The 72,089-nt window shown below is 37.3% G+C and overlaps 2 protein-coding genes across 2 annotated transcripts; one reads left to right on the top strand and one right to left on the bottom strand.

Annotated features, from left to right (window-relative positions):
- Positions 1-5,698: 5,698 nt before the first annotated feature.
- LOC127628805 (transcriptional activator Myb-like) lies at positions 5,699-17,922 on the bottom strand. The gene is made up of 15 exons (XM_052105711.1): positions 17,768-17,922; positions 15,772-15,889; positions 14,976-15,047; positions 14,212-14,304; positions 12,984-13,204; positions 12,375-12,594; positions 12,159-12,227; positions 11,693-11,797; positions 10,580-10,762; positions 8,639-8,763; positions 8,377-8,488; positions 8,167-8,289; positions 7,843-7,926; positions 7,620-7,724; positions 5,699-7,093 (listed from the first exon to the last, which is right to left on the bottom strand). Exons 1-15 carry the CDS (start codon positions 17,788-17,790, stop codon positions 6,980-6,982), a joined length of 1,767 nt encoding a protein of 588 aa, XP_051961671.1. The 5' UTR covers positions 17,791-17,922; the 3' UTR covers positions 5,699-6,979.
- A 9,576-nt stretch (positions 17,923-27,498) lies between these two features.
- LOC127628411 (HBS1-like protein) lies at positions 27,499-67,700 on the top strand. The gene is made up of 18 exons (XM_052105137.1): positions 27,499-27,651; positions 28,116-28,181; positions 28,445-28,582; positions 31,819-32,028; positions 46,852-46,960; positions 48,068-48,294; positions 49,899-50,064; positions 50,461-50,578; positions 52,987-53,133; positions 53,273-53,347; positions 53,762-53,879; positions 54,173-54,241; positions 56,615-56,719; positions 59,978-60,068; positions 60,267-60,375; positions 64,565-64,665; positions 65,700-65,844; positions 65,983-67,700. Exons 1-18 carry the CDS (start codon positions 27,609-27,611, stop codon positions 65,992-65,994), a joined length of 2,049 nt encoding a protein of 682 aa, XP_051961097.1. The 5' UTR covers positions 27,499-27,608; the 3' UTR covers positions 65,995-67,700.
- The last annotated feature ends 4,389 nt before the right edge of the window (positions 67,701-72,089 follow it).

Genomic DNA, 72,089 nt, shown 5'->3' with positions numbered 1-72,089 from the left:
TAAGTTACTGTATAGACTAGTTAGCAGCAGTACAAACAAATGGATTAATTTCAGATTATTTTACACTGGATAGGGGCACCCGGCAGGGTTGCCCTCTTTCCCCACTATTGTTCTGTCTAGCCCTGTAAACTTTAGCAGCCGCGATAAGAAAGGAGGATGATTTTCCGGGGGTGGTGGCGGGCGGTATTGTGCATGAGCTTTTGCTTTACACATATGATATTTTATTATTTGTCTCTGACACTAATTTATCTATAAATTAGTGTCAGAGTAGAGGGACAGAATATGGTGGAATTCTGGGCTCTTTCAGAGTCTACTCGACATAGCAGGCCATAAGCTGGAAATTGAGCGAGCTCACAGGGTTCCAGCTCAGCGATCTGCTGACGGAGACAGGCCCTGATCAATTCTGGCCAAAGTTCTCAGATCATCCGATAAAGATCTTGTGTTACATGAGGCGAGGAGTGAAGGAAGGCTTTCTTGGAAGAACCACAGCATTTTCTTGTTCCCAGACTTTACAAATTCAACAAGAGAGAAACGTGATCAATTCAAGGATGTCCTTCATAAAGTCAATGGAATGAGTGAGTCATGTTGTTGTACTCACGTTGCCGCCTGGTGAACCGACTCACTGAACATTCGCTTGACTGTTTGAAGATTCTGCACATTGTTTTTTGTGCTGGTGCTACCTATTAGTTGGAGTTTATTTTGTGGAGTATTTCTTACAAAGTCATTGGAGTGAGTGTGTCATTTGCTTGTACTCATGTTGCAGCTGAATGGACTGGCTCACTGAACATTCGTTTGACTGTCTGAAGAATCTGCACGCTCTTTTTGTGCTGGTTCCACCTAGTGGCTGGAGTTTATTTAATAGAATAATACACCTTGAGGACAATGTTATGGATGAAGCTACATACTCTTTGTCTTTATTCTACCTATTGGCTGGAGTTTGCTTTATAGATTATTTTTTGCTTTGTAATTCTATCTCAAAAAATGTGTATAGAATCACTTGACTTGAGCAATCTGACAGCAAAGTTGTTGTGGAGGTTCTTGTAGGCGTGCATGGACTGTTTGAGTTTGGAGGGATGGACGCCATTTGGTGCTGTCGTGTACGGGGTTAATGCGCATGTTTTTATTTTTCTATTTGTTTGGTTCGGTGTGTGACTGTTTCACAAATGTTGGAATGGGGTCTTTATATTCCTGTTATTTTCACACAATCTATTTTTTTTTATATGTCAAAATGTCAAATGTTAATATGAGTGGATTGTCTCTCTCCACGTGGAATGTGAATGGGCTGGGGCACCCCATAAAAAGAAGGAAGGTTATTTCTCTTCTTAAGCGTAAGAAATATGATATAGTGTTTCTTCAAGAAACACACCTTTCCCCACACGAAGCTGAAAAATTTGGAAAGATATGGGGTGTTTTTTTTTTTTTAAAGTGCTTGCTCAAGTAAGAGCAGGGGATTCATTACATTGATAAGTAAACATCTATAATTCAAAGGTCTCAAACAGAGTAAAGATAAATTAGTAAGAGTCATTATTGATTTAGTTGAAATTCAGGGACAAAGTCTTATTTTGGTGAATATTTATGCACCTAACGTTGATGATCAGGGCTTTTTATAGATCTTGAAGGGATATTGCAAGCCACTGGCACCCTTCACGATATTTTATTCGGAGGAGATTTTAATCTTTTGATGGACTCAGTCCTTGATCATAGTGAAGCAAAAGTGTGCAAGCCCCCTAGAGCAACAGTGACGCTTCACAGAATGTGTAAAAAGCTTGGTAGGGACTATAATTTTTTTTCCTAGTCCATAAGATTTACTCTAGAATAGATTTTTGTTTATATATATATATATATATATATATATATATATATATATATATATATATATATATATGTCCCTCATTTAATCTGTTTTTGATTGCTTATTTGGAAATATTTTAGTCTCAGATCACACCCTGGTGTCTTTAGAGGTGTTGCCACATACAGAGAAAAGAAATCATGTAGTCGGCACTTTAATGTATCCCTTTTGCAAAATCCGGAATTCCAACAAATGCTAAAGGCTGAACTCAATGCCTGTATGGACACCAACTGGTCATCAGTATCCTCTGTGGGCGTGGCTTGGGAGGCACTTAAGGCGGTTCTCAGAGGCCGGACCATACAGTGTGCCTCATTCACCAAAAAAATCCAAAGCACAAGAATTCATGGGATTGGAAGGGAATACTAAAAGTGCCGAGGCAGAGCTGAAGCACCGAATGTTGTCTAATGGCCTCAGAGAATTGACACAATTGAAATACAGATATAATACTATTTTGTCATGGAAGGTGGAGTTTTGGCTATTCAGGGCAAGAAAGTCATACTTTGAAGTTTTGGAAAGTTTCCCCAAACCATGACACAAGCCCAGATCAGTCTGATTCTTAAAAAGGACAAAGATCCAAACAAGTGTAAGAGTTGCCATCCAATTTCCCTGATCCAGCTAGACGTTAAAATATTGTCAAACTTTTTTACTAACCAAGTAAGTAAAGTTATGACATCTCTTATACATATAGATCAGGTGGGGTTTATTTGGGCCATAGCTCTTCTGATAACATTAGGTGTTACATCAGTATCATGTGGTCAGTGGCGAAAGATCAGTCTCCGATCACTGCCATCTCACTTGCCAAAAAGGCATTTGATATGGAAGAATGGGATTATCTTTTTAAGATTTTGGAAATATATGGGTTCGGGAGAACATTTATTGGTTGGATTAAGTTACTATATAGACTAGTTAGCAGCAGTACAAACAAATTGATTAATTTCAGATTATTTTACTCTAGATAGTCTAGGGTTGCCCTCTTTCCCCACTATTGTTCTGTCTAGCCCTGTAACCATTAACAGCCACAATAAGAAAGGAGGATGATTTTACGGGGGTGGTGGCAGGAGGTATTGTGCATAAGCTATTGCTTTAACCAGTTATTTAATTATTTGTCTCTGGCCCTAATTGATCTATGCCTTGCCTCCACAGAATTATTAATTCATTTTCTAATTCTCAGAATACAGAGTCAAATGGTCTAAATCCAGAAGCTTTGGCTCTGACAGCATACTGCCCAGTAACTGCTTTTCAGTCAGGCACCTTCCAGTGGCCCAAACAGGGCATTAAGTATTTGTGCATTTTATTCCTAGCAAATTTGTGTGATTTAGTTCATTATGATCTTTTAATAAAAAGGTTTTCGAGTGATTTGGGCAGGTGGGCTGCATTACATTTATCTATGATTTGGAAATATAATGTTATTAAAATGAATTGTATCGCAAAATTCAATTATCTGCTACAATATCTCCCTGTAGATGTCACACTCTCTTATTTCAAGCAGCATAGCGAAGTCCTTCATTTGGAATGTAACATTACATTTCAGTAAGTTGCATAGGCCGATTGACAAAGGTGGGCTAGACCTACCCAAGATTTTGTTTTATTATTATACATTTGGTCTCAGACATTTGCCTCATTGGTCGCTTCCACCTGGGAGAGCCCCTCCCTGGTTTTGTATTGAACAGGAAGTTCTTGCCGCTATTTTACCATTGCAAAGCCTTTCTATCAAACCATCCAGAGAAGTGAAGAAACACCCCGTTATCTTGGATTTGCATACGGTATTAACAAACGTGTACAGAGTGTTTAATTTGGACATTTATTTAAATGTTGCTTCGAGCATATGGCTGAATCCGATGTTCTGTATTAATAAGTCCCCTTTCTGTTGGACAGAGTGGATTGTGAGGGAGGTTAATACACTCGGTGACCTATTTGAGAGTGGAGTGTTGAGATCCTTTGAAAAAATGGTTCAATATTTTGGGATTCCCAGGTCTAAATTCTTTAGGTATTTACAGCTGCGCCACCTGATTTGTACTATTTTTGGGAGTTGCATACACCCCCCTTAAGCGGGGAGTTGTGATTAATGCTTTTGGAAAAGGTCATGAGGCATCAGTGTATTACTCCCTGCTAATTCAGGGTCTGGGGACGGAGCTTCAACTTCTCTAAAGAGATTATGTGAGAAAGATTTAAACTTGGTATTGGAGGGAGTGTGGACTAGGATTTAAAAAAATATCAAGTTTACATCTAGGGATGCAAGGGTGCGCAATTTAAGCTTTTACGTAGATTCTATTGGACCCCCTCTAGCTTGTATAGGCTTGGTCTTAAAGACACACCCACCTATTGCCGATGCAATCAGAAGATAGGGACACAACCCATGTTTGTGTGTTAAGATCCAAGAATTTTGATTGAGTGTTTTTGTGTGACGTATTGGGCACTCAAATAAAATTTTGCCCCAGACTCTGTATTTTAGGCAATGGGGCTGTCATAAATATAGGGGATAAACACATAAAAATTGGGTTTTAACTGGTGTTATGATTGTCAGACAGGTCATTCTTAGGGGATGGAAGTCAGCTGGTGTGCCCTCATTTCAAGAGCGGTGCACAGAGATGGGCAGGGTGGTGGCATTTGAAAAAGAAGTGGGGCAGTTACTTGGTAATTTTGGAGGGCTCTCGGGGAAGGGCTTTGGAGATGGACTTTTTAGTTTTAAATGTATTTATTATTTTAAAAAAAGAACCCAACCCCCAACAAACATCCCTGGGAGGGGAGATGGGAAATAATGGTGTTTAAGGGGGATAAAGGTTGATTCTGTACATGAATGTTTTGTTGTGTTATGTGTCATACTGAAGGAGCAACCAATAAAAATGTTAATCTGAAAACAATATTTTAAGTTTGAATGAAAACCTGCAAAGTAGAATACCCCTTTATTTTAAAACTTTGTATACATTCATAGAGATAAAGTCTAGGTAGGGTAGAAATTATAATATTGTAGGGTACAAAAACCTTCAAAAACTAGGAAAAAAGTACCTGAAAAATAAAAAAACACAATAAAATGTTTAAAGCTAAAATAATTGATCCTTTAAAACCAGAATGATTGCTTGAAAAAAATCTTTAGAATTATCCTAAGGGACAGCAAATTGTATATGTATCTGCATTCAGGGAAAGCATTTCAAAGATAGTCTGAGAGAATACGGTTGGTGACATTTGCATGTCCTTTACTACATTATGTCTGCTGATAAAGTGTTTATGGGTCATTCATGATTCTCCTCATTCATACCAAGCCTTTACCAGCCTTTATCATTTCTTTCTCATGTTACAACCCACATGGACCCATTTGAATACTACACAATTGCAGTTATCTCACTGCCCACAAGTATCTAAATACTGTGCACCACACTTGCTGGGCACAATTAAATGGTCTATGAAAAATGACTGCTTTTATTTTGTGGTCCTCTTTATTGTCACACAAGAAAATTAAGGTCAAACCTATTATTTATATGCAGTCAAGGTCATCACTTAATTAAATTAATTACATTTAATAATAACAGGTTTATATGAAACTTTGAAATATATATATATATATATATATATATATATATATATATATATATATATATATATATATATATATATATATATATATAGTGTTTTCAGTTTGGTCTCATGCACACGTATGCAAGTGAATAGTAGTTATGAAGCATTAAGTAATTCAAAAAGTAGGTTTAGGCTATATAAAACATTTTTAGATTAGAAACATATACATATAAAGTGGGGCAGTTAATCTTTGAACAACATAGCTTTACAAAGTTTTAAGTTTCCACATTGGAAAATAAAGCATACAAGGCCAGAAATGTTTTTTCAAAACACACTTTATTTACAAGGCAGTTATAAAAGTATAAAAACGTATGAAAAGCTCATAATCAGTGTAAAAAAAGTGTTTGTACTTGAAGCTAATACAAAAAAGGCAGCGAATAACAAAAACGTTATTGCTAAATGCTTTTCTTCTGACTGGACTCTGCAATCGTAGTATCAAAGGCTGATTGTATCAAAAACAAGCTGACTAGGTATAAAAGCAACAATCATTTCAGTGTTTTAAAAACTACAAATTCCAATGTAAATCTGATTAGAAATTGATGTAAAAAAAAGTGTTTATGAAAAAGTGATAAAGAAATGTTTTATAATTTCAAAGGTACATTTTAAACCCTTGATTTGAAAATGATTGGTAAACTTTTTTCTTTGTTTGCAAATACAAAACAATTAAATAAAATAATTTGTTCTATTGAAATCTCTGCATAGTTGATCTAAAACCTGAAATAGTGCTAATACAATGAAAGCTCAACATTGTGGTTTCAATCTTGAACTCTTTTGAAATGGCAACACTACTAAACTGGCAGAGTACATTTGTACACTAGATATATCACGTAAAAATGTCAGCTAGAATGTTCAAACTTGGCAAAGGGATTTTTGTAGGCATTGGGCACGGATGTCATAAACGATTTGCTAATGCCTGTTTTGACCAGGAATACATAGCAGTGCTGATAGGCATTTGTTTGAAATACATGATCTCTGCAAGGGCAGTGCTGTTCAACACCTACAGATTTAGTCAATTTTGTCTAATTTCCATTTTGTTTAGTTTTGGGTGTATGATTTTGATAATGCTTGGGGGACACTTACAGTACAAGCTCCTTACAATTAACACACGTTTAGCGATTAAGACATGAGCAGAAAGCCCAAATACTGGGGTCAAACACTGGCAAAGCCGCCCACTGTAGATAATTATTATTAATACAAAATAATAAATTACTGCAAATTGTTCCTTATATTAAAATCCATAAAATTAAAAACCCACATAGAGAATTCATATCCCATATATAATACAAAATATATAATACAATATTATTAAAATGAAATAAAAAAGTAGAAAAAACAACATGTAAAATGTCTTTGGTTGGTTCAATAAAATGAATGCGGGCACAGCTTAAACATTGCCAACTAACATTGACTGTGCAGTCTAAACAATGGCTTTGAGCCTCTCCCAAATTAAGTACCACAAGTGTTGGAGTGTTCCTCTTTTACTTCTTTTTGAAGAATGATTGTCTTCTTGTTCACTCTCCTTCCATTTACTTCCCTTTCTAAATTTCTGTTGTCTCTTTACATGACCAGTGCTCGTGAAGAAAAATTGCTGAGGTATTTGTGTGAGGATTCAGAGGGCATCGTCTGGTCCTCTGTCTTCCCACAAAGTACCTGTTCCCATGTGCTCAACTGCTGCAGGAGAGAAGTGGAGAAGAGAGGGAACATGATGTTTTGCATAGCCAAAACTCCTGTATCTAATGAATCCTAATTTTACAATTTTATGGGGCAATATAGTACCTGTAGTCATAAAGTCAATACTCACATCTACAAAAGACTCTATACCTTTATAGAAACACCAGTTATACAACTTATAAATCAGAAATGTGGACCATTTTTAGCAAAAATATGGGGATTTGTGTGGATGTGAGAAGCAGCGGGCCCAAAATGTATCTGGACACTTCATATAAAAAGGTATGGATGTCTTATAAACATTAAATAACAACATATAAAATGGGTTATAATGATAAAACAATAGATGTATATTGTAAAAGTAAGTATTTGGAAATTTTCTGGTTGTCAAACGTTGTGGAACATGTTAATAGTTAATCTAATGCATCCACTTTAGTAACATTTTTACCTATGTAATGACATTCAATGTAAACAATGAGTGACTTCAGTGTCCAAATACTTTTTTAGGGTACAATGGTAGCTATGGTACCTGCAGAGGGCTTCCCATGGCTCTGTGTGGCAGGTGGGCAGCTTTGTGTCCATCCTCAGTTTTTTCTGCAGTGGTGAGCATCAGCACAGAGCTAGTCAACAGATCCTACAGCCACAGAGAACAGAGCCATCAAATATTGTACTAAACATGTTGGGCAATCAAAACAGATAGCATAACAGTGGGAAAAACAGCATAAATTTAAGTACAATGTGAGTGTACTCACAGGCAAGTCATGGGCGGAGTCACTGGAAGGGAAGAGCTGGGTGTGTAGATCTTGCCCCTCCCACTGCAGACAGGTTGACTCCACCTACAAATAAGATCCGGATACATTAACTAAATGCAGTATAATATATAGATTTATTCCCCATTCATCAACTTTGAGTGGACAGATAAGACAAGTTTGACTGCATACTGATATTACTCACAAATTCAAATATTAACACACAGACAAGACATTTTTACATTTCATTAATTTGAATATTACATGGAGACATATTCAAATGACGAAACACAAAGAGCCCACATAAGCCTATACGAGCAAACCGACCTCCTGTTTGATCTTCTTCAGGGGAGGCTGGTCCAGGTGCACCCCTCCTACACTGATCTCACACTCCTGAGGCTCCTGCTTGATAGTGCCAACCACACAAGAGTCCAGTGAAGGACTGTGGACCTGGAACAGAACCAGAATGGAATCTTAGATCAAAAAAAAAATCAAAATATATATGAAGGTGTAAACTCACAAAAAAAAGAGACTCACCCGCTTCAGAGGTCCGTATTTGGCATCTTGCATTATCAGTCCTGATTTGAACGGAGTGGGTGTGCGAGGAGAGCACTCCATAATGGAACGCCTCAGATTGGGGGTGCGGAATCTGAAATGTGACGGCCATACACAGGAACTTAGGAATTCTGTTTATAATTGCATTTTAATTAGCCTATAAATGTCAACAGATGACGTCTTAATCACATAATTTAATCTGAGATTATGCTTAAAATGTGCAGAGAATCAAATGGCTCCTTACAGCTCAATTTCTTTCTGAGGTCGGAGAGCGATGTCATGTTGCAGTGCTTTCTGGGAGCAGACAGGTGAGGGCGTGACAGGTAAGGTTTGACTGTCTGAGTCTGGGCTCACTGATGCATTGAAGAACTGCAATGAAAGAGAAAAACCCTACAATTACAGTACATTCTAAACACACAAACCACATGTTGAATATTCAGAGCTTTAAGAGGACTTCTGGATGAGAACAAAATCTCCGTAAATAAAAAAATAATTATATTAATAATGTTATATTACTAACAATATTCAATTAAATATAGTCATTACAAATGGGTCTGTAACCTTAAAGGTGTAGATTGACACCCCAAAATTAAAAACCTAAAAATCCCTTATTTTGTTCCAAACCAGCACAACTTTCTTTCTACCTTGGAGCACAAAAGTTGTTAAAATGTTAGGGTCTCTATTAAATAGGGTCACCATTCACTTTCATTGCATCTTTTTTTCATATGGTTAAAGTAAATGGTGACTGAGGCTAGCATTGTGCTAAATTTCTTCTTTTGTGTTCCATAAAGTTCTAATGGGTTTGGAACAACATGAGGATGAATTAAAATAAAAAAACAAATTGGTGAACTGTCTCTTTAAATGTTAAAATCCTTATGCAATGCTCAGAATAATTGAAACACTGGCATGCCATGCAAAACACACCTGCAAATATTTGCTAAACATAATATCAACAAGTATAACATAAATAGCTGTCAAGGGAATTAAAAATGATTTCATGCGTTAAACTATATGCTGATAACAGGGTGTTTATGGGGCATTCCTTTCAATCTGACCCTGGCATTCAAGAAGGCAAGGCAACATTCCTTATTAACACAACACACTCAACTTAAAAAGATAATTTCTGATACTGAAGTTGATTGCTGTCTTGGTTATTTAGTGCTTGACTCGACCAGGGAACTAATAAAAGCAAGCAAAATCAACAGTACCACTGATTAAACCCTTATTCTGTAGAGATATAAAGTGTTAAAAGAGTGTCATAAAAGTGTAAAAACATGACATGAGCAACCTAAATAGAGCTGAAGTAATACAATCTAATATATTTTCACTTAAACATTTATGACCTTTATGAATCTTACGCAGGTTGACACATGCAGATTGATTTGTATTAGTGTGATTGATTAGACTCATGGTGCTCAGATAATCAGTATAATACTCCTTGATAATTGGGTGACTGATTGGATGGGGTTTTGATTATGGAGTGGCAGTTTCAGGCATCACTCTGGTACCTGATAGGGAGAATAGGGTAGGTTTCTGGCGACTGAATGTTTTGGCGTAGAGCAAAGAAATATGAGGACACTGTTGTCATCACTGTGGGCGGGTGAGTTGCAGCCACTTGAACCCTGATTGGACTGTGCCTTGTCCATTTTAGACAACCTCCTATCAGAGTGTCTGTTGACCCAGATAGGAGGGGCCTGAGAAGACGAGATTACATGAGGACACTGGGGTGGCTGAACACTGCTATCACCTGACATCCCATCATTTAAGATACCACAGTCAAAAGTTCGGATACATACATGCTACTATTTAATAGTAAAGTCAATAAACTATGAAATAGCAGAAATGGAAGTATGAGAACTACGTATGTAGTGACCACAAAATATTCAACAAATCAAAACTAGGCATTGTGCCACCCGAGATAAAACAGTTTTAAACGCGTTACCATGTATGCATGAAAGCTGCTTTTCTTTACATTACGGTCCAACTCACCCATTAAAAAATCTTTTAGTAAAGACACTATTTAAAATTGTCTACACAAGAAATTTCAAGCATTTCATAACATAAATTTAAGTCTACTGTGCCCAAAATTCTGACTGATGTGTACATTACAACTAAGGTCACCAATCCTTTTAGATTTGTTTAGATAGTTTGTCATGTAGTATAGTATCCATTCTTTGTCTCTTACCGAATCAATGGCATCAATAAACTCCGGCAAGGTGGAGTTGTTGTCATTGTTTGGGCTGTTTGTGTTGCCATGGGCGCTCTCTTCTGGAAGGCAGCCCTGCTCTAGGGATGGTGCTGGGACTGAAACAGCTGAGCTGTCCGTCAAAGAGCCACGGCTCCACCCACTGAAGACAGCCATGGAGATCTTAAAGAGAGAGGGAGGTAAAAAGATTAATTTTCAGAGAGAGAACTGTGTTTGTGTGTGTGGGAGGGTGTGAGAGGCAAAAATTGAGCAAAATAAAGAGAGGGATGGATGGAGGAACAACGATGAGAGAGAAAGGGAACTTGTCGAGTTGAATGATGTGAAGTGTTGGGAGGGGGGTAAGAGTTGCACAAGGAGTTAAACAGAGCTTGTGGTGTGATAAGGGACAATTGCATCATTTAGCCAAGCAGTTAGAATGTGAAATAGACCCCCAGATGCTTCCTCCAATTAATCACATTCTCACACACACACAAACACAAACACACACACACACACACACACACACACACACACACACACACACACACACACACACACACACACACACACACACACACACACGTTGGTGCAGCTGAGGACTCTCCATAGACATAATGATTTTTATACTGTACAAACTATAGATTCTATCCCCTAACCCCAACCCCTAAACCTAACCCTCACAAAAACTTTCTGCATTTTTACATTTTCAATAAAACATCGGTTAGTATGATTTTTAAACGATTTGAATTATGGTGACACTAGAAATGTCCTCAAAAACCACATTTATAGCATAATGCCCTTAAAAAAAGTCTTCGTAAACCACTTAAACCTGCTCACATGCACATACTTTTATTTACAGTAACGTCTAAATGGGGACATATCACAGACTTCAATTGGTTTTAAATAAAGGTAATGTAGAAGAACACAAACACAGAATCCAAAATGGCATTTTTAGAATAAATAAATAAAACAACCTTTTTACTGTTTATTCTATTTATTAATTGTTTTTCCAAATGTCCCCAAAGAGAGGTTTTCCATATTTAGCTAACTACTGGCCTTGGATACATATACAGTATGTTCCTAAACTATGGCAAGGTATGTTCAAACACTTACTGGTAGTGCTTGTTGGCCCTTCAGCTCGTTTTCTGTTGACATCAAGAGCATCTCAATCTCTTTCACCCTCTTTTCTTTCTCGGGGTCCTCTTCGCTGTAGTGTCTCTAAAACACAGGAACAATGACAGTGTAGAGTGAATAAAACTTTATGTATTCTTCTACTTAAAAGACCACATGTGAAAGCAAAACTAATCCTATTTACTTTCTTAATGCATGTTACTGGTCTTATTTGTGCATGAAGTTTGAATGTTTGTATTCATAAACGTTTTTCAAAATTTGAAACAACCTTTCTTTCTACTGACATACACTTAGTCCTAAATCATTTTCAGTATATAGTTTCTTGACTAAAGATCAATTACGATAATTTAATCTTTTATTGAGGCTCTGCATTTTCAAGTAGTGTTTTGTTGTGGTCATTAACATTAGCACTTTCAGAATAGCTTCAACAAAATTGCTCTTGGGTTACCTGGATAGCAGCAGTGCCATGTTGAGGCATGTTCGAGATGTTCAACTGAAGAGCAAGTGGAAATGGCACCTGAATACAAGAAAACACAAGAAACAATTGCAAATAGGGAACAACATTCATGCAAATCTGTACATTTAACTTGAGTGTGTCCTCTTTGTCCAAAATAGCATAATTTAAATGGGTAAATACGAGTGAGATAACATTCATCATCCATACCCGTTGTGAGTCAGACATGTAGTATGGATACTGGTTGCTCATGGAGGCAGGCATGGATGCATTGTTCGTTGTGTGATTGTAGTTTAGGAGGTGAGGAGGTTTAGCGTAGCTGTTGTTTAGTGGAGTGGGGCTCACTTTGGCGGCGTGCTGCAGGTAGCCCTCCTGCTCAACTTTCCGCCGCATAGTGGAGTTCCAGTGGTTCTTTATGGCATTATCAGTTCTGATAATAAAAGAATAATAATTCGAACTTCATTAACACAAACATATAACAGGATTCCATTAAATTTTTTGACCAAAGAATCTCAATAACTGTTTGTTTGTGATTACTAGATAAGGATTTTCAGAAATCGTTTTTATAGAGTAGCACTTACATACAGCAATTTCGAGTCGATTACAAATTTTAGAACTGAACATAACTAAAAAAAACATACTATGAAAAATTCCGTAACTTTTTAAGATTTCATTCATTTCCGTACCATTGCCAGGCCTTGAAATCACAATACTGTTTAATTTAAATTAAATTTGTATTTCCTAATAGTTCTAGGTTTTCCATGACTGTGGGAACCCTAAAATAAGAATAATTTAAACTCTTTTTTGACATTCTCTTACCTGCCCGGAAGTAGCTTGGCAATCTCTGCCCATCGGTTTCCAAGTTTCTCATGAGCTTGGTAAATAATCTGATCTTCTTCCTCAGTCCAGGAAGTCTTCTTCACTTCTGGGTTCAGGTGGTTGTGCCAACGCTCTCTACATTGCTTACCGATCCGACCTTTCAAATGCTTTGCGATAACAGACCAACGCTTAGGGCCATACTTCTGAACCAACTCAATCACCTGAGAGAAGACAGCAAGGCAAAGAAAGAAGATGCACAGGTAAATATCTGAAAAGGCTCACTTAGACCTTTTTTTAGTGCACAAAAGGAGATCAGTCTCAGTCACCTTTCACTTTAAGTAAATGGTGACTGAGTCTAACATTTTGCCTTGTTTCCTTTCATGTTCCACAGAGAAAAGAAAGTCAAATGGTTTGGAACAACACAAGGGTTGAGTAAATGATTACATCTAACTGGGTTTAACTGGGTTAACTGACCTTTTAAGCAGGTTCCAAGGATAACTTGCAAAGAGTTTGCTTTTGGTTGGTTAAACATTTAAAATAGAAATTGCGACTTAGATGGTTAAAAAGGTATCTAAATAATTAATTGCAATTAATATCAGGATTTTATGAACACCTTAACACATTCAGTTCCTCATTAATATAAATACAATATAATATCAGTGAAAAGGAATACATTTCAGATTTGATGTTGATGAAGGGGTACTTAAGCCTTTGTGTACACAAGACACACAAGATTGGGAAACACTGAATTAGAGCACGGGAAAAGGAAAAGGAGGGGTGCGTAAATAGAATTGAAAATAGAAATAGAAAAGAAGCGGAGTTCTAGAAGCCCGCAAAAACCCAGAAAAAAGAGAACTTGCATTGCATAAGTGATACAGAGAGCACATAGATACAGGTAGTGGTATTACACCAAATAGCTGTAAAATACACCTGTTAATGACTTCTGCAAGGTCATAAAAATTATGATAAATAGAGAAGCACCTGGTCCCAACAGTTAATCATTACAACACAACACCCGCTCAATGGATCTTCATTTCCCCCCTCAATTCTTTCCTGGTTGCATGAGGATTAGTTGGTGATGTAATAGCAAATTTGTGGTTGTATTTTGGTTGTTTGGATTTTTTTGAGGTGACATTTTGGTTGTTGTCTCCCATCTTATGGTAATACGTTGGCCTTTGGCTTAATGTCTAATTATTTTGTGTCCTATTGTAGATGTTGTTAGTCTTACCCGTTGGTCCTCTTCTTTAGTCCATGGGCCTTTGATTAGTTCAGGGTTGAGAACTTTTTGCCAACGATGCTGACACTGAACATCTGTGCGATTCTATGAATACATAAATTGATAGATAAATAACATTACAAATCAGAGAAATTAGCTTAATAAACCTGGCATGTAAATTGCATTGAATTAAATGTTAGATGGGTTAGATGAGTTAGATGGAGTTAGTCTGCATGAGATTGCCAGGTGTTTTGGAAACCCCACAGAGTGATTCAGAAATGAAACTGCAGTTTCTGATTCTTGTTCATGTGCTGAGATTTACGCATAACGATCTATATCTAGATTTGGATTTTTGGCTATAATAAGATCACAGTATCTCCATGTGTCTATGAATGTGTGCATTGTGTGTGTTGTGAGAAATTGTTATATGTGTCTGTGTGTGAACATGTCCTTCTACCTGAGTGCACATTTGTATGTGTGTGTTTGTTTGTACATCCGTGTGTTCATGCAGGTGCGCAGTGGATTCTGAAACCCTGCCTAATCCCCCCCATTTGACTCTGTTCCAAACTAGGCCAACCAATGAGGAATACCCAATTATGCAAAATTCTCCAAACACACTTCTGCAGTACCTGATCCTTTGATTATTCACATGCAAATGTACATATCTAAAACACCACACCTAACATAACCTAACCTAACCCCCTAAAGCCTTAATACACAACCTACATACATAGACACACACACTTAAACAATCATATATAAACACACACACTCACAGGTAGAAAGCTGGCAATGACTTTCCAGTCTTCTGATCCATGATGCTCTACCAGCCTCTTCAATTTCTCATCCTGTAAAGAATAATCCAAACATTTTAGCAGCGAATACATAATTAATAAAAGAAAACACTTTACAATAAGGTTCCATTCATTAACATTAGTTAATGCATTAGGTATCATGAACAAACAATGAACAATATACAGTATATTTTTACAGCATTTATAAACCTTTGTTTATGTTTGTTAATAAAATAAAATAGTTTGTTGTTACTTCATGTTTGTTCATACTGCATTACCTAATGTTAACATATACAACTTTTGGTTTTAAAATATATTAGTATATGTTGAAATTAACATGAACTAAGATTAATAAATGCTGTAAAAGGATTGTTTATTGTTAGTTCATGTTAACTAATGTTGTTAACCAATGTTAACAAATGGAACCTGTAATGCTTGCTTCTGTAAATATACTCACCTCAAAAAAGCTACATAAAGATTTTCGATAAAATTATTAATGCAAAAACAGGCCAAAAGTTTAACTTCACTTCGGAATAATGGCGAAAAGGTGACATATTACTTGTTAACAGATTAAATTAAATTTAAAACATAAAACTATCTTTTGTCCTTGGATTTACACCATACATTAATGAATAAAAACATGCATCATTCAGAATACAAAATAAATTACAAGTACTTTGTAAACTCTTAAAATAAAGCTTAATTCTGTGTTTGAAGCACAGATCAGAACATTAGAAAATAAAAACACCCAAACAAATCCAGACACAGTTTTGCATACCTCTTCACGGGTCCAGCGTGTCTTGCCGAGGTGGCGTTTTCCTGTCTTGGCATGAGGACCGTCGTAGTCATGATCATAAATCTCCACATCATCATCATCTTCGTCACTACTGTAAACACTGGAGGTAGGGGGAAGTTGTAAATGATAGATTGAGAGATAAAGAGAGTAGGGGGCAACAGAGAATATAAAGTGGCAAAGGGTAAGAAAGGTGGGGTGGAGGGACAGAGGAAATAGGGGGTAATTTGAGGTCAAGCAAAAGTACAAGCATGAAGGACAAGGGAAGGAAAAACAACAACAAGGGAATGGGGGACAGGAAGGAAGATCCTCATTAACATGTAAGCATTGGATCTATGTTGCCATACATAAAACACCCTTTCACCCCTATACTCCTATCACGCAATAAAGAAAAATTAAACGATAACACGTCAACACAAAACTAGAGTGGCTGATCCAGTACAGCCGGCAGGTTAGGGTGCAAGGGGGACACTCAAAGAAACCTGTTCTGATGTTTTTGGTTTCCACAGAAACAGCAAGCGTGTGCGTGGACTGGCACTGTTTCATGATGGAAGCATGTTCAGACCTGCACAGGTACTGTCAAAACCATCTCACCTGGCCAGCTCTTAGCCAATCAGAATGGTGCATAAGCAGGGGAACAATGTTCCGCTGGCCTTTGTGCCACAGGTGTGTGTGTGTGTGTGTTTGTATGTGTGTGTGTACTTTTATACTCAGTGTTTATCCTCCCTGCTATTGCTTTAAACAAAAGATAAAGATGATAAGTCACTTCCTTGACAACAAAGTACTTCAAATGACATTTTAAACTCAAAGCGCACCTTGCTCACTAAAATAAAATGAAATTAGTCAAATAGATGTTATAATTTGGAATTTGCATTTGACTTGTTGATGTGTCCTTGAGACTGAAAGCTTATTCAGAGGACTTTTTAAAATATCACTGAGTCGCGCTATGGTTTATCATAATCGTATGTGAGCCATTTTTTTTTTTTTTTTAAACAAATCCAAAATTTGTGCACCTGTAACCTGAGCCTAATGTATTGTCTTTATATACAATTATAAATGGTTTCAGTTTGGGGCTTCTTATGCAAATGATGGTGGGCTGTATGACTGTATTTCTCTACCGCAACAACTTTGTGTTCGCTCGTGCAGTCATTTTGCGGGGTAGTAATAGCGACCGGGGTAACAAGTGCACAAGTGACAGACGTGCTGCGTCACTTTTTCTGTACGGGAGATCCGCGGTCTCTCTACATTAGCAAATGCTTATAATCTACACGATTCTTCTGTCGTTTTAAACATGAACTTAACACAAGAATACTAATTACTCCAAACCCGACATCCGCGAGGACAGGACATTTTGATAAAATCCATAATATATAATCCATCCCGCTCACATGTTGGCTAATTTCAAGCATAAACATGCTGGCGTGCAACCTGGAACGCGCGTTCGATTTATTGAAAAACTCTGAAATAATTCGAAAATAACACGTGAACGTGCCGAGATGTTTTCTGCAGTCGCCCGCTATTTTTCGACCACGCTACGTCGCCGAGCTGTCACTGCGCTTCTCGGCAATGTGTGTGTGTGTGTGTGTGTGTGTGTGTGTAATTTTAGGGGAAGTACCGAATCTCAACGTGACCCTTCGAGCGGACCCGCACGCGCTACCTGTGCGCACGGTGAATGAATGAAAAATTAAATGCACAAGAGCTCGAGACCACCGCGCGGGCGCGAGCGAGAAGCGCACATGCCAGATGACCACCTGTTCGGCGCGGCGCGCGCTGCACACTGAGTCTCATAATAACCATTCCGCTAAAAGATGTATGTGTTTTTTTTAAATGCAACTGTTTTGAGCATACATTTCAGCTGCATTTAGTTAAAAAGATAACGTGCCCCTCAAGAGTTGTCTAATCTCAAGTCTAAATGTACACATGTGTCTGTGAAGCGCAATCTGTTAATGTGAGCAAAATAAATTGAACTCTTAAAGCTCACCTGTGTCTAGGTCGCCTCGCCATCCCGGTGGGTAGAGAGGTGGTGATGAGTGCGCGCGGCTCAAGGGTGCTGAAGTGTGGAGTGCTGTCAGCTCCTAGGGTAGGCTCCACTTCGAGGAGGAAGTGCCGATATTAAACTCTAGCGGATTGTGCGACACTGTAAACAGATCCATCAGACAAAGCTGGGACTGCCTCACCCTCCCGCTAAATTTGGCGCCTCAGGTCCTACGCATGCGCGCAACTCTTTGACTATTCACTAAATATAGCGCCTTTTCAGGCAGAGCTGCGCGCTAATCTTCCACTGTGTTTTTCGTTTGGAACAATTATATTGTGCTTTTCGAGGTAAAAAAAAATAAAAAAGTCAGGGAGGGGTGGCAGCGCATTTCTTAGAGGACAATGTGCATTGTGAGTGGGAGCGAAAGTTTGGCAAACAGAAGGGGAAACAGAGCGTGAGGGGTCCGGGGTACCTCTCCCGGCGCTGTTTCTGCGGTTCTGAGGCAGTTCAAACAACGCGAAAAACACCTAGTTAAAATAAGCTGTTAAATTTCCTGTTAATTATTTTATATTGCCTGCTTTTCTCACTTCCATATGGTTGCAATGCTTTCGCTTTTACTTTGTCAGAAATGCACCACCTCTGGTTTGCTAATAATTTCACTTTTGCGTTAGGAATAAAGTTACACAATACATAAATCACTGAGATGTTGTTGTTGAAAGCCAAGGTTGGGCTATTAGTTTGGATTGAAAAGTAGAGAAGCTTGTTTTAAGTTAACTTGCATGTCCAACCTGTTGCCATGATGTGATTGTGTCTAATTGCATAATCATGCAGTAACCAGCAAACTCTCTCTCTCTCTCTCTCTCTCTCTCTCTCTCTCTCTCTCTCTCTCTCTTTGTGTCACATACACCCACATCTGATCACAGAACTCTTGAGGGTTGTGGTGTAAATGTTTTCTTTTTGTCTACCCATTGCGATTACTGCTTGGAATATTGTGGATATCACTTATCATATCGGTCAGCGCGAGCAATTGTCACTGACCACTGGAGCTCACGTGCTCAGCAGAGCTCGCGGAGCGCAGCTCGGGAACGCGCCTGTGTTGTGTCTGCGCGCTGACTGAGAGCGCTCATCCATGCATTGCAGAACAAGGAGGGGTTGTTATGGGGGGTGCTTCATTAACAGAGAAACACATTGTCGCCATTTTATTAAAGTAGCCAACTTCAACTTCCCTATATGAAATAATTAGCACGTGTGGTTTATATCTCAGTCAGACTACTGAACTCACAATTATGTCTTGATTTTTACTACTGTTTGCTGTGGTGACATTCAGTTATCCTGTAATAATCACAATAATAATAAATTAATAATAGTATGTTGTGTTATCAGATAAAGTTTGTGAGATGTAAATGATAAAGGAAACGGGGGTGATAGGGGAACCGTGAAAATATCAAGAAAATTTGTAAAAATTGTTTATATATATATATATATATATATATATTAACATTAATAACGTGGAAAAATTACTATTAGAATTTGAAAAAGAAATTCAGAACTTCTTAAACTACTTCAAAGAGTTCTGACCAAAAAATCCTCCATGTGCAGCAATGACAGCTTTACAGATCCATGGCATTCTAGCTGTCAGTTTGTCCAGATACTCATGTGACATTTCACCCCACACTTCCTGTAGCACTTTCCATAGATGTGGCTGTCTTGTCGGGCACTTTACGCACCTTACAGTCTAGCTGATCCCACAAAAGCTCAATGGGTTTAAGATCCATAACACTCTTTTCCAATTATCTGTTGTCCAATGTCTGTGTTTCTCTACCCACTCTAAATTTTCTTTTTGATTTTCTGTTTCAAAAGTGTCTTATTCTTTGCAATTCTTCCCATAAGGCCTGCACCCCTGAGTCTTCTCTTTACTGTTGTACATGGAACTGGTGTTGATTGGGTAGAATTCAATGAAGCTGTCAGCTGAGGACATGTGAGGCATCTATTTCTCAAACTAGAGACTCTGATGTACTTATTCTCTTGTTTAGTTGTACATGTGGTCTTCCACATCTCTTTCTGTCCTTGTTAGAGCCAGTTGTCCTTTGTCTTTGAAGACTGTAGTGTACACCTTTGTATGAAATGTTAAGTTTATTTTTTTTTACAATTTCAAGCATTGTATAGCCTTCATTCCTCAAAACAATGATTGACTGATGAGTTTCTAGAGAAAGCTGTTTCTTTTTTGCATTTTTGACCTAATATTGATCTTAAGACATGCCAGTATATTGCAGTGTCAACTCAAAAACAAACACAAAGACAATATTGAGCTTAATTTGATTAACCAAACAGCTTTCAACAGTGTTTTATATAATGGTAAGTGATTTTCTAGTATCAAATTAGCAATTTAGCATGATTACTCAAGGATAATGTGTTGGATTGATGGCTGCTAGAAATGGGGTCTGTCTAGATTTTATAAAAAATGACTTTTTTCAAATTGTGATGGTGCAGTTTTTTACATCAGTAATGTCCTGACTATACCTTATGATCAGTTGAATGCCACTTTGGTGAATTCAAGTACCAATTTCCTTCCGAAACAGCAAAATCTATACATTATGCCAAACCTTTAGTAAGTTATAGTAAGATATAAAATAAAAACAAATCTGCATTTAGTTTTGAGATATGTAAAATATTTCTAGAACATTTAGCTTTCACATTTAGATTTTATTTTTAAAGCACTTTACAAATAAATTTGAATTCATTTAAAATGTTTTTCTTCAAGTTTACACATCTTACATTACTGTGATAGTGAAAATAAGACAATAAGGAAAAAGGATACAATATAAACTTAATAATACATGAAAAGTAAATACTTTTAGAGATAATATTTTACATATAATATTTTAATAATTTATTTTGCCTTTAAAATAATGACAATATAAAAGGCAATTTTTAAATATAATTTACTATTTTCTAATACAGTAAAAATGGGTCCTTATACATGTCAATCAAGATCAAGATTGTCCTTGCAATTTTTGGGTGAAAAAAGGTCATTTTTTGCGGATGTTTGAGGTCAGCTACCCACACAGTGAAAGGTTCCATTAACTGAAGTGTTCAAATAGTTTTTGTGTTAATTTTGAATAGTATATATATGTTGTTTTATTATTTAGAACATAACAAATGTATTTTTGGGAATGTTTCTTTGAAAAGGGTGCTTGTGCTGTGTTTCATGTTTAATATAAATTCAACTTTGTTTGACAGATTTTTATCTAATGCAGTGGCATTCATTTTTAAGTCAGATCAATGTTAGTGATGATCTTTTGTCCTTTCTTGTCCTTATGGTGTTTCTGATGTGTTAAAATGCGAAGTAGGTAGGCAGTGCACTAACTAACAAAACTATTAATGGTATTGCCATTATTAATTGTGAAAGGACAGTATATCTTTATAAATAGCATTGCTCAACTGTAAGGCCCTATGACATCACCACTGTTTCCGAGTAAACTCAGTTTCGGTAGTTTGAGTTTTGGAAGTGCCCAAAATGGATGATTTGGACTGTACGACTCAACTAACCCTATTGCCCCCCACTCAAACTGTAGTGTGTCTGAGGCTTCTAAAACATGTCTGGAAACATCAGATGTACATGGAGCATCACTAAGAATGCGTGTATGTATGTGATTAATTTAAAGTGCACAGTTTTCCATTGCAGCATCTTAGTCACTTTTGTGCCCTGAAAATATTTGTGAGTCACTTTGGACCTGGACACCACACACAGACTAAACACTCAGTGTTCAGTGAACATTCTCCCTTGTGTTGTGTTTGTCTTTTCACAAATCTGTTCCTCCCATGATACCTAGTCACTGATACAACCTGTGGGTAACACTTTTTTAGAAAGATGCAGTGGAAGAAACAACCCTTCACCACACACACATACCGCACAGAAGGTGAATTGTGGGGCACTCAAATGTTTATCTCCTGTCTTGTCTTCTAATTGTTGACCAACCAAGAACCTTTGTATAAACCATCCCTTAACAATTGTTGTTAATAACAAGAAAACACTTATTGATTATGCATATATTTGTTGTGCATAAAATATTTTTCTGTACATAGAAGAACTCCTCCCACTGAATGCCTTTGCAACACACTCTCTGTAGACTATATATTGTATATCTGGGTCACTCTAAGACAGCATGATTCAATGAAGCATCTGTATGTCTGTAGCGTTGAGTGTGTTCTTAAGTTAAATATAGATGTATACTCAAAGTTCCAAATGTCATGCAGATGTGAATGAAACATGTTTAGTGCATACAGTATCAGATTAGTAACTGTGGTTAAATCTTTCTCAATGTCTCACACACACAGTATGAGAGCTGTACTAACATGGTGTGAATAGAGCAAATTTCACGACACATCACATTCTGACTATTAAGACATTATGTAATATCTTTACTATTCAACAGGTAATTAAATCAATTCAAAATTTACCAGTACTCTCTGAAGTGTTTAAATACTTTCTACACGTCTCATACAGCACAAGATGAAATCTTAGTTACGCGAAATAAAAATGGAACCAAGTTGATTTTCCACAACAGTTTTTGGGACAATTTAGTATCACCCAGCATTTGAACATACCCAATTATCAAAGTAGGGGCACAACACTGAGAAGACTTAACAAAAGGTAAGGTAAAGGATCAATATTCTAAAGTAAAGGGGGGTATGCGGGTAGCAAAAGTGTGAGTGGCTAGCTCTGCACACTTTGGTGTTTTTTTGATTATTTTCATGTTATAACCAGTGAGATTCGATACACCCAGTTACATATTTGCTCCTTGAGGTAAACATGGCAAAGAAGTCAAAATCCTCAGACTCTGGAGACATTAAAAGACACTTACGTTTTCAAGATGAGGCCTCTCGATTTGGGAAGCACGTCAGGAGAAGAAATCCAACGTCAACTGTCCAACATCTCGTGATGCTGACAAAGGTGGTTGCTGACTTGGAGGATCTTGCTCTAATACATGGATCGATTACGGTGATGGAAACAAAATTCTCTAAGTTGGTCACATTGGAATACATTTTGGAAAAACTGGAATATTTCGAAAATAGGAACCAAGGAAAACTATAGAGATTGTTGGAATTCCTGAGCATGAAGAGGGCAGAGATATGGTGAAATTCCTGGAAGAGATCTTCCCGAGTCTGCTCGACATAACAGGCCATAAGCTGGAAGTCGAGCGAGCTAACAGAGTCCCAGCTCAGAGATCTGTTGAGGGAGAAAAGCCCTGATCAATTCTGGCCAAATTTCTGAGATCATCTGATAAAGATATTGTGTTACGTGAGGCAAGGAGCAAAGGAAAGCTTTCTTGGAAGAATCAAAATATTTTCTTGTTCCCGGATTTTGCGAATTTGACAAGAGAGAAACGCGATCTGTTCAAGAAATGTAAGAAACTCTTACATCAACGGAAGATCGCTATTGCACTGATGTTTCCGGCCAAACTGAGAATAGATACTAAGGATGGCCGCAAAGTATATTTATGCCCCAAAAAGGCACTGGCCTTCAAACAAACTATGGGTTAATAAACCATTGGGCATTTTTTATGTGAGTGGACTGACTTGCTGTTCAGTGTCTCGACTGTCTAAGGAAGATGGGCGCTATTTTTTGTTTCTTTCTGCATTGGCCCTGCCTAGCGGGAGTTTGTTTTGTGGCATGACATTCCAAGAAACATTTGCATTGACGGAAGATCGCTTTTACACTGAAGTTCCCGGCCAGACTGAGAATGGACACTATGGATGACCGCAAAATATCTACATGCTCACATAAAGGACATCTTTTATAAAGTTGACGGTTGAAGTCTAAAAAAGGTGTATTTTTTTATGAAGCCTCCGAGTGAATTGGAACCGGGATGACGGTTTTGCTTCTTTATGTGCTGGCTCCGCCTGGCGGCTGGAGCTTTTCTTGTTGAATAATACTGCTTCGGGTCAGTTGTGGATGAATCTATTCATTCTTTGTGCTTACTGTTGGCTGGAATTTGTTTGTGTGGAGTATTTTTAAGGGATATTGGATTGATTACGTCATCTGCTGCACTCATAACAGCTGGCCCACTGAATAATTGTCTGTTTGTCTGAAGAAACTGAACGGCTTTATATCGGAGTTTGTTTTGTGGAGGAACATATCTTCAAGACAGTTCTGAGAATGAATCTACATGTTCTTTGTGTTTATTCTGCTTGATGGCTGGGGTCTGTTTTACAAAGTATTTTCTGTTATGTAAATTGGCCTCACAAAATTTGTGCAGAAGCACCAGACTTGAGCAATCCGATAGCAAATTTGTCGCGGGGGTTCTAGTACATGGACCTTCCGAGTTTAGATGGATTGACGCCGGTTGGCGTTGTCGTGCGTGGGGTTAATGCGCACATTTTTCTTTTTTCTGTTTCTTTGGTTCTGGAGAATGTTTGGGGTGTCACTGTTGCACTAATGTTGGAATGTGGTCTGAATAATCTTGCTTTTGACACATATATATTTTTTATTATTATATCAATATGTCAAACGTTAATATGAGTGGATTATCTCTCCCACATGGAATGTGAATGGGTTGGGGCACCCCATAAAAAGAAGGAAGGTTATTTCTCTTGTTAAGCATTAGAAATATGTTATAGTGTTTCTTCAAGAAACACATCTTTCCCCACAGGAAGCTGAAATATTTGGGAAGATATGGGGTGGACATGTTTTCTTTGGTGTTGGTTCAAGTAAGAGTAGGGGAGTCATTATACTGATAAATAAACATCTACAATTCAAATTTCTTAAACAGATTAAAGATAAAATAGTATGAGTCATTATTGTTTAGCAGACATTCAGGGGAAAAGTTTGATTTTGGCTAGTATTTACGCACCTAATGCTGATGATCAGGGCTTTTTTATAGATCTTGAAGGGATGTTGCAAACCGCTGGCACCCCTGATGATATAATATTGGGAGGAGACTTTAATTTATTGATGAACTCAATCCTTGATCATAGTGAAGCAAAAGTGTGTAAGCCCCCTAGAGCAACGCTTCACAGGATGTGTAAAAAATCTTGGTCTTGCAGATATTTGGAGACTTTTGGACCCATCTGGTAGGGACTATACATTTTTTTCATCAGTTCATAAGATTTATTCAAGAATTGATTTTTTCTTGATATCTAAATCCCTCATTTCATCTGTTGTTGACTGCTCAACTGGAAACATTTTAGTCTCAGATAACGTCCTGGTGAGTTTAGAGATGTTGCCACATACAGTGAAAAAGAAATCATGTAGCTGGCGCTTTAATTGGCATTTGATCTCATTGGTCGCTTCCACTTGAGTGAGCCCCTCCCTGATTCTGTATAGAACAGGATGTTCTGGCCCCTATTTCACCATTGCAGAGCCTTTCTATCAAATTAATCTGAGAAGTTAAGTTACACCATGTTATCTCGCATTTGGACTCGGTATGGACAAGTATCCAGACTGTTTATTTCAGACATTTTTTAAAATCTTGCCTCGAGCATATGGCTGAACCCCAAATTATGCATCAACAAGTCCCCTTTTTGCTGGTCAGAATGGATTGGTAGGAGGATTACTGCACTCGGTGACCTATATGAGAGAGGAGTGTTGAGATCCTTTCAAAGTTTGGTTAAACTTTTTGGGATTTCCAGATCTCAGTTCTATAAGTATTTACAGTTGCGCCACCTGCTCTGTACTGTTCTTGGGAGTGGTTTACACTCCCCTTAAGCGACAAATACTCTGAGAGTGAGGATTACTGCTTTTGGAATAGGGCATGAGGCATCAGTGTATTACTCCCTGCTAATTCAGGGTCTGGGGGACAGAACTTCAGCTTCTCTTAAGAGATTATGGGAGAAATATCTAAAATATTGGAGTACGGAGTGTGGACTAGGATTCTAAAAAAACATAAAATCTGCATCTAGAGACGCAAATGTACACCTTATGCAATTTAAGATTTTACATAGAGTCTATTGGACCCCCACTAGATTGTATAGGCTTGGTCTTAAAGACACACCCACAGACAAAACCTATGTCTTTTGGGGATGTGTTAAGACACAAGAGTTTTGGTTGAGGATTCAGAGATTTATGTCCAAGGTTTTGGCCTCTCAAATTTTATTCTGCCCCAGTCTCTGTATTTAAGGAGATGGGGCAGTCATTAATTTGGAGAATAAACACATGAAAAACTGGGTCCTAACTGGGTCCAGATAGATTATTTTAAGGAGTTGGAAGTCGGCTGGAGCAACCCCATTTCAGGAGTGGTGTTCAGAGATGACCAGAGTGGCAGCTCTTGAGGAGGGGATATCCAGATTATTGTTAGGATTAAATATTGATTATGTATACACTGTATATGCTTTGCTGTTCGTTTCTTATAGATGAATCAAGAAACATTTTAATCGCAAAGAATCTGATACAGAAGGAAGGAGGAGAGATATTGAAGGTGCTTTCCAGGACTAAAGTCTGCAGCTGCAGAGTTTTGTACTCCAAGGAGGGATAACACTTACAGGGGATTTTTTTTCTCTCCATCTGGGCAGCAGTATGAAGGTCAAAATATGATTTAAACATGCAACTTGACAGTATGCACATAACATTTTTACAAAAAAATTAAATAAAAATGCTATAAGGCACTTGCAATGGAAATTAAAATAAACATTGTATCAAAAGAACAGCCATATACAAGACATATACATTGTGTTTCATCATAATATGATTTTAGTGTGAAAACATCACTTACCAACCTTATCTATATAAATTTATTTCCAACTTTGTTGCCATGTAGATGCAACACAGGTAAACCCTTTTGATTCCATATAAAATGTTTAAACATAGATTATTTAAAGCATATAAACATGTATACGTTTACTTCTTGTGGCTATACGTTTGAAATGGTGTGTGTTTTAAATGAATTGTTCACCCAAAAATTTTAATTCTCTCACCATTTACTCCCCCTCATGGATCCTAATTGTGTATGATTTTCTTTCTTAATATAGCACATAAAGGTAGCATAAAAGTAATCCATATGATTATCCAGTGGTTTGTATGTGTCTTCTGAAGTGATCCAATCCGTTTTGGGTTAGAATAGACCAAAATATATCTCCTTTTTCACTATAAATCTTGACATCAGCAATCTCTTGCTGATCATGTTTTCAAGCTCAATTACACTTCCTAGTACCATCTGGCTGTCTGCCCATGCGCCAAGCACTAGCCTATAATGTGTGAGCTGGAAATCACGTTCATGCCTAGAGACTACAATGGCTGATAAGATCGCTTAAAATGACATGGATTGAACCACTGGAGTCTTATGGATTACTTTTATGATGCCTTTATGTGCTTTTTAGAGCTTCAAAGTTTTGGTCACCATCCACTTGCACTGTATAGACTTAAAGAGCTGTGGTATTCTTCTAAAAATCCTTGTTTGTGTTCTGCAGAAAAATGAAAGCCATATACATTTGAGATGGCATGAGGGTGGGTAAATGATACGAGAATTTTCATTTTTGGGTGAACTCTTCCTTTAATATTTATGGACTGGCCTCTTTCACTTCCATTACAAATGCCTACTGCCATACTAAATATTTTTGGTGGTAATCAATATTATGCTACAAATACTGTAGATTGATCACGCAGACAGAGCAAGCAGCTTTTAGAATTCTCGTGTCATTTCTGTTTAATCTAAAAAATTCTAAAAAAAATTGTATCTCCCTAAAACACGTCTGAGTGTTTTCTTACAGCGCATGCGCGTCCCTCCTGTTTCTGATGACGGTCCATACAACATGGCGTGCGTGAAGTGAAACGTCTACCAAAACTTTATTTGAGAATTGATTTCTCATCCTGCGTACTGTTTTTACGTGAAAGAAAGCCGTCGAACAAAACATGTCCCGCCACAGGAATGTCCGAGGTTATAACTACGACGAAGGTAGAAACGGAGAAAAGGATATTATACCGGTTTTATGTTAACGGGCATGTATGATTGCAGGTTAGCTAGTTTGTTTTGTAACATGCAGAGTTCAGATTATCATACTGCTGTCGTGTCACTCTTTCAGTAACAGCTGGACCACGCACATATACAGTGTAAACAAAAAACAGGGTTACCTCTTTTGACTTAAACTAGTATTCATTAATTGTAAACAAATACAGACTGTATTGCTTATGATGCCTTGTTATTTAATGAGCACAAGTTTTATCATTGGCTTGAAGTCATATGTTGTAACAGCTGGTTACCTTTCCTTGAGCACTAACAGTAGTGCTTCAGGTGGTGTGGCTGACTAGGCAAAACTGTTTCTGGCCCCATCAAAGCATTTCTCTTTGTTTATGCAGGTTTTGAACTGCTTTATGTTTTGGAGTATAACAGAATTTTTTTAATTTCTTCCTTGCCTGTAGACTTTGAGGATGATGATATGTTCGGACAGTCCGTGGAGGATGACTACTGCATCTCTCCTGCCACTGGTTTGTGTTGTAATTTAATGTTATGCATGTGATTTATTCAAATACATATATCATTTCATATAAGGGTGTCATTTGTTGTTATTTGTATTCATTTGGAATTATTTAGACCTACTATATGTATTTTTATCATAAAAGTTTGGGAATATATTTTGGATTACCATCAGACCAGTCATTTGTATAGAAATATAATCATTAACAATAAAATAATGAGTGTACAGTTTTGTCTGGTATGCCATGATGTTTCTGACTTTATGTTTTCATAGCTGCACAGTTTATCTACTCGCGCCAAGACTCAAGGCAAACACGACAGGTGGAGACGCTGGAGGAGGCAGAGTATGAGGAAGAGGAGGAGATGCCAACCTCTCCCACCATCACACACACACTTGACCCATTAGAGCAAGGTACACACTGACTATGTTTAAACGGACACCAGAAAGCCATTTATTGAGAGAAAGCTGGTTAAGGCAAAAAATCGGTGTATGCATTTACTTGTGCTGTGTTAGCGTGTTTTTCTTCTCAAATCGGACGATATTCTGACATTTTTAATGATTGCATCGGCTGATACATTTTCCCGTTTGGCCGATTTGTTTCTTGTGGGTTCCGAGAATCACCTGCTTGCATGCGAAACAACTTAGACATGTAAACGACCAATAATAGAACGATGTGCTGCACGGATTCATTTAAACGGTCTGTATATGAGAGCCGCGGCAGACACGTTTGAGCTCATAAAGTGCTCGCCTGTTTCATTCTCCCTCTCTCCTCAACAGTTCCCTGTAACTTTAACTGTCTTGTCTAATGATAAAAATGCAAATATCAATAAAACTAATATCATATACCATCTGCAAATATGTGCGTATCTCGTTTAATCAGATGTAATAAAAAAAAAACTCACACAACTTCAGCAAATCCAGCATCCAGCACGCAGTCACTCCTCAACAGTTCCCTGTAACTTTTAACTCTCTTTTCTAATGATGAAAGGTAAATATCAATAAAACTTGTATTATATACCATTTACAAATATGCAGATATCTTGTTTAAACATGTAATTCACGAAAATCCAGGGTTTTCTTCCCGTTGAGCGCTCATCTAATATCTTCTCCATAAGTGCTTATTCCATCAGCTAGAATCAAAAACTTCAGGATGAAAAGTTCCTCTGAGTCACAAATCATGATGGTCAGTCCCTGTCAATCCAAGCAGGCGATCCAGGCCATTTATTCTGTCAGGAGATTGAGGCTCACACTAGATCCGCTTGAGCTCGTGATTGCAACTTAAAGGCTGCGTCCGAAACCATGAAACTGCTGCTCCGGAGGCTGTATACGGTGGTACGATGAAATAAGTTACTTTATAAACTGTTTGGAGACCAGTTTCCTTAAGAGTTCCATTTAGTCAAAACAGCTGTCAGTTAAGCTTTGGCAGTTCGGTAGTAAGTCAGCTGCCAACTTTTCAGACGAAGCCCAAGGTAAAAGCGCTTCACGTGTGCTGTAAGTAAATGTCTTATTCTCTCTGCACTGTGTATACAATTGGTTTGATTCGGTATTTGATTTGGTAAATGCGATTGTTAATGTGCACATGTCATCCATGGATGCTGGATGACTGTGTGTACTGTTATTTCCTTCTGCCTAATAAATTAACTATTTCTTCATGTGCAAATAAATTACTAAAATTGAGGACTAAACAGAAATCTGCTGAAACTGCTATCTAGCATATCAAATATAATCATATTTTGTAGTTTTGTGTGAAATTGAGTAAATACTGTGCTAAATAAGAGTTTATATATATATATATATATATATTCTTTAGCAATTTTATGGTTATTTACTATATTAAATTGTGTGATATATCGGCATTGTGTCGGCCTATCAGCTACCCTGCTCTCTAGATATCGGCATCAGCCATTAAAAAAACATTTTGGTTGACCACTACCCATATACATGCGGCTCATTCAGTAAGCAGCTTTCTCCACAGCAATGGTCTATCCCTGCAATGCTTGTGTAAATAACAAACATGACATCAGAGAAAGACTTCACTATTTTATTCTCTGTTGCTTCGCTTTATTTCGAGATACTCCAGAGTTGTTTCTATCGCGACCTGAAGCAAAATTGTGCTGCAGTAGTGGGGTTTCCCTCTTATGTAAATCTCTGGAATTCCCCCATTGTACGAAAATGTGAGGGACAATCTGTATTTTACATTGGTGTGCATAAATGGGTTTAGTTTATAGTGTATGTGAATTTCCCACTGTACTCCCAGAAATGTTTAATTCTTTCCGCTCCATCCTATGACGTGTGTTCTCACACATGTGCACCTCAACAAACTGGTTAGAACGCTACTAATGCATTTACATGGCCACATTAAGGCCTTGTTCTCCGGGAGAAACCTATGTGTGTTAAACGCTTTCTCATAATCCCTTAAATGGCGCAAGGAAATCGCCGTTCTCGTTTACATGTTGTTTCATAATGCAGCATTCTGCAAAATCCCTGGAATAAAATGTTTGTAAACATGGTCACTGACTCCATGTTTGACTTCTGGTTTTAACTTTTTATGTGCTTGAAGAACGGCTGGACAACATAGCTAAAAATGCATATCTCATTGTTTTTCTGCCTTTTGAAGATGTCCAAATATTTTGGTGTTTGTTCTAAAAAAGACTCAAATTAGAATTTTTCTAATCGGTAGAACCCTCATTTCAACCAAACAGCCATTCTGCAAAATATATTGTAAAATAATCAGGGCATGTGCTTTCCACACTGTTCTCCACACTTTAATTTATTTGCATCAATAAAACAGTACAATATTAAACATTTATACATACTGTATATTTGTTTTTACTGAAACATTTTAAAACATGTAAAATGCCATACATCATTTTGTATTTTCTTTTTAGAAAGTGTCTGTTTTAGCGCTCTCATATTCATGAAAGTAGTCTTCTGGCTAAATATAAAGCACGTTAAAATCATTGTGATATTCACTAGGGATGTGCATGAATAATCGATTAATCAAATACTGGTTCTGCACCAGCTATTCGACTATTAAAAACGAATTTCGCAAATTGACTTTGCACATCTGACTGAATTATAATGCTGATTATACTGTACTTTCCCTGTGAATCTGCTTTCACTACTTGTTCTGAATAAAAACATGTGAAACAATGAAAATGTGATAGGCTTTAAGTAGAGTGTAGATGTGGATTATCATAATGCTGCCAATATTGGTTTCTATGCAAACTTGGTTAGTGCAAACCTTTTTATTATTTTTTATTTTTTTATTAATGTATATTGGTCATTACATTTTGTTCCCCATAATTGTAGCATTTTGAAGGTCATTTAGAAATAATTATTGGTAACTTATGTATATAACATTTCCCATACTATTTTTTTAAGTAATCGATAGCTTGTTTTTATGTGTGGGGTTGAGGGTTTGACTACAAAATTAATAAAAAATGCTCATTCCTAATATTTACAATCTTGGTTTATTATGCATCACCAACAAAGTGTTATATCATAATATGTGTGCACTCAAGCAAGCGTTAAAAATGTATAACATTTTATGTAATTCTTTAAACTGTCTGTTTTGGGAATGCTGGGAATGTTTTTCAATGGAGCAATTATCCATATTTTGTTTTAATAAATTTTAATTTGGACAGATCGATTGTATTCCTGTTTGGATCAGATGAGAGCAGTACTGGGAGACTCCATTCCAGATTCCACACTGACTCGGGCAGCTCTGAAATATGATTACAACCCTCACAGAGCCCTTGATTTCATCCTGACTGAGGAGAATACTAATGCACACACCCCTCCTGCCAGAACCAATCCACAGCCTGAGCCAACCACTGCACCTGCACCGCATAAAGGTACACGCACTCACACACACACACTTCCACCCAAAACACCACCACAGAGCTGTCACCACCACCACACCCTTGTCGTCATTAGCTACCTAGAAAACATCTGTGCCACTTCCACTTAAAAATACGGTATGCCCTCTTTATGTACTTTGATGTGAAATGAAAATGAAAAGCTCTCCAAGACCACAGATAGAAACACACACACACACACACACACACACACACACACACACACACACACACAAAGATGGCATTAGGTCTCAGGGGAATTTGCTAAACTCCAGGGTTTTTCCAAAAAACCTAACCCTGCCAGGCATTTTTAAGTTTCAGAGGCTAAAATGGTTCTGTGACGAAGACCCTATTAATGCTAAATGTTTTTTTTTTTTTACTTTTAGTCTATGACTGTTAGCTTTGAGGCCAACTTTACACCGATCAGCCACAACATTAAAACCACCTGCCTAATATTGTGTAGGCCCCCCCACTTGCCGCCAAAACAGTGCCAACCCAAATCTCCGAATAGCATTCTGAGATGATGTTGTTCTCACCTCAGTTGTACAGAGCAGTTATCGGAGTTACCGTAGACTTTGTCAGTTCGAACCATCTGGGCATTCTCTGTTGATCAGCAGTTACAGAAATACTCAAACCAGCCTGTCTGGCACCAACATTCTTGCTATGTTCAAAATCACTGAGATCAAATTTTGTCTCCATTCTGACGGTTGATGTGAACATTAACTGAAGCTCCTGACCCGTATCTGCATGATTTTATGCACTGCTGCCACACGATTGGCTGATTATATAATCGCATAGATGATTGTTGGTGCCAGACGGGCTGGTAGAAGTATATAACTGTTGATCTCCTGGGATATTCACACACAACAGTCTCTAGAATTTACTCTGAATGGTGCTAAAACTAAAAAACATCCAGTGAGTGGCAGTTCTGTGGATGGAAATGCCTTGTTGATGAGAGAGGTCAACAGAGAATGCCAAAGTGGTTCGAAATGGCGAGAAGAATAGCATCTCAGAATGCTATTCTTAGATGCAGTTTGGTGCTGTTTTGGCGGCACGAAGGGGACCTACACAATATTAAGAAGGTGGTTTTAATGTTGTGGCTGATCGGTGTATGTTAGTGTACTCAAAGTTGATAAAATAATCTTAGAAATAGTTCACCCAAAAATGACATTTCTGTCAAAATGTACTCACCCATGTGTTGTTCCAAACTGTTGTTCTGTGTTATGCTCAAAATTTGATGTTTTAATTTATATCAAAACAATACAGTGGCTGTGGATTGTGTCTCACTTTAAAGCTTAAAATAGGACCCAAAAATATCATAAAAGTAGTCAATGCTCCTTGTCTACCATATTTGAAGTCTCCTGAAAGAATACAGGAGGCTTTTTTGTGATTTGGTTTTCACAATGGGCATGTTTGCTGTGGTCCGAATCTGAGTGTGATCCCTGCGCATCCCACCCACACCATTGGTCTGATTTCAGATTCACCCTTGATTCTGTCAAACTCCTGTGCTTTTCCCTTATCAACTTGTGTCATCATGATGTACGATTCACCTGTGTGTTTGTTTTTGTGTAACCGATGATGTCATCAAGCGTAAATCTGCAAAAACGCATGGTACGTTATTTTATTTCCTAAACAGGTGGCGACCAGAGTACAGGTTGCTTTCTCACTCGTGAATCACGCCACAGTTCCATTCCATCTGAAATCGAGCCACTTCCTACATGTAGTCTCGGGTTTGGTACCGCGTTCCACTCCCGGTCCTCAAACAAGCTTTCAATTTTCAATTACCGACTTTTCATGCAGTCTGTGATCTGTTTTGGATTAAACTGCCAGTGTGAAATCCCCCTGAGAAACAACCCTAAATGTAAACATGTCAATTCGCAAGTCACTGTAAATAAGCTTTCCGCATAGTGCTTATGAACGTGCAGTGGATATAAATATATTCTTTTCGGTTCATAAGTATTTGGGCAGTGACATAAATTGCATCATTTTAGCTCTGTATGCCACCACAATGGATTTGAAATGAAGCAATCAAGATATATATTTTTGAAGTGCAGACTTTCATCTTTAATATGAATGGGATTGATATCTACATATCACACTATATATTATACACAGACCCACCTTTTCAAGGGCTCAAAATAATTTGATAAACTAATATATTTATTAAAATTTTTGAGTTGCACTGCCCACTCTTTGAACCTCATAATAAGAGGTTACAGCAATAGTTTCCAAATCCAAATTCAACATTTGGAATCAGGTCCAGACCTTTTAACTGAAATTTTTTTTATGAAATAACATGGGAACAGCCATCACCTGGCCAGCTCTCAGTCAATTGCCAAATTACTTTTGTGCCCCTGAAAAGGGGAGTCTATGTAAGAAATATGCTGTAATTCTTAAACCATTCACCCATTATATAAATGACTTCGAATTAAAGCTGACAGTCTGTACTTCAATCACGTCTTGATTGTTTAATTTCAAATCCTTAGTGGTGGCATACAGAGCCAAAATTATGAAACTTATGTCACTGTCTAAATACGTATGGACCTAACTGTATATAAGCTATAAAAAGCTTTATTGGTAAATACTTAAATATAGATCACTGTAACAGAGCCAAGTCTCCGTCATTTCAAAACAAGAGTCCCTGATGTTTTTTGGGCTTATTTGTAATTAAAAGTACCACATAATGCCCCATATCTTCATTTTGTCTGAACAATAAACAGCATCTTGAATTTTATTCATTTTGGACTCTTGTAGCCTCTATGTCTGTGCCTGTCATAGTAACAAAAGACTAAGACCTTTTTTTGACCTTTTTAACCCTAACTCTTTTTCCACCCCCTTAGTCATCGGTATTGGCAAAATCCACTATCAGTCGACCATCTTATTAAATTTTTTCCATTTATATTCCACATAAGAAAGTAAGTCATACTGGTTTGGAGTGAATTAAGGGTAAATTAATTATGACAGAATTTTCATATTTGAGTACACTATTCCTTTATTAAAATAAGCCCTGAAAAGTCCAACTTGCTGTTTTGATAAGAAATGCCTCAACACAACAAAGAAAACTGTGCCTGTCAAGCCATTTCGTTTTAATTTAGTTTACAATTTAAAGATATTTGGCTAAACCAGTTTTTAAAAAAAATTTTTTATCACTGATATCCTTCATTATATTGTGTAAATAACGTATTGCCTGTTTTCCTCTTTCTGTGGTCTCGGCTAACCAATGAACTTCATTCACCTACCTCATCCTTTCGATTGCTCTCTCTGACTACGATTGGCCCTTGTAAGGTAAGGAGCCTTATTCCCTTCTTCACACAATAGTTCTAACATTGCAACAGATACACACTCAGCAAGCAAACCCGTCAAGCAGGACATTGTGCAGTTTTTTAACCTCAGTTATCTGTTAGCCAAGTTTGATCCGATCCAGACCAAAACCTCATCTCAGATTTCTCCCCCTGGTTTGGGGAGTTTGGCAAAAGACTGTTCGAAAGTGGCTTCAAGTCAAGATCTGGGCTGCAAGGTTGCACAATCTACACCTTTATGGCCAAGTTCATTGGCCCAGTTAATGGCTCAACATGAACAGAAGTGTGCAAATATCCCACCTTTAGTCCTCTCAAATGGTCTTTCATTGGATATCAGTATACCTCTTATCACCAGTTTCACCCATGGCCCTAAAGTTCCTTTGGGTTCTTGTCCTGGTCCCTCTGTCCCACTTTCAACAACTCTATCTCAGAGGCACAGTTCCCCACTATCATCCAGATTCTCCCTTATTTCTCTTGGAACCCTATCCACTGGTCTTTCTTTGGGAACTTGCACCTCTGTCCCAGCTGGTCTGGGTTTGACATTCTCCTCATCTCTTGTCCCCTGCACTCTCAGTAGCCTGTCACTGCAGGATTCTAAAGTGTCCACCCGACTTCCTGTCCCATCAGGTAGTTTGAGCAATGGAATACAAAGCAGTGGGCCATTAGGAGTGCCTGCGTCTGGCATGAGCTCTGGGGTTAGAGGTCAGGTGGGAAGCCTTTCATTGGCCGACCTAATTCAGAAGCACCAAGGCAGCAGTCCGAAGCTCTATGACACTTTGCCAGGACTACAAAACGCACACAATTTGCAAACAACTGGTATACAAAACAATACACACACCAAAAACACGCCCCACATGTTCAGTTTGGACCCCATTGCCAAACAGCCTATCCAAACAACATCTGCAGGTGCTCCTCTTGTATTTTCAGGGGCATCGTCCCTGTCCGGCCTCATATCCCAACGCAAGGCTTCACTTGGGCAGCAACATCCAGCTAGCTCTGCGTCTCTCAAGAGTAAAACTGAGGACCGTTCGCTTCAAGCATCCGACAAACCTACTACTACTACTGTTCCTGAGCCCTGCCCACTAAGCTTAAATCAGAATGTCGATCTTAGTATGCTAATGTCACAAACTAAAGCAATTTCACCGAATCGCCTTGATAGTGGCTCACCAAACCTTTTGAGTTTTAGCCAAATCTCAAATTGTCAGCAAAAACTGGTATTTGCAGAACCATCGGTCTTTGCATTGGCGATGTGTGTTCGTGTGAGAAAAGGGAAAAGCCGGCACAGTAGACTAGGACATAAAGCTTTTTTATATAGCAAAGAGATTGAGAGAGTAAAAGAACGAATGCAGTGTGCACCTCTCCATCACATCACTCGGTTTTCTTTCGACACGCCTTCACCTGATGAAATTGTCAAAGTGAATCAGCGAAAAGTTTTACTCTAATAATGGTATGAGTAACCCTGTAAACCTTATTTTACCTTGGTTACGTAACAAAGTTTTAAACTTAAAGGGATAGTTAATTCAAAATGGAAAATACTTTCATCATTTACGCACCCTCATCTTGTTCCAAACCAGGTTATGGAACACCAACTGTGGTGCTAGGCAGAATGTGAAAAGTGGAAGATTACTGAGGCTCAATCTGCCTAAAATTTCCTTTTGTGTTCCACAGAAGAAAGTCATACACATTTAGAACGAGATTAGGGTGAGTAAATGATGACAGAATTGAAACTTTTGGGTGATCCCTTTAACTAACACTGAAAAATAATACAGGACACATTTTTTGGTCTAAAACAGCACAGAAAGCGTCTGACCTCTGACAAAAGTAATAGAACTTCATGACAAGTATTAACTTTAAATGCTTATATCTTCTAGATTTTTGGCTTCCTTATTTTCATATTTTCTTACTTTTTTTATTTTATTGTTCATTAGTCGAAATCTTTATTTTTGTACTTAATTATGTAGTTTTATTGTATTTTGATGACTATACAGGTGTCTTAAAATTTTTTGAAATTCTACACTCACTTTACATGGTGAGAAGCATGAATAGTAGGAGCAGCTAGAGTGCTAAAGATAATGGGAAAAAACAACAGAAACTTCTCACTACAGCTATTGTGCAGCCTTTTGAAAATTAGGAGCATTGCTGGTTTACCACAAACACAGAAGGAGGGGAGACATTTATGTTGGGGGGACACCTGGAGTTTTTCCCTTTGCGTGTATTGCCACACACAGACATAAACCCAGCACTGTAAAGGTGTATTTTTAGTGATTTATAATGGATGTTTAAAAACATTTTCTACAGTCCTCTTCTGAATCTTCTGAATTTTTTAGTTGTTTTAAAGCACTGATGTACAGTTATGATTTATGTTACTTTAGGCCTGATTCTGAAATAAAGATTTTTCTAGTTTCATTTCTGAGATTCGTGATGGAGGTGGGTGTGCATGGGAGGTTGTTTTTTTTTTTTTATGGGTGTGTAATCTTGTGGTGTTTATGACTTTGTGTGTATGTGTGTGTGCACATAAAGCAGAGAGTCTTTGTGGTCACATGAAGGTGTTAACACGCCCAGTGCATATTGGATGAAATTTTACAAAGACTTTGTTTTCATTGTGGTAGACCATTCGCCATGGGTGAAGACACACACGCATGTGCACGCATGCACAGATCTTAAGATTTTCTGAAAATACACACGGACCTGGTATTAATTTCAAAAGTGGATCCTCCTAAAATTGCATAAATGTACTGTGTAACTAAAGAATATCTTGATTTTGTTGATAAATGTACATTTCATAGGTTCAATTAAGAGGTATTAATTAAACATTCCAACCTTGACAGTTCTTGTAAGGTAAGTTTCTTTATGTAAATGCAATGAAAATTAGTGGCGATTGCTAAGGCAAATACCACTAGCACTTGTGGTACCCCCTAAGTGTGCTGTACTTTACGATCAGATTTGGCATTAGCTGACGGGATCATAAAACAAAAATGCCTTAGACTTACATTTACATTTATGCATTTGGCAGATGCTTTTATCCAAAGCGACTTACAATGCACTTATTACAGGGACAATCCCCCCGGAGCAACCTGGAGTTAAGTGTCTTGCTCAAGGGCACAATGGTGGTGGCCGTGAGGTTTGAACCAGCGACCTTCGGATTGACAGCCCTGTGCTTTAGCCCACTACACCACCACTTGCATTAAAGGAGGAATTTGAGCCTTATCTAGGGACCAGAATATCATACGTTTACATGCGGTAAATTTTATTTGGACTAAAATATAATTTCATGTAAATGCTTTAGTCAGACAGCACCATACCGGGCCAATTTTGGTGAAGGCAGACGAAGACCTAGATACTGTGATAGATAAGCTTCATCCAGCATGAATACAGTACATGTTAAACGAATAGGAATGGCACTCAAAGTTGTGCTGATGGACCCACCTCCTCCACTGATGTCCTTCATTTAAATGTTTATTTACGCAATGTGTTATACTTGGACAGAGGAAGATTGTATCTCGACTGTGCAATACCCGTTGTAGATCGAGTAAAGGCGAAAGTATTCGTTGTTTTCCACGTGCTGGTACATCTCGTGTAGTGTGCACAATGCACTTTTCATCATCAGCACATACTTTCGTGCAGCCCTGTTTATCCAGTCATGTCTAGAAAGTAACCTCCCGGTTACCTAAGTCTTGCGAGAGCCGCATGTGATATTTATACTGTTTATTATGTTTATTTGAAGTCCTACAGAAATCCTAAAACTACCCCTAAACCTAACCTTATCTCTAACCCTAATCTAACCTTTATATCGGAGCAAGTAAATGTACTGATAGTGATTTTGGAGTGGGCTCCTCCAAGCATCCTCCAACAGAACACTACAAAAATGTCCTGGCAACCACCAGAACACCTTAGAAACCACATATCATCCACTCAGAACAATGCCCTGTCAGCCACCCACAACACCCTAGCATCACAGTGGCGAGTTTTGCATAGGCAAGCACTATTCGCATCTTAAGAGAATTTTAAATGCTGTTAATGCATGGTGTGTCCATGTTCCTTGCAAAATGCTTTAATTACACAGACGCACACTTTGTATATCATTCTCTCTCACACATACATTTGTTAAAACTGTTTGCCAAGTGTGGGTGAAGGACTGGAAGAGCTGCTGGTGTAAAGCATGGTGTTGCTCACCTTTAACACTTGCTGTTTTCACTCCCTCCCATTTTTAAAATTCTATATTTCTGCTATCTGACCACCTCAAGTCATCTATCCTTTTTTCCCCGCTCTCTTTTTCTGCCTTCGTTTGACGCCCACACAGGAAAGAGTGACTGGTTTACAGCTGGCCCTGTTACTGCTCTTTGACGTTTTCTCCCTTTTTTGCACATTGTGGCTTTTGCTAAATGGTGATATGTCGTTCATTGTGCCTGTGCTGCGAAACATGCAGTACTACATAGATTGGTCAAAGCGAGAGAGGTTGACCTGATTAAGAGCACTGATAATCACACCACATTCTTTGCATACCCTCGTGTCCTGTTGTAAGAATAAAATGATGATATTAAAGAGAATTCGCACATAGTGTTAACATTTTGTCCTAGAGTATTTGAGCTTCATATAGGTAGAACTTGGTAGAATTTATTTATTATTTATCCCCTTTTCTCCCAATTTGGAATGCCCAATTCCCACTACTTAGTAGGTCCTCATGGTGGCGCGGTTACTCAACTCAATCCGAGTGGCAGAGGACAAGTCCCAATTGCCTCCGCTTTTGAGACCGCCAATTTGCGCCTCTTATCACGACTGCAGAGACTCTGCATGTCGGCTCATGCTATTCTCCGCGATCCATACACAACTTACCACGCACCCCATTGAGTGCGAGAACCACTAATCGTGACCACAAGGAGTCAATCAGCCCATCCTGGATAAAATGCAAGCGAGTGGTGACTTGAGTCTGTCAGTCCCTATAACATTATTCCTACACATCTCCTTTTATGCTGCTTGTAAGTCATGCAGGTTTAGACCAACATGAGGGTAAAACAGAATTTTCATTATTGTGTGAACTTGGATGTCTTTGAGTGAATTTTCTGATGTTTTTAAGGGGATTCTGAATGGTTTCTATGTGGTTGCTCAACAATGTTCTTAGACCCATTTTCGCCTATTTTGCTGTCCACCAGGTGTAAAACCTAAAGACCACTAATCGCAGGGTTGGTGGTTCGGATCCCGGCCCACACGACTCCACGTGCCGAAGTGTCCTTGGGCAAGACACTGAACCCCAAGTTGCTCCCAATGGCAGGCTAGCACCTTACATAGCAGCTCTGCCGCCATTGGTGTATGAATGTGTGTGTGAATGGGTGAATGAGACGCAGTGTAAAGCGCTTTGAATACGTTAAGGCTTAAAAAGGTGCTATATAAGTGCAGACCATTTACCAGTTGCTTTGAAGAGTTACTACCCAAAGTTTAATACTTAAATGAATAATTCACCCAATTAATAGTTTCATAATTTACTCACACTTATGCCATACCAGCTGTGTATGACTTTCTGTCTTCTGCATATCAAAGATTTTTAGAAGAATTTTTGTTCATACAATGCAAGTGAATGGGTGCCAACATTTTTAAGCTCCAAAAATCAGCATAAAAGTAATCCATAAGACTCCAGTGTTTAAATGAATGTCGTTTGATGGGTGTGGATGAGAAATTAAAAATATTTAAGTCCTTTTTTTACTATAATTCTCCTCCCTGCTCAGTCAATCGCCACTTTAACTTTCACATTCTTCTTCTTGTAATTTTGGTGATTCACATGCTTCATGCATATTGCCCCCTATTGGGCAGGGAGAAGAATTAATAGCAAAAAGGGACCTAAAAACTTAGATCTGTTTCTCACCCACACCTTTCATATCACTTCTGAAGATATGAATTAAAATACTGGAGTCATATAGATTATTTTTATTATGCCTTTGTGCTTTTTGGTGCATCAAAAAATGTGGCAACCGTTCACTTGATTTGTATGGACCTACAGAGCTGAAATACTGTTCTAAAAGTCATAATTTGTGTTCTGCAGAAGAAAGAAAGTCATACAAATTTGAGAGTAAGTAAATGATGAAAGAATGATGAAAGAATTACAAATGTTTTGTGAACTATTCCTTTAGTGGTTTCTTCAAGTCCCTATGCCTAAGAATGAGCAATAGTAATAGTGATGTTTACCTCGGCAAGCACCTCCAATTAGAGTATTCATTTGAATAAACCTCAAGATGGAGTTGTTATGAGTTATGGATTGAATTTTTATTTCCATTCACGCAACTTTACAAGCCTTTGTCTTGCGATAAAATAAGACAGATCAGATTAAGGAGTGATAGATGTGAGCTTATCTGTCAGTTCATGTGATGACCTGTCTCATGTATTGGTCTATGACTAAAGGTTTTCATAATTGCATGCATTCTTTTTAGGAGGTGTGTATGGGCAAGGCTGTATTTGAGAGAATTTTTAATAGTGCGTGTGTGATGCGATTGTGAATTGAGGATATCTGAATTGCGGTAGTGAAGTGAGTGTTTGGGGATTCCCCTAGTTATGCTACCATGCCACACTCAACCCCCCAAAAAATTACTGATATGGAAAAGTAGGGGATGCAAAAATGATGTCTGTTGGAGAGGTGATAATGTAGGTTGTTCATGTTTTGGAAAGATGAACGTTCTTTGTTTTTGCAGGGGTTCACTCCAGGACGCTAGTGACACCTACTGGATCAAATGCATGGCCAAGTCATTTACAGTTGAAGTCAGAAGTTTACATACACATTAGCCAAACACAGTTCCTGTCATTTAATCGTAGAAAACATTCCCTTTCTTAGGTCAGTTAGGATCACTACTTTAGTTTAAGAATGTGAAATGTCAGAATAATAGTTGAAATAATTATTTATTTCAGCTTTTATTTTTTTCATCACATTTCCAGTGGGTCAGAAGTTTACATCCACTTTGTTAGTATTTTGTAGCATTGCCTTTAAATTGTTTAACTTGGGTCAAACTTTTTGGGTAGCCTTCCACAAGCCTCTGACTATAAGTTGCTGGAATTTTGGCCCATTCCTCCAGACAGAACTGTTGTAAAGAGAAAGGTTTTCAGGCCTCCTTGCTCGCACATGCATTTTCAGTTCTGCCCACAAAGCAGATTGAGTTCAGGGCATTGTGATGGCCACTCCAAAACTAGACTCAAATCCAGACTTTGTTTTATTTAAGCCATTTTTTCACAACTTTGGAGGTATGCTTGGGGTCATTGTCCATTTGGAAGACCCATTTGCGACTGAGCTTTAACTTCCTGGCTGATGTCTTGAGATGTTGCTTCATTATATCCACATAATTTCCCTTCCTCATGATGACATCTGTTTTGTGAAGTGCAACAGTCCCTCCTGCATCAAAGCATCCCCACAACATGATGCTGCCACCCCAATGCTTCACGGTTTGGATGGTATTCTTTGGCTTGCAAGCCTCTTTTTCCTCCAAGCATAACGATTGTCATTATGGCCAACCAGAGATATATATATATATATATTTATTTTTTTTCATCAAACCAGAGAAAATTTCCCCATAAAGTAAGATATTTGTCACCATGTGCACATGCAAATTTTAGTCTGACTGTTTTATGGCAGTTTTGGAGCATTGGCTTCTATCTTGCTGAGCAGCCTTTCGGGTTATGTTCATATAGGATTAGTTTTTCCTGTGGATATAGATTCTTGTTATAGATACCTGTTTCCTCCAGCATCTTCACAAGCTCCTTTGCTGTTGTTCTGGGGTTGATTTGCACTTTTCTCATCAAACTATGTTCCTCTCTAGGAGACAGAATGCATCTCCTTCCTGGTCAGTAAGATGGCTGCGTGGCCCCATGGTGTTGATACTTGCATACTATTGTTTGTACAGATGAACGTGGTACCTTCATGCATTTGGAAATGGCTCCCAAGGATGACTTGTGGAGGTCCACAATTATCTTTCGGAGGTCTTGGCTGATTTCTTTTCATTTTCCCATGATGTCAAGCTAAGTGGCACTGGGTTTGAAGGTAGACCTTAAAATACATCCACAGGTACACCTCCAATTGAATAGCATTAGCCTATCAGAATATAATTGCCTAAAGGCTTGACATAATTTTCTGGAATATTCCAAGCTGCTTAAAGGCACAGTTAACTTGGTGTATGTAAACTTCTGACCCACTGGAATTGTGATAGTAAATTAAAAGTTAAACAATCTGTCTGTAAACAATTGTTGGAAACATTTCTTGTCATACACAAAGTAGATGACCTAAACAACTTGCCAAAACTATAGTTTACTAACATGAAATCTATGGAGTGGTTAAAAAATGTGTTTTAATGACTAAGTGTATGTAAACTTCTGACAACTGCTGATGAAAGGAGCAATTTATAAGAACTTATTAAAGAAGACTATCAATGTCTGGTCCCATCTCAAGGTTCCTACAGTCATTGAACACCTGGAAATATCATGTTTTATAGGTCTGGAAAAGTCATGAAAATATGAGTATACATTTTCTTATTTGTGCTCTGCTCTAAAATTCCTATATTAAATTTTGCACTTCTATAGAGTAAAACTTGCTCACACCTAAATATTGTAATTTCATTTTGTTGTTTGAAAGCACTCAAAAAGTAGTAATCATGAAAATGTCATGGTAATTAATTGGTCAAAAAATAAATGTATCGTCTATTTTGCTGCCTGTGAGCTTAATGATCTTTTCCCATCTATCATCATTTTTTCAAGCAGTCACTATAGTTATACAGGATAGTTCACCCAAAAATGAAAAATCTCTCATTTACTCACCCTCATGCCATCCCAGATGTCTATGACTTTCTTTCTTCAGCAGAACACAAACAAAGATTTTGAGAAGAATGTCTCAGCTCTGTAGGTGCATACAATGTAAATGAATGGTGATTCCAAAAATTACATAAAGGGAACATAAAAGTAATCCATACAATTCCAGTGTTTAAATCCATATCTTCAGAAGTGATATAATAAATGTAGGTGTAGAACAATATTTAAAAAAATCTCCACTTTGACTTTCACTCTCAGATGTGAAATTAAAACTAAACATGTGACTTTATATGTAAAAGTGAAAGTGAAAATGGAGATTTTGAGTAAAAAAAGGACATGTTTTGCCCTGTTTCTCACCCACACCTATTACATCACTTCTGAAGATATACAATTAACCATTGGAATCTTATGGATTAATTCTATGTTTCCTTGATGTGATTTTTGGAGCTACAAAGGTCTTATCACCATTCACTTGCATTGTGAGGACCTACAGACCTGAAACATTCTTCTAAAAATCTTAATTCTGCTAAAGAAATAAAGTCATGCACATCTGGGATGGAATGAGGGTGAGTAAATTATGAGAGAATTAATATTTTTGGGTGAACTGTTCCTTTAAGCTTTGATACTAGTTTTTTATCACTTCTATTCATAATGTGCAGCAAACGGAGGGTTCAGAGAGGGTACAAGAGCTACCAGGAAGTTCACTGCTATAGAAGGATGTGAGTGGAAAGAGGGATTGAGATGTATATAGAAGGAAAGTAGGACGTGTAGCATACAGTGACAGACAGTGAGAAAATACAGTTTAATCGTGCATTATCAGTTAGGATCTTGTTTCACTTGTTTGAATTGGCTTGGATCAGTTTTTCAAGGAAAAGCGTATTTACATATCCTGAAGGGTGTGTTTCAGGGTGTTTTTGCTGCTGTCACAGCTGAATAAGGCTCTTGTGAAAAACAGCAATCACTAATTGCACTTCTAGCAAGTAGCTATATAATTTAACTCCTGCGCTAATAGCACCGCCAAATGGAATATGAAAAGTAAGTGTTTTCAAACACGTTTCCCAAACACACTTGCCATCTTCCATCGGTCGACAATAGATTCAGTTGGAATAGCGGATAGTATTTTAACATTGAAAAATTATACACTTCACTTTTAACATGCGTATCTTCACTCTTAACTTTTAAAAGAGCTGTACTAATCTAGCCTTCGAGCTCTTTGTTTGCATGCAGAAGCGAGTTGAATTTGGCAGCACAGAAATTTCTGGTGGCTGTGTGTGAAGATATGTTGTGTGGGTGTGGTTTGTGTGTGAGAAGTGTTGCTGAGTGTGTGTGTTCAGATGGTAGATATTTTGTGGGTGTGGCCGAGGGTCTGTGTGTGCGAGCAGGTGAACTGGTATCTACATTCCCCAGTCTTTCCTGTCTCTGTAACAGGTGCTTGTGTATCTGAGTCTGTCTTGATCGTTGTGTATGTAAGGGGTCTATGTGGTATTTTGTGTGGCTATTCCAACTCATATGGGGACTAACGCACTTATTCTTATAATATAAAGTAAAATAATAATAAATACTAAAATAATACATAAACTGTTTACAATTTTTTATGTTAATATAACAACACAATACTAAAGTAATAACGTTAAAATAAGCTATATTTTATTTGTTATAAAATAAATAAAACATTTTGTCACATGATTAGTGTTTGTTTAGATGACTGTTAGAAGACCAAGCAATTATGCATCCATTCACATGCTTTGGTACTTTTAATTTGATCAAGATTAGTGGGTTTTTTTCCCCAGGTGACTCATACCAAGTTCTCCTGAACAAAGCGTGATTTCCCCTGTTGTATTTTTCCAGATAAATGTTATTTTAATGTAAGACAGTTAATTTTGTATTCTCCCTTATCATCTCCTCTTCTGTCTTTTAGTTTAATCCTTTTTTTTTCTGTGGGCTAGAGGTTGCATTATTTTAACACATTTAACCCTCTGTGTGCTGGAACTGCACAGTCAGTGTGGGAGTACAAGTGACGTGACGGAGTTAACCCTTTCCTGGCCAGAACACTATCTGCTTAGAACGAGATGACTGGTTGTGGCTGTTGTCACTGAAACGGCTCTACTGCTATGACAAGACGCTGTGCAAACGCTACAGCCATTTACCTTACAGGGACAGAAAAGTCTTTTTTTGTTCATCCCTTCCCCCCTCTGGCTTTGTGGAGTCAGTTGACTCATGAATTTTCAGTAACATAGTGAGAAAATGAGGCTAAGCACAAGTAGTGTGAACTGACACACACATCTGCTAATCTGAAAATGAGTAACCTTTTATTATTTCAAAACAGGAAATTTTCCTTTCATAAAATGTAATCTGTCATACGTTTCTAAAATAACAGTGTCAGAATAGTATGCTATAAAATACTTTTCTCATTGGGATCATACTCATGTTTGTTAAAATTATTTACGTTGTCTTCAAGTTATAGGTTACATTTGTTTTTACATTTTTGAAGTATGAAAGCAATAAATAATTTAGTTTTGAATACCATTTTCAGATATGAAAGTGAAATTAAACGGGCTTCACATGTGACTTTCAGATGTAAAAGTGAAAAGGGGAGATCAAAAGAACTTACATTTTGATCTATTCCTCAACCATACCTAATGTTTTTTAACCTTTGTGAAGTATTAAAGCAGCACATGTGTATTTGAATTCAAAAGCACATTTAAAAATGCAGTGTGTGCAAATATAACTGTTTTCTATATCCTAGCTAAAGAACAGGATGCTCCAGAAAGTCGTGTTGAAGCAGAGGTTGTCCCAAAGGTTGCACGTATGACTGTATCAGGCAAGAAGCAGACCATGGGCTTTGATGTGCGAAGGTAAGCCAGTCAAGTTTGTCTGAGGTGATTTTCGCTTGGTGGTTAAAGATCTAAGCTGGTAACCGAAAGGTTGCAGGTTCAAACCCTGCAAAGGGAAGATCTATGCCCTATCAACGATGTGCCCTTGAACAATGTCTTAACCCCAAATTACTCATTGGGACTGTCCCTGCAATAAGTGTACTGTAAGGGGCCGTTCACACAGGATGTGTTGGGTTAATAAACATCTAGATTGAGCGTAATGCAATCAAGCAAAACACTGGGGTGTTGAGAAGAGATTTTACATTTTCAAAAGTTTATTAATTTTAACTTGACGTGGAGTCTTAAGAATGCATGTTCAAAGACAAAATAGAGCAGACTATGAATGTAAGAATGCATTGTGTGAAAGGCCTCCAAGTCAATTTGGATAAAATCCTCATAAATATCTAATTATTATTATAATAATAGTAATTAACCCTTTGCTAATAAAGCTTGATGGATTGTGTTCTCACTCTGCATCTTGCAATTACAATAGTACAATATTTAATTCTAGGTGTTTAGACTTTAGATCACGCCCATGTTTGTCTGTCTGCTTGAATTGCATTCTGGGACTACAGAAAACCACAGAGCTGGCTGGTGCCTGAAGATTAATCTCAAACACTAACCCACAGCCTATCACTCCTTCTCCTAAAGCCACAGACCACACCCGTTGAGTTTAATAAGAAGAGTGTTTGGGTCTCTGCAGGTGGAGCAGCCATGGCACTTTTGTTCAATAGTCAAAATTTGTTATAATGGTTTTTGATGGACGTGCTGAAGTTTTCACAATCTTTCCAAATGTCTAAATTTACAGAACATTTAATATTTTATAATGCTGTGAACCAGGCTTTAGCTTGTTTAGCTAATAAAACAAAAATCTTTTCGGAATTTTTCAATAGACAAAAAACTTGGGTTGTGAAAATGAAATATATCCTAGGACCATAACACAGAGAACATATTAAACAGATTGTCTTCTCTCTCTCACAGCCTCATTTTCATGAATGGCAGATTAAATATGGCATCTACCGAGACTGATGTCTGTTGTCTTGAATAACAGGAAACGCTGAGGTGATGATTGCTCTTGTTTTTGTATAGTGCGGAAGAAAATGGCGTTGTTGCCACATCAGTCCGCAGAGGGCCGAGTCCAGAGGTCCTCGCCACTCCAACCATGGAGACCCCATCCAAACCAGCAGTTGTGAGTGAAGACGGGACCGTCCCTACCCCACTCCGCTCTGCTGGAAAGAGCAAACAACAGCTCAACATCCGTGCTGAACTAAAGAAGAGACAAGGAGGAAAACCGTTACTCAACCTGGTTGTCATAGGTGTGACATTCTTCTATCTGTAGCTGTCCAGCCATACATCCATCAATGCATTAATTATATTGTATTATATTAAATTAATTTACACTTTCGATTAATTAATCCATTTACCTGGTGCGTTAAACCCCGCCCCAATGAACTTCAATGACTCTAAAGTGTATTTGAACACTTAAAAGTCACACTTAAAACTGTTAATTTTATAGCATTAGAAACAAAATATCAAATTACATGGCATCTCCAAACAAATTATGCTAGACCTTTTCTCAAATACCAGTTTCACTTTGATTTAACCATTTAATCAGTGCCTATAGTTGCTTTTTGTTACTACAGATTATTGACAAATATCTATGCAGATAGTTTCCAATAGTTTTTTTTTAATTATTATTTCTCTGTTACTCTGTATGTGGCATTGGAGAATTCTACGGTTAAAGCGGCTTGATTCTTCTGTGAAACGTAGAGGTGAAATAAAAAAGCAAAAGCACATAACTGTTAAGCAGAAGGTTGTCGGTACGAGCCCCACAGCAACCACCATTGTGTCCTTGAGCAAGGCACTTAACTCCAGGTTGCTCCGGGGGATTGTCCCTGTAATAAGAGCACTGTAAGTCGCTTTGGATAAAAGTGTCTGCCAAATGCGTAAATGTAAATTGACAAAATTCATCCAGATTTTTTTCCTAATTTCAATGCATATATTGTTTTTTGGATTAAAAAATCAAGTGTTCTAAATTGAATCGAGGGTATACAAAGAAAAATTGTGTCTTATATGAAAATGTTCCCCATCACCAAATACATTCAATCTCCAACTTCATATCACATAAAAAATGAAAAACATTATTACAAATGTATTATAGAGCCAAGTCTGTCATTTCTAAATTAGGGTCCCTTGTGTAGTTTGGGCTTGTTTAGTGTTGAAAGTCTTTGCGTTATGCACCAAATCATAAATCTTTGGTTATAATTGAGATTTTGGTTCAACAATAAACTGCATCTGGGATTGCATTTATTTTGGATTCTTGTAAGCATCTAGGTCTGTGCCTGTCATAATGAGAAAAGACTAAGAAAGTTATTAAACATTCTAAAAATCTACACTACAGGTCAAAACTTTTGTAACACTTGACTGAAATGTTTCTCATGATCTTAAAAATCTTTTGATCTGAAGGCGTATGCTTAAATATTTGAAATTAGTTTTGTAGACAAAAATATAATTGTGCCACCATATTAATTTTATTATAAAACTAAAATTTTATAAAAAAATAAATACAATATTTTGATTTATTTTGGATTCTGTTTAGTCCCAACATAATTCCCATAGTTCCACTTTTGTTATTCCATAGTTTTGATGACTTGACTTTATTATTCTAAAATAAGTAGCGTATATCGGAAAATTAATCGGTTATCAGACTTTACACTACCTTAGTTATCAGTATGACAAAATCAGCTGTCAACCTCTGCTTTTAAAGAAATGGTCCATGGCCCATTTTTAATGGATCTTTATAACTCCATGACATTTGATCAAATGCAATAACATTTAGACTCCTTTTGGGCCCACTTTACATGGATTTGGCTGGTTTTAAAGGTACTTTCAGTGATTTCTGTTGTGTCTGTGTGTGCAGGTCATGTAGATGCTGGGAAGAGCACTCTCATGGGTCATGTGTTGTATCTGCTGGGGAATGTTAATAAGAGAACCATGCATAAATATGAGCAGGAAGCCAAGAAAGCTGGCAAAGCCTCATTTGCCTATGCATGGGTACTGGATGAGACAGGAGAGGAGAGAGACAGGTCAGTTTAACACACACAGATCAGAAGTGTTCGGGTAAATCTCACAAAACCTGTATGATTATATATATATATATATATATATATATATATATATATATAATGAGAATCACCTTTGAGAATAATGGGGCTTGCATAAAAAATCAAAAGAAAAATGCATGGGCACAATATGGTAATGTGGTTGTTTCATTAGTTTTTAATATAAAAAATGTCACAATTCAAAACCTATTGGGCCTAAACGTAGGTTGCATTTTATTGATACCAAATATTATTCTTTATTTTAATATTTTGATTTTGAGGTGAAATATGACCTGGGCATGTTTTTAATTTCATAGAATGACATACACCATGATTCATTTGTCCATTAAACCATCTGTTCTCTTTCTGTCCCTCTCTCAGAGGTGTGACCATGGATGTTGGTATGACAAAGTTTGAGACTGACTCTACGGTTATCACCCTGATGGATGCACCAGGACACAAGGACTTTATTCCGAACATGATCACAGGGGCTGCACAGGTACTTTCATATGCTCACTTGTCACTGTTCCATGTGAAAGAGTTATTTGTCTATTCATGTGCGTGTGCATGCATGCGAGTTTACAAGAGGACAATGATGCGTGTGCATAATGTCTCATGAAAGTCTCAATGAAACCTTTGCTTGTGGATATGGGTGCTGCCACCACAAGTATGCTGTATATGAGTCTGTGTGTTTGGATTTGGCTGATACCGACAGATGAAATGAATGAATTTAGTCACATTGTATAGGCCGGATTTACTCATTTCCTCCCGACAGTCTGCTGAGAAAAGGTTTTTGGGGGCGAGTGTGGGTCTGTGTATTGTGGGTGGCCGTGTTTTGGGTCTTCACTGTCAATGTGTGATGTCTGTTGAAACTGAAATGACAAGGCAATATTGATATGGAAAATTTAAATGTTTAATGACCTTGAAAGCTTCATGTAAGCTAATGACTAATGTTTTGTTGCTTGCTGAACAATAAGATCATTATTAAAGGTGAAGTTTGTAATTTGTTCCATTTTATTATACTTTCTCATATTAATGTGCAGAAATAACTTAAGTCATTCGTACTGTAGGTTCACTTTCTGAAGTGTAAACTAGAGTTGGGGTACTTGAGTTCAGACTCGTACTTGAGTCCGTGTCACAAGTCCAATTTTAATGGACTTGGACTTGCCACGGTCTCAGATGCATTTTTACTCTGACTTGATTCGGACTCTAGCCATTCGGACTTGTCCATGGCATTTGTGATGCTTAAAAACAAACAAACAAACAAACAATTACGTAACATTTGGTGACCATACGTCCTCTCTTCCCCCCCAAAAAAAGCATCTGGCCGGGATTGCAAAATTGCCTCTAAATGTCCGGGATTTGGCTTTGTCTTCATAATGATGTGCTCTCTACAGTTAGTACTATCATACATTCTGTGTATTTGATACTGTGCATCAGTTTTCACGTGTATATGCCCTTACGTGTGATTTATTCTGGCTGAGAGCAGCAGCACGCACTCTTTCAAAGTTCTTTTTTAATTAATGAATTACTTTAATTGTATCTCACCAATAAATGGACAAATTGAAAATGAAGTAGAAATAATAACAACTCTGGCTGTAATGACTAATACAGCTTTCACTTTCTTTGGTGTATGTTTGAGTGGAGGGAAAAAAAGTAGCAAATAATTTAAATGTGAACAGAACTCAATAAGAAGTGTATTGAAAGACAGTTCTGTCTTCTTACACCTAAAGCACATGCTTTCATTCTGAAACCAATTTGAAGTTTGTTCAGTAGGATACTAATCATTTGTTTTTTGCATTTTTATTGACTAATTGTTTTTCTTAGTTGCGAAGGTAAAAGTAAAATAAGCTTAAAATATTGATGTTGAGTTTATGGTTACAATTTTAATTCAGATTCATGAACAGATTCATTCGGACTTGACTCTGATTCTGCCTCTTATGGACTCTGTCTTGAGACCAACCCAGCCCCTTTTGGACTCGGACTCAATTGTTTAAACACTCAGACTTGACTCGGACTCAACTAAGGTGGAATCGAACCCAACACTAGTATAAACACTGTGTTTCTCTGTGTTGCTTTCAGTACATTGCCCAGAATATCAACTTCTGGATCAATCAACAGCATTAGTTTTAGCTCGGCCAGTGGCGTTTGAGTTTGGACCCGAGGGAATTGGGTAGAGGTGGTAGGAATTTTTGGAAACAATAAGGGGTTGCTTAACCCAGAAGTTTTCTGCCATTTACCTTTTTTTTTTTTTCTTTTTTTTTCTTCTTTTTCTTTTTTAAATGAAGAATCATTTCAAATGCTGTCATTTTGACATTTTTATATAAATAAATAAACAGGAAAACCATTTAAATCTAGTGCATCAGTTTTCATTTTAATCATCTTTACTCCCACTACACACACACTCGGCCAATTGACTATGAGAATAAGGCACTTTTCAATGCAAAAGTAACTAACAGGCAACTTTCCATTCAAAATTATGTTACATTAATACTTTTGTTATCAGTAGATGTATATAAAGGGTTCCCAGGCTAAAGATTTTTTTCTATCGCAACCTCTAGGAAAAAAACTGTTCAAGGCCACGTTAAAAAGTTCCTCATTTTTAACCCTTGGTTTGAAGACCTGTTTGAGTTGAATTGTGATGTAAAAGATATACGATTTTAATTAACTAACCCAGGACAATATATGGACAAACATGGTGATAGTATGAAAAAGTGGGACACATGGAACATGATGATCCAGGTTTACTTTAACCCAAGGTTAAAAATGACCCTGGGTTAACAATTTCAAGTATAAAAATCACATGTTTGTTTGTCTATTAATGGTGGATACTGTCAGAGCATTTAAGGTAGTCTAAGTCTTGTGTGTGTGCGTGTGCGTGCGCGCGTGTGTTTGTGTGTCTGGCAGGCAGATGTGGCTTTGTTAGTCGTAGATGCCAGCCGCGGGGAATTTGAGGCCGGGTTCGAGGCAGGTGGGCAGACTAGGGAGCATGGCTTGCTAGTCCGATCCCTTGGAGTCACGCAGCTTGCTGTCGCTGTCAACAAGATGGACCAGGTGGGTAACCATGGTGACCACAATGGCATACAGTAACCACGGCATTGTCAATCATGTTTTTATTTATGTCTGAGAACTCTGCCACAACCACGCTCTCAGCAGTTCTGCTCATCACATCGTGATGTGTGCGTTTTTGCAGGTGAACTGGCAACAGGAGAGGTTCCAGGAAATTGTCTCCAAGCTTGGTCACTTTCTGAAGCAAACTGGTTTTAAGGTAATGTCAAGTGTATGCCCCCCCCCCCCACACACACACACACTCATTTTTCACAAGAAGATAGTTTCGAAGACTGAAGGTGTTAATTTCAAGTTACCTTTTATGTGTGCTTAAGTGCATGATCATTCTTCTCTGATCACAAATATACGAGTGTTTATCTGATCAGTGACACATCAAGCAACTTGAATTCTACAGAACTGTTAATTTTCTCATGTTCTGATTCACATAAATAAAGCTACACAATTGTGCTGATATTCTTACAAGACTTTGCTGGCCTTCAAACCCATATGACTTTCTCCTGTGGAGCTTGATAGATATTTTGCCAAATGTAATGTAAATGGATAGGTGTCTGTACTGATCATATGATATAAACATGCGTGTAATGCATATTCAAAAATGAATTGTCTTTTGCAGGATTCAGATGTGTTCTACATCCCTACAAGTGGCCTGTCTGGAGAAAATCTGACTACCAGGAGCAAAGTACCAGATCTAACTGCATGGTACACTGGGCCATGCCTACTGGAGCAGATGGGTGTGTGTGTTTGACCCTAAACATACATGTTTTGTGAATGTGTTCTTTTCTATCTATTCATATACATAGGGGTGTGTGTGTTAGTGTGCAAGAGTTTAGAAGTGTCTGCTGTGATGATTTTCACAGCAGCACTTGTCTTTTGATGCTGTGATCTGATTGGCGGCTGAACTGTAAGAATCCTCAGCAGTTTTACTCTGACTCACCAAAACTTGATGAGGCAAACAGAAAACCCTTAAGACAACTGCAGCGTTCTTCATTTCTGTGTCCTTTTCTCTCCATCTCTCTTTCTGCAGATGCATTTAAACCTCCTCAGAGGTCAGTGGAAAAGCCGTTCAGACTCTGTGTGTCAGATGTCTTCAAAGGTCAGCAAGGAACCGTCATAAATGTTTTTATAAATAGATTTTGTACCACAAAATATGCAAAATCTAAAATCTAATCTTCAGTGGCCCTAGAAAGTGTATAGACACATTTGCACACTTAAAATTACTGCATCTCTTTGCAACGAAGTAACAAACAAAGTGGCATCTGCAAAGAAATTATGCTAGAGCTTTACTCAGAACAGTTTTTTTTTACCAAATGTACCAAAAGATATTTTTAGTGGATATATAAATTCAGTTTCCCTCAAGTTCACACAAGTGCCATAGAAGTGTAACCACTGGTGTACTGCACTTACATTATCTATGGATATATTTAGCTAATAAGACATTTAATTATTAATAAAGGTTTATAAAGAATATTTAATAAGGTTTCATTCGACATTCATACTTTTTTGATGGTTAAAAACTTTCTCGTTTATTATGCAGAGATAAGTATAAATAAGCTGTATATGTACATTTGAAGTCAGAAGTTTACATACACTTAGGTTGAAGTCATTAAAACTAATAATTTTTACCACTCCACAGAATTTATATGAGCAAACTATAGTTTTGGCAAGTAGTTTAGGTCATCTACTTTGTGCATGACCCAAGACATTTTTCCAACATTTGTTTACAGACAGATTGTTTCACTTTTAATTAATGATATCACAATTCCAGTGGGTCAGAAGTTTACATTCACTAAGTTAATTGTGCCTTTTATTGGCTTGGAAATTTCCAGAAAATTATGTCAAGCCTTTAGGCAATTATATTCTGATAGGCTAATTGGAGTCAATTGGAGGTGTACCTGTGGATGTATTTTAAGGCCTACCTTCAAACTCAGTGCCTCTTAGCTTGACATCATGGGAAAATGAAAAGAAATCAGCCAAGACCTCCGAAAAATTTGTGGACGTCCACAAGTCTGGTTCATTATTGGGAGCAATTAACAAATGCCTTAAGGTACCACGTTCATCTGCACAAACAATAGTACGCAAGTATAAACGCAATGGGACCACGGAGCCATCATACCGCTCAGGAAGTATGAATGTAGTTTGGTGCAAAAAGTGCAAATCAATCCCAGAACAACAGCAAAGGACCTTGTGAAGATGCTGGAGGAAAGAGGGAGACAAGTATCTATATCCACAGTAAAACGAGTACTATATTGACATAACCTGAAAGGCTGCTCAGCAAGGAAGAATCCAATGCTCCAAAACTGCTATAAAAAACTGTTTGCAAGTGCACATGGGGACAAAGATCTTACTTTTTGGTAAAATGTCCTCTGGTCAGATGAAACAAAAATTTAACTCATAACCATAACATAACCATCATTGTGTTTGGAGGAAAAAAGGGTGAGGCTTACAAGCCAAAGATCACCATCCCAACTGTGAAGCATGGGGGTGGCAGCATCATGTTGTGGGGGTGCTTTGCTGCAGGAGGGACTGTTGCACTTCACAAAATAGATGGCATCATGAGGAAGGAATATTATGTGGATATATTGAAGCAACATCTCAGGAAGCTGGACAATGACCACAAGCATACCACCAAAGTTGTGTAAAATGGCGTAAGGACAACAAAGTCAAGGTATTGGAGTGGCACAAAGGCCTGATCTCAATCTTATAGCGAATTTGTGGGCAGAACTGAAAATATGTGAGCAAGGAGGCCTGCAAACCTGACTCAATTACGCCAGTTCTGTCTGGAGGAATGGGCCAAAATTCCAGCAACTTATTGTCAGAGGCTTGTGGAAGTCTACCCAAAACGTTTGACCCAAGTTAAACAATATAAAGGCAATGCTACAAAATACTAACAATGTGTATGTAAACTTCTGACCCACTGGAATGTGATGAAAGAAATAAAAACTGAAATAAATAATTCTCTAATTATTCTGACATTTTACATTCTTAAAATAAAGTAGTGATCCTATCTGACCTAAGACAGGGAATGTTTTCTACAATTAAATGTCAGGAATTGTGAAAAACTGAGTTTAAATATGTTTGGCTAAGGTGTATGTAAACTTGTGACTTAAACTGTATATGCAAAATTCTCAAAAATGTAAGCCGTGGTCTGAGTTTGGTGCAGGACTAATCTGTTTGGTGACCAATGGCTTTCAGAAGGAGTGTGTTCGGGAAACCTGGCAGTGGTGCAGAAATGACACATTTCACATTTAAGTGTCAAAATACTTTTTGGGGCCACTGAATGTAGTAAAAATTTATTCGGTGCAAAAACAGTGCAGAAGTTTCTTGTATGTTTTTATTTTAAAAGTGAAACCTAACAATGAAACGAAGCCTTATTCTGCACTCATTCATAGTTTCACACTGTAACATAGTCATTCATTATTATAACTAGATGGTTTACATCCATTAGCTAAAGCATGTCTATTTTCAGATCAGGGCTCTGGGTTCTGTGTGACAGGGAAGATCGAGGCTGGCTTTATTCAGACAGGAGATAAAGCACTGGTCATGCCACCTAATGAGACCTGCACTGTGAAAGGTAAACATTCAACAGCTTTATGATCTAGAAAGATGCACTGCTTTACAAAGGAACAGCCATTGTTACCAACTTCGATCGATGGCCAATTTCACTGGTTTACTATGTGACAATAAAGGACTACTACTACTACTACTACTTCTGACAAGGAATGTGTCAGCTCCCTCTTCTGGTTTGTTGTATATTTTTTTAAGGAATGTGTCAGCTCCCTCTTCTGGTTTGTTGTATATTTTTTTTCTCTCTTGAACTTGCATAACTGGCAAATGCACATTAGGGTTTTTATACTGCATGCACAGAAAATGTCAATCAATTGTTGGAGGTTTGCATGTCACACTACATGACATTTAAAGGTATTAATGGGATTGTTCACCCAAACATTCTCATAATTTACTCACATTCATGCCATCCCATATGTGTATGACTTTATTCTGCTGAACACAAACAAAGATTTTTAGAAGAATATTTCAGCTCTGTGGGTCCTCATAATGCAAGTCAATGGCTACCAAAATTTTGAGCTCATAATGGCATCATAAAAGTAATCCATTTGACTTGAGTGGTTAAATCTATATTTTCTGAAGTGATATGATAGGTTTGGGTGAGAAACAAATAAATATTTTGAAGTATGTAACTTTTTCTGTGTTAAAATACTTTTTTCTATCCCAGCTTAAAATGCAGAAACAACTATAAGTAATTATTCATGTATTCATTTTCCCGAAAATTGTAAGCACTATGTTTCTGTGGTGCTTTGATAATTGTTCTGTTTGTTTTGACCTGCCCCAACTACGTTAATCAACTAATGGTGTGAGTTTGGGACGGGACAATTTTTTTGTGTGACCAAGGGCAGATTGGGGCATACTTCGAAAACTGTTTTGAAAACTTTGTTTATTTTTGCAGTTCCGTTTTGTGGCATTTGTGGCTCAGAAATTACATACATCAGCCTTAAGTCCTTTTTAATATAAATTCTCCTCCCTGCCCAATAGGTGACGAAATGCACGTACAATGCGAATCACTAAAGACGAATGTCAAAGTGGAGATTGATAGTAAAAAAAGACTTTAATATTGATCTGTTTCTCACCCACACTTATATCACTTCTGAAAACATGGATTAAACCACTGGAGACCACTGGATTATGCTGCCTTCAAGTGCTTTTAGAGTTTAAAAATTCACTTGCATTGTATGGACCTACAGAGCTGAGATATTCTTTCAATAATAATAAAAATTAGAGGTTGACCGATAAATAAGTTGGGCAGTACCTGCCTATAACCGATTAATCAACCAATAGTTTTTAAAATAGATACTGAATGAAAAAATAACACACATTAAAAGAGTGCTGAACTTTTTTCCAAAAATAAACAGTACTGACTGAACCATGAAAATATAAATATATATATATATAAATATTAATATATATGAACTAATATTCAAATTTTTAAGTCAGCTGATTTTTAAATTGAGGTTGTTTCCTTAGTCCACAAGAGGACGCCATAAATACATAAACCATACAGCACCATTATATTATTGCATAAAACATTCCTATCCTGACTGTTAAAAAAGAGCATTTCATTTTCAACTTATGTGCATAAAATAAATAAACAAAAATATTTTGTCAGTCCATATTCTCAAATGTTAAGTCAAAGTAAAATGAGGGGTGAAAACGCTTAAATAGTCATGGTGTTACACTTTAATTGATTCCTTCTACTCCAGATTTAAGCTTCATAATAACAGTGAAATACCACATTGATTTTTGATTCAGTACAGTTGTATGTAGAGTAGCAATATTCACAAATAGCAGTGGTATTCAGCTAAACTCGTGGTGAAGCTGCTCAGACAATGAGCCAAGGCCAGGGGGCTGTTCAACTTGAGGATCTTGAGACAGACACACATTTCCAAGTTGAACATATTTCCTGACAAAGCATTTAAACATCTCATTGCTTAATCTGAGAAACGCTGATAAGAGAGCAAGACGCATGGCCAAAGACCTCCACCAAATGTAAGGGGCTTTTCACACCGAACGCTTTTGCAACCATCCATTTGTTTTTCTATGCAAATGCACGCTATTTGAACGTCTTTGTTTCCCTTGTTTTGGTTTATTCAGCGTCTCGTGCAGGAGCGCTGTTTTTTTTAGATTATGTATGTAATTAAAAATAACTTTAAAGCGTATTGAGACGCCTGCTTTCTGTTAAACTGTATTTGTTGCGCTGTGTCTAGCCTTTTTTAGCACAAGAATGTGATCGATCTGAAGTCATCGTATTACAGTGAGAATAATTTTTTTTTATTGAAATCAGAACCATTTCTAATTTGTTTATACGTTTCTCTCTGCTGCAGGAATATATTAATGTGCTTTCTCGTGTAACTACCTTTAAATATGCAACTTAGCTGGCTAAAAAATTCATAAACGTGACCAGGTGGATATAAACGAATGCAAATACATGGTAATAGATGGTAACAATCGTGACATTTAAACATTTGGCTAGGACTTATATATACTTTTGTCACATTGTTCTAACCGCTTGAGGTTAGCTTTAATGTTGGTGTCCTCTCAGCATTGTCGGCAAACACTGCTGTTCTTTAATAATGCAGCATCTAGTCAACAAATTAATTACTTTATAATAAAATGACAACGTGAACAATATACATTTTCATATTTGATGTTTAAATCCGCATTTGAAGTGATCCACTCCATGCAGAGTGTAGTCTCATGTGTCAAAACAAAAGCCACATGCATCAGGGAAGTGATGGTTATTATTTCACCTCTAGAGGCCACTCTCATACAGCATAACGACAGCAGACACTTCCCAGCCGCTCCAGCACTGGACTTAACGGGGAAATACTATCAGTGTGTATTTTTGCCGATAATCAATAGTAAAATGCTTCCTCACCCTCATATATATATAAAAAATCAATAATATATCAATAAGTGACCAGACATGTTTTATTATAACTCATGTTAGATAATGCATGTATGTTTAAATTGTATTTCTTTCTACATTTCTCATTCTTATGTTATTTTATTGCACAATTAAAAAAAACACAGTCTGAATAAATACTGTATGGTTATGTGTATGGTTTTTTTTTCTGTATGTGTTATTTATCATCCAGCCAAATTAAGCAAATATAAGAGAAAAATAAAATGAGTGGCGTTCTTCTTAGGTCTGTAAAATAACATCATGTGAACTGGCCATTCACTCATATTTATACTGCTTTAAACTTTCAGTTTTACTTGTTCTGGATGCTGAATGCAGACTTCTATTTCTCTGTAGGGATCACCCTCCATGATGAAGCTTTAGACTGGGCAGCTGCTGGTGATCATGTCAGTCTGACAGTAACTGGCATGGACATCATCAAAATAAAGTAAGCATGCAAACATACATTGGTGTGGAAAGCATTACCTTACTTAAGAGCATACCATACCGTAACATTATGATTAAATAATATTTTGGTTATTGCATGATACTTAAATCTAACAGATTACAAAAATGTATTGCAAAAAAAAAAGTCATCATTGATTCTGTATGATCATGTTTTCTCATTGCTCTCTCCTCTCTGTAGTGTTGGATGTATGTTCTGTGATCCCAAAGAGCCCATCAGAGCGTGTACAAGGTTCCGAGCAAGAATTCTCCTCTTTAATATAGAAGTTCCTGTTACGCAAGGCTTTCCCGTGAGAAAACACTTGTTTATCTTTCTGCATTCAGACTTATGTTGCATTTGTAGCTTATTAATATACCAGCATATTTTTATGGGGGCTGTGCAAATGTTTTAAAGGTATTTAATTAAAGTTAATAGGTCCAGTGGTGTGACACGCAATATTCCATCTAAAACGATTTAAACGTTCTACGACCATTATAAATTAGATAAATGACAAATAACTAGATTATTTGTCTTAACAGATTCTCCACCATTGAAATCGTAATACAATGTCTAGTTGTAACAGCTCACAATTTCTACTGTAAGGAATTAGCTTTAATATATGAATTATAATTTATTCACTTATTGGAGTGATATTATTCTCATGACTTATTGAAAATAATATCACATGTATTTAGGTACAGCTTTGAAGCAAAATCTTTCAGAAACAGGGATGAGATTATTTATCAAAATATACCACAGTCACGTCGTCTTTGAACACAGACAAACTTTATTACTATTCTAAACATAAATCTAACACATCTATAATGAAACACATATATACAGAATACAGGTTGGTGAACAGAGTGACAGAATGTGAAATAATTGATCAGTACAGTGAAAATGAACTTTATGGAGTCTGTTGACAATACCTTAAGAACCATTTATCCTTCTTTGAGTCTGCATCGATTTGCAACCGGATTACCCAAATTATTTAATTAATACACCAGCACTTTGAGCACAATATTGGAGATGTACTTGCTTGTCTTCGTGGTGTCTCCTTGCGTTCTTTATGTGGCTTGGTTCTCGGTCGAAAGTTCTTTCCGTCGATGTTTTGATCTCTGTATGATTGATGATTTTGTCTGTATGAATGATAATTTTGAAGTGAGGCCGTAGAGAGTGATGATTTTTCTCGGGACGTCGAGTCACGAGCTTCCTTGGACCTCACATGGCATGGATCTCTTACTGGTCAGCGGAGCGACCAAACAAAGCACGTACAGGCAGAAGAGAGGAGAGCCGAAGAGCCTCAAGAGCCACGAGAAGATGATGAAGAGGCAAGAGCGCGTGTTCTTCCTGTTTGAAAATATTTGCCGCATCCCCAAATTTGTCCCGCGCCAATCAGAAGTGACTTTTCAGAGTCACATGGTCAACTGGGCTGTCTTTTCTGACAGTTGAGTTATGGTCCTTTGTTTCAGACTCTTAAAAATCTCCCACGCAAAATGAGTGCATATTTAATCGTGAGCTTTTATATCTTGAGAATGGTACAAGAGACATGATATTCGTTGTCATCAGCTTTCTCTGCATACACCAGCAAATGCTTGCATTCTAAACATGAATTTTTTTTAATGGATGTTATATGTAGATAACAAAACATGAAAATCCCTAGTTACAAAATAACACTGGTTAATTCATGGGTTATACAACATGGATGAAACATTACACACATTTTAAAGAGGTACATCAGGCTATAATCATTAATTTGTCAGTTATACAATTTCCACAGTTCAAAGCAATTGTCAGGATTACCTAGCAAGACTAGGTCTTGTATAAATCGTGGATGCATTCTGTACATTCTAGAAATCTTTAAAGCATTGTGACTGTGTAAAATGTTCCTGGATTAAGATGAAATGTCTTGCTATTCGAGTCGTGCAAATCTGATGGGTCATTGTAAACAGAACAGCCTGGTTTACTCTGTGTGGGGGATCCAGCAGAGGGCCTGTAATTTATGACGTGGAAACATTCCAAACTGAAAGACTGGGTTATTCCTAGATCCAAATCATGTTGCTGGAATTCTTCTGCATATATAATCTTACACAGATGTGTAAAGATTTCTTAAGCAGAACACAAAAAATATTTTTAGAAGAATGTCTCGTCTCTGTAGGTTCCATACAATGCAAGCGAGTGGTGATCAAAACTTTGGTTTTGGTTCTTTGGATAAAACTTGGGTTTGTTTGGATAAAAGCATCTGCCAAAGGAAATAAAGGTAGCATATACACTACCGGTCAAAAGTTTTGAAACACTCATGCTTTATTCTAATTACCTCAATTACACTTCCTAGCGGTCCGCACATGTGTGAAGGACTAGGAAATGTAATTGAGCTTGAAATCATGATTGTGCTTGGAGACTGCAGTGGTAAGATGTAGAGTGAAAAAGGAGTTTCATTTTTGTCTGCTCTCACCCAAAATCGATTGGATTGCTTCAGAAGACATCGATTAAATCAATGGTGTCATATTGATTACTTTAATGCTGCTTTTTAGTGCTTTTTGGAGCTTCAAAGTTTTGGTCAGCATTCACTTGTATTGTACGAACCAAAAGCTGATATACAGCGCATCCGAAAAGTATTTTTCCACATTTTGTTATGTTACAGCCTTATTCCAAAATTGGTTAAATTAATTATTTTCCTCAAAATTCTGCACACAATACCCCATAATGACAATGTGAAAAAAGTTTGTTTGAAATCTTTGCAAATTTATTAAAAATAAAAAACGAAAAGAAAAAACATGTACATACGTATTCACAGCCTTTGTTCAATACTTTGTGGAATCACTTTTGGCACCAATTACAGCCTCAAGTCTTTTTGTGTATGATGCTACAAGCTTGGCACATCTATTTTTGGGCAGTTTCTCCCATTCTTCATTGCAGAACATCTCAAGCTCCATCAGGTTGGATGGGGAGTGTCAGTGCACAGCCATTTTCAGATCTCTCCAGAGATGTTCATTCGGGTTCAAGTCTGGGTTCTGGCTGGGCCTCTCAAGGACATTCACAGAGTTGTCCCGTAGCCACTCCTTTGTTATCTTGGCTGTGTGCTTGGGGTCATTGTCCTGTTGGGAGATGAACCTTCGCACCAGTCTGAGGTCCAGAGCGTTCTAGAGCAGGTTTTCATCAAGGATGTCCCTGTACATTGCTGCATTCATCATTCCCTCGATCGTAACTAGTCTCCCAGTTTCTGCCACTGAAAAATATCCTCACAGCATGATGCTGCCACCACCATGCTTCACTGTAGGGATGGTATTGGCCAGGTGATGAGATTTCCTCCAGACATGACGCTTGCCATTCAGGCCAAAGAGATCAATTTTTGTTTCATCAGACCAGAGAATTTTGTTTCTCATGGTTTGAGAGTCCTTCAGGTGCCTTTTGGCAAGCTCCAAACCTTTACTGAGGAGTGGCTTCCGTCTGGCCACTCTACCATACAGGCCTGATTGGTGGAGTGCTGCAGAGATGGTTGTTCTTCTGGAAGTTTCTCTCTCCACAGAGAAATGCTGGAGCTCTGTCAGAGTGACCATCGGGTTCTTGGCCACCTCCCTGACTAAGGCCCTTCTCCCCTGATCGCTCAGTTTGGCCAGGTGGTCAGCTCTAGGAAGAATCCTGGTGGTTCCAAACTTCCATTAACAGATGATGGAGGCCACTGTGCTCATTGGGACCTTCAATGCTGCAGAAATGTTTCTGTACCCTTCCCTAGATCTCTGCCTCGATACAATCCTGTCTCAGAGGTCTTCAGACAATTCCTTGGACTTCATGGCTCGGTTTGTGCTCTGACATGCACTGATAACTGTGGGACCTTATATAGGCCGGTGTGTGCCTTTCCAAATCATGTACAATCAACTGAATTTACCACAGGTGGACTCCAATCAAGTTGTAGAAACATCTCAAGGATGATCAGTGGAAACAGGAGGCACCTGAGCTCAATTTTGAGTGTCATGGCAAAGGCTGTGAATACTTATGTACGTGGGATTTTTTTTATTTTTAGTAAATGTACAATGATTTCAAACAAACTTCATTCACATTGCCATTATGGGGTATTGTTTGTAGAATTTTTAGGAAAATAATGAATTTAATCAATTTCGGAATAAGGCTGTGATATAACAAAATGTGGAAAAAGTGAAGCGCTGCGAATACTTTCCGGAGGCACTGTATTCTAAAAATCTTTGTTCCGCAGAAGAAAGACATACACATCTGGGATAGCTTGAGGGTGAGTAGATGATGAGAGAATTTTCCTTTTTGAGTGAACTATTCCTTTTATAAACATTACTTTTTATACCTTTCTTTCTTAAAATGAACTAGTGAAGGAAAAAAGGTGAATTAAAAAATTGTGAAAAACTAGAACCTTTATGCATTCATATACATTTTTACCTAAAATCTTGATTTTAGAGAAGTACATGGACATGTTATGCTTCAAACAGCCTTTTGTATCTACTTGTATTTTGTGTTTCTATGATTCTCAGGTGCTGTTGCATTATCAAACAGTAAGTGAACCAGCAACTATTAGGAAGTTAGTCAGTATATTACACAAGAGCAGTGGAGAAATTCTCAAGAAGAAACCAAAGTAAGTGTGTGGATGGATAAATATGTTAATAGAATCATGTTTGTTAAATATAAGTGTGTGTGTGTGTGTTGTGATATATATACACACACACATATATGCAGGTATAAACTTGTATACTGTTGTTGGAATAATTACTCATGTCATGCACAAAGTAGATGTCCTAAATAACTTGCCAAAAATCTAGTTTGCTAATATTAAATCTGTGGAGTTGTTAAAAAATTAGTTTTAATGGCTTCAACCTAAGTGTACGTAAACTTCTGACTTCAACTGTATATATAGATAAATATTCAATATTGCGTTGGTCCCCCTTGTGCAACCAAAACAGCGCCAACCCGCATCTCAGAATAGCATACTGACATGCTATTCTTCTCACCACAATTGTAAAGAGCAGTTATCTGAGTTAATGTAGACTTTGTCAGTTCTAACTAGTCTGGCCATTCGCTGTTGACCTCTCTCATCAACAAGGCATTTCTGGCCACAGAACTGCTGCTTGCAGGATGTTTTTAGTGTTTTTGGCACCATTCTGAGTTATTCGAGAAACTGTTGCGTGTGAAAATCCCAGGAGATCAGCAGTTACAGAAATACTCAAACCAGCCCACCTGCGCGTGCGTGCGTGTGTTTTTGTGTATATATATATTTAAGTTTTTTACATGGAACACAAAAGAAGTTCTAAAGAATGTGAAAATATACAGTGATCAGTAGCTGCCAAATTCCAAAAAGGACAAAAAGCAACATAAAAGAAGTACATACAACTTGTTCACTATATTCTAAGCCTTCTAAAGCCATTCATTTGCTTTAGAAAGTAAATTAAAAGTATTAATTTAAAAGTAGTTATTCACTGAAAATCTTCCCCACCTCAACTCTCATTTTCTGTTCCTCATAATCAAAACTGCTGCATTGCGATTGGTTACATCAAACCTGGTGTCATATTGATACACCGAGATTTAATTTTGGGGGGGAATCCCAGTCCTTTGACTAATGATTAGACTTGTGATTTAGGCAAAGGGTGTTAATGCTGTACCTATTTTGTGCAGGTGTTTGAGTAAAGGACAGAACGCAGTGGTGGAAATTCAAACACAAAGGCCTGTGGCTCTGGAACTTTATAAGGATTATAAAGAACTGGGTCGATTCATGCTCAGATATGTGGGATCGACTATTGCTGCTGGAGTCGTCACAGAGGTAAAACATGCAGTTTATGCTCTGATACAAATACAGATCTTGAATAATATACAATGTCCTTGTGTCCATTAATATTCTTGGGTATTGCATCATAAAAATGCAATTTTGTTAATACTGTTGATTTTTATCCTGTTGTAGATCAAAGAATAAAAACAAGTCTGAACTGGATCCGTCTGCACATACTGGAGGAACAGAAGTGCATTTCCCCCTTGGAGTGTACACAAATGCAAAGTGCATGCAGATACACAAAGATACCCATTAGGCAACCAGACACTGAGGCTACAGTTAATTTTACAGAAAACATAAACCTTTTCAAAGGCTGAATGTTGTGGTATGAGTGAATGTCTTGTGTTCAAGTTGCTCTTCAGCTTTCAATAAACGAATGAACTGTATATTATCCCACATTTCCCTCAACTTAAGCCCCCTTGATAATCCACTCACTAATTAATACCTGTACTTTAATTCCATCAATTCATTTATACACCTCTGATCAACAAACTGAACTCATTTTTATTTTATTATGTGACATTTTATTTAGATAGTTGTAAATGGCAATATTTCTAACTACAATGTGGGAGTAATATGGAATATTTAGCCTTGGTTCAAGTCAAAAGTTTTAAAGATTTAAATAAGAATTAATTAGGGGTGTGTACATTAGTGAAGGGGAAAAAGGACAAACTAAAATGAGCATACTGTAGCTGGCTGCCCTCAACTCGATCTATTTCTACGTCCTTTCAGCCATTTCCTGGCTTAATGACGAGAAATCATAAGCATATATCAACTTGGGGAGTCAAGATGACTAATGGAGAAAGAGATGTAGACTGGACAGGAAAGAATTGAATGACGCATAAAACTCATTCGGGTGTCTATAATCAATCATGAATCACTTTAAGCATTTGAAGGACATCATTGTGTCTGACTTGTCAGATCTTGACATTAATATTAAGGGGTTTAAATTTAAATGACTTTTTGTTTGGGTGTATTGAGGCTGAAGTTGTTGGATCTGTGTAAAGCTTCATCAGAAAAATAAAAATCACTGTGGAAAACATGAGTGTCTATAAATAAACACAAACATCTCATGTATTTGTGTGCATGTATTTAATTTTTAATTAGTGTTAGGTAAATTCTTATATGGACCACAATTAAAAGCCTACTGAAGTTGTGGTACTCAGTTTTTTAAATAAGTGAATATAATAAAATAATATTTATTTGATGTCTTTGCTTAACATAAAGATATAGCAGCTAATGAATAAAAAAAATTAAGTTTGCAAGTGTTGTACAACAAACTTGAGACAATATAAGCCCTTATGCAACACTTCTTACTATTGGAAACACTTTGATTTCTCACGGTATAGTGTAGCCCTGCCTCAGCAATGTTCTTGACCATTTTAATTCATGTACAAACAACTGTTCACTGATCTAACAAGAACTTGAATGCTTAAGTTTGTTAAAAGGAAAGACATATTATTGTATGATAACACTACAATAAGGTTCTGTTTGTTAATATCAGTTAATGTATTATGTATCATGTACTAACACTGAACAAAAACATACAGAATTTATTAATCTTGGTTGATTTCTAAATATGTTACTGTTCCATGTTCAAGTTAGATTCTAATGCATTTATGTCAATGTATTAAACTTTTAATGTTAAAAATGTTTTACATTTTGAAATTAACATTAACCAAGATCAATACATGTACTGGAATTCATACTTTACTGGTGCAGAATTGTTGTCCAAGAACACATTGTAAAAGTGTGGAACTGCAATTTTTCACTCCACTCTCTGATATTTAATGACATCATCAATATAACTTAGAGTTTAAGATTTTTAAGTAATAAACTTGCAAATATATAGCAGAAAGTGGTACTTTAAAATTGTAATGTGATTGACAGAATGCTGCTTTGACCCCACCCACTTATTCAAGATTACATATTTGCCTACATGTAACATTAGCAACAAGACTGAAAAATATGGGGCTGTACTTGACCTTTTACCTCTTGTTTTATGGCTCGGAGGTAGCTGACTTGATTCAATCAGGGTGACAAAATAATTGTTCCAAAATACTTAAAATGTTCCATTGAGCTCTGAGCTAGTCCTAATTTATGTATTTTTCTGTGCTGCAGAGATCGACTTATTCCAAGTGCACTAATCACAGACCCAAGGGAATATGCCATTAGCTCTGCTTTAAACAGCATCAAAGAGTTTTCTTAATTACCCTTAAGAACATTTTTGACTATCCTTCTTTTTGTGCTACTTAAATTTCAGCTAATTGTGCTCTTTGATCTTGTGTTCAAACTTCTAAAAAATGATTGTCTAATGACCCTTCCTTTAATTACCTGCATCACTACCTACAATGACATTTAGAGTCAATATAGCCTCTACAATAAATATAGATGTAGAGGGTCCTTTCTTTTGCTTTGCAGGTCTTCTTATGATTGGCACTACGTTTTTCCTGAGGAATCAGATTTATGGGTTTGGAAGTCCATGCATTTACCTATTGCATTTGTGTTTTCTTTTGGAGCCAAATGTCTTCTCCATAAAATATTCATGACATTTTCTAATATGTGTAACATTTATTTATATAAATTTACTGTATAACAGGCTTCACTTCTTGCCTTTTCAACACCATGTCATCATATAATCTTTGCTGGTACAATTTAACCTCCCATTACTGTTTGGTCATTTTTGATCAAAATCACATTTTCAGATGGAATATTGTTTTCTTTATCTGAACACTAAAAGTATAACCCTTAGTGACGTTTTCTCCATTTGCCTTCTGATTTGATAAGTGCAAGTAGTCTTAAAACAATAGCCTTTACTGTTTGCACTGTCCATAAAGAAATTCAAAAGATGCAAACTTGTCAAAAACAATATACATATCCTCAGCTGGCGAAGGAAATACCACCTCTGCTGGGCCTTTTTCACAATGGAGTCAATGTGGGTTTCCCACTCTAGGTCCTGTGATATGGTAGTGCCCAGGAACCTGAATGACTCCACTGCTGCCCAGTGCTGTTTAGAATGGTGAGGGGGGTCAAAGTTGACTTTAGGAGGAACACCCCAACAATCATCTCCACTGTTTTGAGCGTGCTCAGCTCCAGGTTGTTTTGACAGCACCAGTGAGCCAGCCATTGAACTTCTCTTCTTTATACAGACTCATCGTCATCTTGAATGAGGCCGATGACAGTGGTGTCGTCTTCAAACTTCAGGAGCCAGAAGGGTCCTTGGCGGTGCAGTCATTGCTATACAGGGAGAAGAGTAGTGGGGAGACCACACATCACTGTGGGGCACCAGGGCTGATTGTACATGTGCTGGAAGTGAATTTCCCCTGTCTTCATTTTGTCATTTTGTGAAATAAAATTAAAAAAAATCAGGCAAAATGCAGAACACACACAGGACAAAGAACAAAGTCAGAGTCTTCTGTTTTAAACTCTATTTGAATTTTCAGTCCATTACTGTTCATTTTATTTACAGTTACTAAACTGACACTTTCAAAACAATGAAAAAAAATAATTATAATATCTATACTTATAATTGTCATAACAAATATATTTAAGATTTAGTTTTTCTTTTCTCACCAGAAGACAGCAATCACATTCTCATACGTTTCACCTCATAGAAGTGTTTTTACTCTTCTGAAGTTACATACATTTGCTCATTTGCATATGCAAATGAATGGTAAAATCAAGACATTTTATGTAAATAAAACCTAAATAACATAAAATTGCAAAAGAAGTGCATCATTTTTAGTTTTTACTTCCATCTGTGCTGGAGGTTAAAGCTTGAAACTAAGGTTGATGCAAAAAAATAAACAAAAAATTATGTTTATTAATTGTCATGTTTATTGAGGTTTATGTGTAAATCGCTGAGAGTCTGTTTGTCTTATGAAATATCTCAAAAGAATATCTTTATATTGAAAGACGATTTTATACTGGGATTTTTCCCAGATCTCTTTTTATAATGCTCTTTCCTCAGAGAGTGCCCTAAAATGTCTCTCAATGACACAAATATGCCACATGCACTAATTGTTTTTGGGGTTTTTTTCCAGAAGAAAAAGTCACTGAAGAGCGGTTATCTGAAGCTGTAGAAAGTGAACTGAGGCCTGTTGAGTTGAGGACCTGCAAGCAAATAAAGTGGGTGTGAAATTAAGTGTAATTGGATTTCCTGCCAGCAGCACCATCTGAATTTTGAAGTCTGAGGATGGCCGATTTCCTCCAACCATTTTGGTTATAATGTGCCCTTCAAATAGTAAGAAATATCACTATCAGCCAAAGTCGAATATATAAGTGTGGAAACTCTGAATTCTACTGTAGATGATACCAGAGTTGCCGAGTTATGATGTTGGAAGAGGCGTGTCATCATGAAAGATGATTATTTTTCAGTGTTATTTCAGTTTCAGTGCTTTATTTAAATCATATTAATAGGTTATACATGGCAGTCAACTAATGACTCACCCTTCGTGGTTTGTTTTAAAGAAAATGTATTTATTTGTTAGATGCCATACATTAATTGATCATATAAGTCATGTAAAAGCGATGCAGGCGTGTTCAGTTATGCTTAATCACTGGTACAATAGAGAGAAGAAAAAAAAATCCATAATTTGTTGTATGTTTGTTTCACTGTGTCGTCTTCCGTATTTAGTTTCATGCCATAATAACAAATGCACGACTTGGAGGTAGGAGCTTCCCAGGTCTACTTGAAGGCAGCATTAGTGTTGCCTGTCTCTCTTTGCTGGGCTCTGAGAACTCTCAAACTGTTATGTATCTTGATTTCGCTACACCTCTCATCCACTCCGGAATAGCATTTTTTCACAACCAAAAACAGAGACTTTCAAAAACACTCTCTAGTACTGCATACATTAGACGATGACGTCAGGAACCAGAAAATTTGTTTTAAATCGAAAACATATTAGGGTGGATATGGCCTTAGAGACTTCTTCACTGTTGCCTTTAAAGGAGTCACTTTTAATAATTCTGTCATGCAGAAATGTGTATCTCACCAGGCGAAGTAAGTGGACTGCCTCTGCCCTTTCTGCAATTGCCCAATCATAAACACACCTTTATCTTAAGTCCCTTTAAATGTGGTGGAGTTATAGTGAGGCACTGGAAATGTATATTTTTGTGTGAGATGGGGCTTTACTTAAAGCTTCGGTATGGGCCTCTCGTGTCCCATCCATATCCATCTTCATAGTGTGTTCATCAAGGACATTGTAGCATGCCAATTAATATACATACACACAAACAACAAGTGAAAAAAAAAATTTAATCACCAATCTCAAATAATCCCAGTAACGCCATACAAATGCTACTGCTATAGGCTGAACACAGATAAAGTGGGACACCTCAGCTTTATCATCTGTCATTATGTGTATATTTTTCTGCAATAAATGAATCATAAACTAATATAGGATGACACTGATTGATGTAGCCATTTGGATCATATTTTAAACAACATCAATTACAAATAATTAGAAGATGTCCCAATTTGACCTTTATTCACCCTGTGTTTCTGGATGATACTTCATCTTTTGAAAAACATTATGTACTGTACATGCCATCATACAGTGACAGATCTGATACATGAGCTGATACATTCAGGACTGGATTTCTGCACATCTGATGGTTTTATAATAGATCCATAACTATGTTAATCAAGTCTAAAGAGCCTGTTGCTTCAATTATATTTTGTGGAGATATGCATCAATGTAACCTGAAAGGTAAAACCTGAGAGGCTGGTTTATATTAAAGAGAGCACTCTTTTTTCATATTCTATTCTATCATACTATACTTTAGATCAAGCATACTTTACATGAGCAAATGTCAGCAAAAAATAGCATCTAGCGATGATTGTCAGAAAAATCAGCAACTAATAAAATGGCCAGTTTGAAGCGCCTGATAGTTTGTAACGTTGCGAAGGTCAAACAGAATGATTAACACAAGTCATGTCTCTCACAAGTGTTTTCTGTAGTAATTGTTGTGCAAGAGCAAGCTAGAGACAACATTTAGTTCCTTCAGTCTGAAAGCAAAATAACCAACTTATTCCATAATGCGGCTCCTTCCAAAGTACATGCAGTCCATGCTGATGACGATGTCTCAATTCTGGATCCAGTTCCTAAAGATCGAGTTTGGAACCATCAATCAGTAGATGCAGAAGTCATGCACTTTTGCATACATGATATTATATTCACTTATTTTCCTATCTGATCTAACTGCAGTTCTTTTGAATAGTTTTAGTTTTTTTTAAA

This window comes from Xyrauchen texanus, chromosome 35, assembly GCF_025860055.1.
Source record: "Xyrauchen texanus isolate HMW12.3.18 chromosome 35, RBS_HiC_50CHRs, whole genome shotgun sequence".
Classification (NCBI taxonomy): domain Eukaryota; kingdom Metazoa; phylum Chordata; class Actinopteri; order Cypriniformes; family Catostomidae; genus Xyrauchen; species Xyrauchen texanus.
Note: the sequence above shows the minus strand (reverse complement) of the source record. Positions and strands in the feature narration are given on the sequence as shown.

What these genes read in the sequence shown, in the direction of transcription:
- LOC127628805 (XM_052105711.1), bottom strand. Translation starts at nt 17,790, where the DNA reads ATGGCGAGGCGACCTAGACACAG. An exon ending in CACGCTGGACCCGTGAAGAG is followed by an intron (nt 15,048 to 15,771) that starts GTATGCAAAACT and finishes TATTCTTTACAG; the next exon opens with GATGAGAAATTGAAGAGGCT. An exon ending in TTATTGATGCCATTGATTCG is followed by an intron (nt 8,764 to 10,579) that starts GTAAGAGACAAA and finishes CTTTCATTGCAG; the next exon opens with TTCTTCAATGCATCAGTGAG.
- LOC127628411 (XM_052105137.1), top strand. Translation starts at nt 27,609, where the DNA reads ATGTCCCGCCACAGGAATGTCCGAGGTTATAACTACGACGAAG. An exon ending in CTGCATCTCTCCTGCCACTG is followed by an intron (nt 28,182 to 28,444) that starts GTTTGTGTTGTA and finishes ATGTTTTCATAG; the next exon opens with CTGCACAGTTTATCTACTCG. An exon ending in CTGTCAACAAGATGGACCAG is followed by an intron (nt 53,134 to 53,272) that starts GTGGGTAACCAT and finishes GCGTTTTTGCAG; the next exon opens with GTGAACTGGCAACAGGAGAG.